The sequence below is a fragment of the Empidonax traillii genome, unplaced genomic scaffold (genome assembly GCF_003031625.1).
Source record: "Empidonax traillii isolate 1590-97213 ecotype Southwest subspecies unplaced genomic scaffold, ASM303162v1 scaffold261:size680923, whole genome shotgun sequence".
Taxonomy (NCBI): domain Eukaryota; kingdom Metazoa; phylum Chordata; class Aves; order Passeriformes; family Tyrannidae; genus Empidonax; species Empidonax traillii.
The window spans coordinates 355005-427093 of NW_020955454.1; the positions used below are offsets into that span (position 1 = coordinate 355005).

Consider the following 72089-nt stretch of genomic DNA (forward strand, 5'->3'; position numbering starts at 1 on the left):
GCCACAGATTTTACAGACACCACACAGTTTTATGTAACTCATTTTAAGAATGTTTTTAGCCATTTTAATGGGATTATTGTCAAATGCCTGTGCACAGAACTGTGTCAAGATTTAAGAGTAAAAAATGCTATAAATAACATATGCTGTAAAATTCCTTAATATCTCTTTTTACACACAAATGCTAGGGTTAATTAATATCAGAGCTATTTAGGAGTCTAAAAAAGTTTGGCAGATTTTTTTTGATTGTGTCTCAACTGACTTGGGCCTCAAGTGGCATAACTGAGAGGTATTTATGGGAACATGTAAGAAAACTTGCCCATGATACAGCAGTTACCGAAATACCGAGTATCCAAAGCACTTTACAAACTGGAATATTAAGATTACTCCGAGAACAATGGCAAATTAGGGGGTTCACTTCTTCTTAAGTTACACTGGTACATAATAAAGATTCTGTTACAAAACATTGCACACATGCATACATATAATCTCTCTCTGTACAGAGTTCTATCACTACATATAATTATACTTTGTTATATGCATAAAGTATAAGAGAATATTTTTGTATGTTGCCCATGAATTATAATTTTCAGAGGAGCAGACTCTGCCCAGTAATCATGTAAGTAGTCCTCATGCAGTCAGTGAGGTAACAAAGAAATAAGGGTTACAGTATTTGTCTGCAAAATATACATTTAATTAAATATACTAAGAAGTCTAATTTGAGCAATTTCAGGAAAAGAATTTTTGTGAAACTGTCTAAAAATTAAGCACAACAATATGAAAATTTAATAAAAATATATAATATGTAATAATATATAATAGAATAGAATAAAAATATTCCTTGAAATTTTCTTAATTTATCTGAAAAAAAATAATCCCTTTTCTCTATTTATACAGCATGCAGAACTCCTTCCTCTTTTATTTTAGAACTACACAGTTAAACACAGTTTTTGGTGAAAAGTAAGGCCAGATTTGAAACTGAGACTCAGATGCAAACACTGACATGAGCAGAAGCCATATCCACGAGATCCAAGGCCAGTTTTGGCTCATTTTTACCTTGCTTCCTCAAGCTCCAGCATAGGATATGAGTAATTGTGACAACTGTAACATTAGCTGGTTTGGCTTTCCTTAGACTTTTTCCTCCTTTTCTGTTTTCCAAAGAACCTGATAAGGATTTTTGATTGTTTGTTTTCTTTCCTTTTTAATTTAGAATCATTTGACTATTAAGAGGATTCTTTTTTTCTTTGCAGCTGTTTAACTTCCAGTTTTTGAATTGTAAAACTTAAAAAAAAAAAAAAGAGACCCATTCCTTCAACAACTTAAAATAAAAGTTCCTTTAACTGTCTTACAATGAATGACTAATGATAAAGAACATAGTGCCAAACCATAGCAAAGGCTACTCATACACAGCAAAACAAAAATTGGATTAGAAATTCCACCTCAAAAGTATCACCTACACATCACAACCTAATTATAAAAAGCTGTACGTGTAAGTATTAATCCTCAGAATTCTCTTGTAAAGAAAGATATGTCCACCCTCTCCACTTTATGCATTGAAAACTATGGCAAAAAAGAACTCTGATTTTCCTTCCAAGAAAATTCAGGAATTCTTAATTTACAGCATTATGTTTCTATTCCTCATTTTCTTAAACCCAGAACTGCCCTCAGTACCAAAGCGACGTCAAAACAGGAAAGTTCAAAATCATAGCACTTACTATCAAAAAAAAAAAAAAAAAGAAAAAAAAATCCCCAAACAACAAACTAAAAAAAGCACAGATATTTTAAGTCTTTCTTCTCCTGGCAAGTTCAGTAGTTGCCAGTTCCACACACACACACCAGCCTGACTGGGATTCGGGCTGCTTTGGCAATGTAACGATCAAATGGCAGCAACGTTCTGCTACAGCCACATGGACACAGACGGGGATTCCCACTTCCTGATTCTTTCAGTACTGTGGGATAAATAAAAACCCACTTGATACACTAAAATTTTACTTCTCCGAGTATTTTTTTCTATCTCAGGAAAAAAAGAAAGCAAAACATTGAACTGTTGTTCCCTATGATCCCAGCCTCCTTTGGCTGGCAATGAACAGGCCCAAAAATATCCAGTTGCACTGTGCTAAAAACTGTATATTCTGGATACACAGTGTTTGTAAGAAAGCCCTGAAGTACGTTTTTTTAAGGAATTACTGTGAATGAGAGTGAAAAATTTACAAGACTACTGAAAAAAAACTAAAAATTTAAAATACTACTATGTATTTCACTGAGTACCAATACTCTTTTACACTTCATAAAATATATGTTGAAATATCATTAGCTCTGTACATAGACTGATTATGAATATATCTAATTTCAAGAACTTCATCTCTCACTGCAATATTTTTTTCCAAGAAAAAGATGCATGTATATGTATCAAACGTTAGGCCTCCTTGAACCATAAATTTCTAGTTTTGATGCCTGAATTCAGCTCTGTGGTTGTAAGTTTTGGATCCATTAAAGGCACACATAATAAATAAATATATCACTAACTAGGGTACGAAGATCTATTTAAAACTTCAAAATACCAGCATTTACCAGGCATTTTTGACTGAAGGGAGGTTTTGTGAAATTATTTTTAATAAGCAGGCCGCAGAAAATAGGAGAACCTGAATATCAAAGAATGTATTTATGACAATTTGTTAACGTAAATACTTTGAACACGTAGATCTTTTAAAAAGCGTGCCCTGCTTTCAGGCAAAGCAAGATAATACAACACTCCAAATAGCAGAGATTTAGGTAACAATCTAAAGCTGCATCCTCGTAAGAGGATTTTATAATGGAGTTGCTGACAGACTGGAGATGCCATTGAGGGCACGGCCACGGCAAAGCTTTAAGGGAATATTTGTTAAAAATATTCTCATGTTATACAATCGGTAGGTTTTGGTTCACTGACAAATTTAAGACATAATTTTTTTTATTTTTCACATCTTATAATAGCTTGTTCATCTTTTTTCCACTTATGTCACCAATATTTCATGAATGCCTAGATTTTACTTTTAATGTAATTTACTTACATACAAGCACCAAAAGATAGTAATTATAATAGTAATACCCCATGTAGTGCAGCTAAAATGCAACTTCAAACTTCAGGACTGCAGCTGTAATTTATGTTCTGTCTTTGTTTGCCATGTTTTGCCATAAGGAACAGAAGTAAAAAACTCTGTTGAGGATGCCTTTTGAGAAAATGTCATCTATCTGCACAGAGACAAAAAAATTGTAGTAGTTTTAAGGAGTCCTGGCTTGCTTTGGGGTTACCCACCCCACAGCTGCTAAATACATCAGGTACAATGCAGCCAGCACATGACTGTCTATGAGCATGCAGACTGTAGCTAGTAAATGGCTTTTTTTACTGATTTTAGCAGAAGGTCCATTTTAGACAGCAATAACGGAAAACCAGCAGCCAAAGGGAAAAAGCTACTGGGAAAATTACAGATTTACTCAGGATATTTTGCTGAACTTCGATTGTAGAAGTGGGAAACAACCTTGACACATATAAAAACTATCCTCCTTTTATTTTCTTCAGAAATACTCAGAAGGTGAAGAGCATTTTTTTCGTACACAAGAATGTGTAAAACCCACTGATTCAGTACAAAACTATCTCCAGGAGATAAGGACATCTGTGGTGTTCTACTGCCACAGTCTAAACATCAGGCATCGGGCCTTGCTCCCCCTGTTTTCGGTGATAATGGACGATGTGTGCCTCCTGACAATATCATCACTATAAACTTTATTATTACATTTGGTATTTCACGGGATGTCTGGCGGCCGATTGCTGAGACGCTGCATAGTGTAGAGATCTCCCACACGTTTCAGGGATATTTACTGAATTCCAGTATAACCTAACCTGTTAATGCTTCTGGAATGTATAAACACTGTTAACTGCTAAATTCCCTGTATCAACATTTCAGACATAGCCATTAAATAAGTTGGTTGCTAACTGCTGAGGAAGATTTTGATTTATTGAATAAAGTATCATCATGGGATGAAAATCAAGATCACATTTTTAGGGAGACATGACATATTACCCATAACGAGATGTAATTTTGCACTAAAAGAGTAAGGATAAAGAGTGTGTTTCTATAATAGAATCAACTGCCAAGTTTACACAATTCTGTTACCTATCAATACAGACACTTGACTCGATAATATCATCTATTTATAACTTAATACTACTCTGAATATTAACAAAAGTTTCTTGGCATCATGTTAATAATTGTATAATTATTTCAAACACTTTAAAATATTCCACCTGATTAAATCAAACAAGATGTCCATTCCTGGTTGTAATTAGTATTACATTACACCCCTCTTAGGAAAAACAACCGCTTAGCATCTACTCCCAAATCTTACAGGTTCTTAAGCACAAAAGTGAATTACTTGGCAAGATGAGAACCCAGCCAAGAACCGTCTATCAGAATCTGTCTGTGTCTGCACTGCATCAACAGGAGGGAGCAGAAGCACATTGGTTATCAGGTAACACAGGTGAAATTCTGTTTCTTAAACTGGCACTACAGATCTTGGTGTAAAACCCAGTAAAGTCAACAGAGCTGAATTACATTTGAGTTCAGTGGGCTTTGGACTGAACAGGAACAAATTTTGGGAGCATCGTGCCCCACGGCTTACTCCAAAGGACACTCCACAGCAGTACAGACTGCTCCAAACCTTTGTTTCAAGCTATTGACAATTAAATCAGTCTGTAGGATACAGGAAAGTGCATCAAGAAACTCTGCAGGTCAGGCTAACATCCACCTGGAGCAAGGACAGTGGGAGATACTGCCTGGCAAGTGCTGGGATTCCATGCAAGGCTGCCAGGAAGGGCACAGCTGTATAAGCAGACCTGGAGAAGGACTGGACAGCCTCTTGGAGCTTCCCTCCACATTTATGTCCTACCTGCAATGTGAAAGCAGGCTCAGGAGAGGAACTGAAGCTCTGCAAGCTGTACCGTTTGAGTTCATTTTTACCCCATGGCTTGACCATCTCACCAGTCAATGTTCAGCTGCTGTTGTATGTAAGGGGACAGGCTTACGGGGACTCAGCTTCAGCTAAACCATTCTCAGATATGGTCCATCACACACAGGCCTGTGAGATCCAGCTGAAAGTTCTTCCCCACATGGAATTATGTGTGGGCAAGAGGCTTGTGCAGGACCAGAGCAGTGCCACCTGCCAGGCTACACACCAGGAGCTGAGGAGGAGCTCACAGCCCCTTTCATGCTCTGATAAATACATCCCTGGAAAGACTGACTTCCTGTCTAGTCCTCAGCTCCTTAATCCCACTGGAAACTGGCACTGGTTGTACCCACATAAGCAATAGTTGTAGACACAACAAAGACTCAAACACCTCCCTTCTCCATTGAGTACGTCCCACATTGAATATTACCAAAATCCCAATTAAAACAATGCAAATTCCTTAGGTTAAGAAATTGCCATTTTAAAGGTGTTTTGGTTTTTTTTTTTTTTTTGTGGGGGGGAGGAGTCTTGTCTGGAAAGTAGAGTGCACATCAGTGATCTGACACACTTCAATAATTATTACATGCTCCGTTTTTACACACACAAAAAACCACTCAGGGACATCTGCTGGATTTAACAGCAAAATCTGGGGGCCTCCAGAGTGTTAGTATTATTGTGTGTTTGCAGTACAGGTGCTGAGGAGACCCACTCCTGGATTAACACCCCATTACATCGGGTATGACACAAACATGCAACACACCAAAACATTTCTACTTAGACAAAGTAAGCAAACTACTTCCCATACACTTACACTTTATCTCCCAGTCCTTACAACAAAGCACAACATCACAAATTTTAACTGTTTCTTTTCCTTTTATCAACATTCCATAAATCAACTTTACAAAATGTCTGCAGCGTCTATAAAAAAAAGTTTTTAATTCTACCCTAGCGCAAACACACATTTTTGTTAACTAAAAAACACAACCAGTGAACGTCAAGTAACAAAAGATGTTTTCCTTCGAGAAATGGTAAATATTTTTCTTTTTCACGACTGAGCACAAGTTTCTAAAGGACGATAACTTTGTTTTGTAATTTGTTTATTGCTTAATCATGAAGACCAGATTGAGCATTTGAGTCACACAGTTTTGTGTTGCACACTCCTACAACAAGAATGTGCTCTAGAATTTTATTTCTTTTCCCTTCATTCAGCTTACTGCTTACTTGTCTTCCTGCTTATTCAACTAACCATCTCCAAATGAAATGCAATCACACAGCAAGATTTCACTGCTACTAGAATATTTTATACAGAAAACATATAAGCATGAGGAAATAATGCACCACTATTCTCATATATTACATCGGACTATTTGCTAACTAATATAGATAGGAAGCATTTTATTGCAGGCCCAGAGCAAAAACAAAGGAAGACAAGGTATCCTGGGTAAATGATACATTTCAGCATATAAAAAAACCACTCACACAGTTGCTGTCTCAAGTTCTACCTTCTACTTTTCAAATATTCTTTCAATAAAATTTGCAACAAGTCCAACCTAGTCAGCCCATCAAGTTCATGTCTCTCCTTTTTACTCACCAGGTCAAGGTGGTTACCAGAATTGTACTCTTATGCCCAAACTAACTAAATTAATACAGCAATTGCAAGAGGATTTCAGGGTATCAGAGAAGAAAGCACACATTTAACTCTAAAGCAACAGCACAGTGTATATGAGATTTGGAAGGTAAGTGAATAAGAGCAACACATGAGTTCAGCTATTTCTATTTTGGGAACCATACAACAGTTCAGATCTCCCCCTACCCGTCTTTTCTTCTGCATGGCACTAGCCCTTCCTTCTCCTCGAGGCATTTCCATCCCTGCTCCTTCCCACACAATTACCCCAGGCATTAGAGTGAAGGGAGTACCCCACCTGATGGTTTTTATCTGATGATTCCCTATCTCCAAGGTCATCTGGCTCTATCCCTGGATTATCAGGTGACACGAGTTAGTCATCTTGCACCTATGACAGTCAAACCATTGTCTTTTACCCCAGTCATTTCTGAAGAGGTATCCTAGAAAATATACTGAATAAAACAAGGTGTTTTCATACTTTACAACATATAATTAAGTACATACAAATGTATGTTATGCATTTCACTGCAGTGTGGCTTGGACACCAAAGGACGGTGACTTAGAGAACACCAGGACAACAACTTCCAAGCTTTGGCGTTTTAGTGTGCAGAAGACTTTTCTTAAGCACACTGCTGACAAACTGAAAACTGGAGATAAGAAATATTTCTGTTTCGCTGCACAGGCTCGTAGGACCGAAACCCTAAAATCACCATGCATATAAAAGATGCAACAGCAGGCGACACTGAAAGGAATAAAAAGGACAACTAACCTTAAAAATGTGGAATAAAAAGTCTCCCTCATCTCTGAAATCTTCAGAAGAAAACACATATTCTCCATCCTTTAAGAACATAGCTCACTCTAAAGCCAGCGGGAAATACCCTGGATCTGGTGCAGCAAGGGCAGAGCTGAGCAGTGTCCATCAGAGAGCTGCGGTGTAAGAGCCTGGACTAGGCAGGGGTATTTGCCAGGGTGGGGGGAAGCACTGCACACTTACTCAGTTCAGGCAAGCGCAGGACATAGTTCAGCCAACACATTCCATATATTTCCTCAAGGTACTTTTCTCAGTATACATGTACCATGTAACTCAGTGGTTCCTACTGAGATACTACATCTACTTAACACAGCGAGTTAAACACTGGCAAATGCCTGATTATTATTTGACTGTTTATTTTAAGCTCCCTTTGCACATTCTTCCACCAGTTAAAGCAAAACAGTTTACTATCTGTGCCGGTGCTAATGTTTGACATATTCTGTCCATTTTTCACTTCATATGAACAAAAAGGCAATCCAGCTTTAGCACGCTCAGTACCAAGGTATTTCAACTTCCTAAACAGTTTTCTTTATACAAGTGCAAAAGCAACCTGTACTCGGGGAAGGATGAAGAAGGGCCTAGGACAGAAAAATCCTTTCATAGAGTCCAACTTCTTCCACCCCTGAATCAATAAATATTGTAAATGGGGAATAGCTATTCTGTCTTCTCTTAATACCATTCATGGAACAGAGACTGGGAAAAATCAGAGGCAAAAGATGCACTCCAATTTGACTAGCAGAAGGAGACATTATCACAGGGAACTTTCATCTATAATCTGCTAAAAAAATCACTATCAGACTAACAATAGCTGCCTATATTCCAACATACAACCATCTATCCATATGTCTCTTAGCCAACATTTGCTTGATGTCAGCACTATATATCCCTCCATTAGGGAACTACTGACACAGTTCCCCTACCAGTAAATAAAACAGTGATCAGCAGATCTGAAATACAGCAAATACTTGAAAAGGTATCAGAGGTGTTGATAGGTGAAAAGGAGACAAATTCACTTCCCAGCAAAGGAGGAGAGAGCTCTATAGCCATAAACATGTCACTTCCCGTGCAGGCATGGCTATCCCACATTTATTTAGCACACAGAAACGTGCTAGAGAAAGCACAGCATTCCTTTACATACACCCCCTCATTTCCCCTGCACAGTCACAGGAGCCACACACCTATGACAAAAGATGCCAGTCATATGTCAGAGTGAATTATCACATATAGAAGAAAAAATAAGTTAGTCCAACTAAAAAAATATACATTAGCAACTCTAGACAACATCCTAACTTTACATAAAAGTGCTGGGCTATTAGCCAAGGGGGATGCTGACTTTGGTCACACAGTGTACAGAGGATATTGCTAAAGCTAATGCTAATATGCAGAACTATGCTTTTAGAGAGGCTTTTTTTTTTAATTTCTCACACAAACTTTGATGAACATGACGTTCTGAGGAATCACTAATATGAAATGTTACTTGAGGATACAGATTTCTCCAAGTCATCCAAGTTAGCTGCAGCCTGAGCTTCCTGCTCCCAGTGCTGGAAGAATAGCTCTATGCAGCAGATGTGTCATACCCAGCACTCAGATGGTACCCCGTTTCCTTCTTAGCTGTGTTCTCTCCTCCTCTAAATAAATACTGGAATGATTACAAGTGAAACAGAGTGTGAGAGCAGAAAATGTGATACAGGCTACACACAATTAGCAGAGGAGCTGCTTCTGACACACTGCTGCAAAGAACTGTGCAAAAATCACTCCAAGGTATCAGCCAGTGTGAAAGGGGTGGGGTGTGTATGATTTTCATTCTGCAATTTAAATTCCCAGTATTTCACAGCATGTATCCTTGCAAGCCTTGCTGATAATCAACACTAATATCTCATTTTGATATTACAAGTAGTGGGTTTGTTCTTCTGACGGCACAAAAACAGGGTAAAGGAAGTATGAAATCAAAAATGAAAAAAATCCAAAGGGGGAGTGTGGCAGGCACCTCTGCATCACTACTTACAAAATATTTTTTTTAAAAAAGAAACTCTACTAATGCAGTCATCACACTTGTGTTCTCCTGTGATCGGTATATCCACAGATATATCTTCTAAGCATGAACAAACATCGAAGCTGGGGTTTTTTGGACTATATGAGTACTTTGCCCAGCGGGCTCAGACACCCAGGTCCCCTCACACCAGTCTTGGCTGGCAGGTTGGTGCAGTACGAGCTCTGCCCAGCTACTTTGCAACCACTGGTAAAGGCTGCGCTGCCCAGAAGGGCATTCCTGCACTTCTCGTGCTGGGCATGCCCTGCTGCACCTACTACCAGGGTATCCAAACTCGGAGGAGTTGGAAACCGGTCTTTGTAGTGGCCTTTTTATCACTCCAGCACACAATTCCAAAAAATCCAGTTCAGGAATCAGCTCAGAAGAGCCTGTTATTCCACAGGCTGATTGGAAATGAGATAGGTACTGCCTCCACACCTTTCCTGTACAAGCACAGAGCAACGCTGCGACTCATGGAGCTTTCTTTGCCTGCCCTGCTGATGGCAGAGCTCGTGCAGCTCCGATAGCTCTGTACAGGATGGCAAACAAGACAATACACTGAAAAGGTGGCCTGGGATGAAAAGGCTGGATGAAAGCCACAGGACCCTGCTTGGACAGACTAACTGCACACTCTGGTAACTGCCAAGGAAGATAGTGGAGCTGAAAGAGGCTTAGTGCAAGCATGCAGGAGATTTGTGACAGAAAGTTAGAACTCCATGTCAAGCCTTTCATGCAAACAATAAATATTACTTATGCTCATAATCAGACTTTTCTCCAGCATCGTCTTTGAATGTTGAACCTTTTTCAATTAATTAAAAACTATGCACTGCAGAGTGCATATTTTATCAGCCCTCAGCTGCTTAAGTGTCTAGAAAAGACCAGGCAGTTTTTCTTTTTTCCAGGCAACCCAGAGCAAGTACTTGCAAGGGTCATATCTTTTTAATTATCTTTTCTCTCTTTGATTAATTATTCCGTCTGACAATAGCGTGTTTCTAATGCTATTCACCTGCCTTTGATGATTGACAACTTTTCTGTCTGATTCAAAGCAAACAGCTGCTGCCATGATTGCCTAGCAACCAGGATGTGATGGATGAGCCCCAAAGATGGATGGCTGCAATAAATCATGTCTCCAGCTATAAAACTGAAAAAAGGGATAAGAATAAAAGCGAACAAAAAACAAAACAAGGTTTCTTCCCATGAGTGCACTCAGCTCCTTACCAATTACACCTGAAATGGACTTTGTGTCTATTAATAGCAAAGTTTTCTAATCAGTAAGAATGCAATGATGCCATTTGTATCAAGGTGTGTTTACAATTGTTCCAGCAAATTGGCACTTGTACTTCAATTACCTACTGTGTTACACAAGTGCAGGGGTAGGAGAGCAAAGTTTTACCTTCTACTGTTGAAGGTTTTATGGAAAATATTATGTGTTTTTAGAGTTTTTCACATGGTTGGACTTGAATGAAGTGTATAAACTTGAATTCTATTTACTTTTGACCACTGAGTTTACGAAAAGTAAACGGAAGTGAATTTGTAGAAAGAATAACAGACTAGATTTCTGAAAAACTAAATTTCTAAAAAAACTCATATAAAGTCACTGCTGGCTTTACTTAAAAATTTACTTAAAAATTTACTTTACTGCTGTTTTAACTTAAATGCTGTACACTGTTTATTAAAGCTTGCTGTAATTCTCACTGCCTAGGAAGGCATCCCGCAATCAAAGAAAAAGTTGTTGTGACAAGCAGTGTTTAGAAAAAATGATGTACCTGTGTAAATTCAAGACTGATCCAGCAAAGCCATTCTTGTCTAATTTTACCTACCCTTCCTGTCAATCACTTGACTTTTGTACAATGTGCCAGGCAAGGAACAGTCAATAGTTTGTCAACTCAGAACAAGTTTAACCGGGCTGGGTATCGCACTTGCCTGGAGATGCTTATGCACAAACACCCCAACACCTGAAGTTTTGGCACTGCCTCTTGCTGAAGCTGCTCCATTGTTGGAGTGTCTGTCTCCTGAAAATCCCTGCCTGTGCTTCAAAGGAATCAGCTAATTGCCTATAAAAAAAGCTGTTTCCTTAATTCTTCCAGCAGGTGGGGGTGTCCTGGTTCCATCAAAAGTGCTTTGAAGAGGGAAAGGATTGCCCTCACCACTTATACAACCAGGCTATCCACCCTCCTGGAGCATCCTGGACACCTGGGAGCAAACACTAAGACTCAAAGATTCAAAACCCTGAGTGAAGAGGATGGGAGGAAAAGAAATATGTAAACACTGAAATAGTTATGTCCTAGAACTTTGTTTTCTTTGCCATTATGGGACCCAAAAAAAAAGGGCATCTTGTTAGCAAAAGGAAGCTGGAGTGTAGTAATCTGTTCACAAGCACAATTTTGTACTGTAAGTGGCAATGCCTGACAATGTTACGCTGGATCAGCTACAGTCCTGCTTATATTTTAGTGTTACACACAGCAAGTCTCTGTATTCATGCAAAAGACTGCCTGTATCCTTGCATGGGCCACGGCTTTGTCTACATTCTTTACAATTACTGAAATGCTCTCACTAAAAACTTAACTCTGCCTCTGCCCGTCCCTCTCCCTGTTGTACAAAAACACACAGATCCACACACGGAAATCCAGCCCCTAAAACAATTGTAAGGCACTCCTGTAATGACCGGCGAGTATCTGGTAACAAACAATGAGAAAGCAAAGCCATCAATCACAACGTGCACACCGAGGCCTCCATTCTGTCCCAGCTCATCCAACTCTCAAGTTACAGCTTTACACGGCAAGTCTAAATAATATTCAAAATGATAAATGGCACTATAAGCCTGATATCCATCATCAATCTTTTTTTAAGGAACATCCATCTTCAATAATGCACGTTTGAATCATGTGAAACCAAGAGCTCCCAGATTCATTTACACAACCCCCAGCAAGCTGGTGCTGCTTGAATGATACGTGTCAGCCAGTTTGTCCCAACTGCCAAACTTAAAAAAAAAAAAGGGAGGGAAAAAAAAAAAAAAAAAAAAGGAAGGAAATAAAAGGAGAGCGAGAGAGAAAGAAAACAGGAGGGGAAAAATCTTCAGGGGGCTGAACAAGGCGACTTAGCAGATAATATGAAAGCACATAACCTCCTCAGTCACTCTGGCAGTGCCCCCAGCACACCCGGGCCCTCCCGTCCCTCTCCCCGGCCGGCCGGTGAACACATCCAGCAGTGCTGGAGCGGGAGCTGCCCCCGCACACCCCCCGCGCTCTGGCAGGGCCCGGTGATAAATGACACATGTCATTCTGTCGGGAGGGAAGGGTGGGTCAGTGATGTATGGCTCTGCTGAAAAGGAAATCGACTGTTTGGCATGGTGCGGCTATTCTCCACCAGGATTTAGTTTCAGAACTCTAAAATGAAATCTCCGATGTTTCAAGTGCACGGACAGGGCAGGCTGACGTGCGGCTGAGGAAGCTTGCTGCCTTTTTTTTTTTTTTCTTTCCCCCCCCCCCCTTTTTTTTTTTTATTTTATCCTCCCTCTGCCCTTCGGATTTCAAAAAACTGCTCCACTGACTGGAAACTGCAAAAGAACACACATATATCAAAGTCTTCAATAGTTATGATCCATGATAAAATTTAAATAGGTTGAGGTTTCTATTTTTATTTATTATTGGGGGGGGAAAATGGCATGCAGGCTTGACACAAAAGCAAGATAAAAATTAGCATGTTTGAAGTAATCGTCCCACAGCTTGACATCTGCATAGTAAATTTTAAAGGAAAAAAATGTGTCAGGCAGGCATGAGCTGTTCCCTCCCTCCCCCCCTCTTTCATTAGCTCACTGGCAGGGTGGCACTTCTGAACCTCATTACTGCAGGAGGATTTATGAAGCTGAACCCAATGGCAAAGAAAAGGCATCTGTCAATAATTGTAGGGAGCTGCACTCACAGCTTTGAAATCTCATTAAGTATGCAGTTATCAGGCATAAAGATCAAAAACATTACTCAACTCCGACAGAATCTTATGGAGGAACATTAATTAGCAACAGGCCTACAGTACAAAAAAAAAAAAAAAAAAAAACAGACTTCCTCTCACACCTGCCCAACCCACAAACTAAAAGAAACACTCCCCCTCCCTCCAGAAAAAAATAATTCCCAGCATCTGAGACTGATCAAGTACATGAAACAAGAGAGAGGAAAAAAAAAATCCAGTTGAGACAGTCTTGGCGGTGAAGAGAGAAAAGGAAGAAGCTGTCAAAGTTGAGAAGGATGTCAGCACTGGCCCTGATTACAAGGGCCTATACAGTTCCCAGGCCTTTTATCATCCCTGCCATCAAAAACAGACTCTGTGTCACAGATGGATGACTGATGGCTGCCAGTCTGAAGCAGCCTCGCCAAGCCTCCTGGAGGCCCCTGCTGAGATCTGGCCCTCCAGCAACAGGCTTGACCTAGCAGGGAAAGGGCTGCCGGCAGCGAGCCCAGTCCCAGAGACACTCAGAAACAGCACCCTGTTCTGTTCTTCCCCAGAACAATCCAGCGAGAGGTTGGTCAGGGTTTGTTTGTTCAGCTTACAGAAGTTAAATGTAATACTGCTGCTCGCCACGCAAAGGCTGTGCATTATTTGAAAATAACATTAACAAAAAAAAAAAAACCTCGCAAAACAAAAAAACCAAAAACAAAACTCAAACCTTCTTCTTTGTCCACACTGAATGTATTTTTCTAATCTTGTTCCTAGCTTGCATTTTAACCACGATTTGCACACTCAATTGCCTAGAAAATACATGACAGAGAAATACAAATTTGGGGGGAAACATACAAATTCATGGGCGAAGCTGGACCATAAAACCAAGTGACCTTTGCAGCATTAAGTACGGTGTGCAACTAATTAAGAGCTATGGCCGTATTAACATTTTTTGTTACAGAATCAAGGATATCAGCTACACAGCTTAACCCATGGCACATATTTTTTCCATTTCCTCTCTATCAAAAACTGTGTTTGCAAACAATAACTCAAAGCTACTTGTTAAAAAAAAAAAAAAAAAAAAAAAAAAAGGTAGGGGGAGGGACATCACCTTCTATAGTCTTTTTCTCACTTGGGACCATGCCTGAAAAACTCCCTCTCTAGTTACATCCTACCCTTCATACATTTTATATTTCCCATAATTTTGCGCTACAAAGAAGCTTTCTACTCCACAATACCATTGCTGTGTTATTTCCTATGTCCTGGACTTCGATATAATGTATATATTTGTCTCTTATTTCATGGGATACACAGTGATATTTATGTCTCACTCTTAATGAACTACATCCTTAATAGCGCACAGAGACAGGGATATACGTGTGCACATACAAGACAACCTGCCAGTCAAAATCTTTTCAATATTTAAAATTAATTCATTTACTAACTAATGCACTTTAAAAAAAAAAAATAATCTTAGCTCTGACAAAATACGGAAGCGGAGGTTCCGCTCCAAACAAGATTTTTCAAAGAATTTTACAGAAACTGTTACAATAAGGTGTTTATATTTTTTTCATATGCTTACCATATTACTTTTATTATGTGTAGCATCAAAGTGATTATAGCAATTACATCTAACAGAATTAATTATAGAACATCCCATCATTCCTAAATACATAATGCATTAGAGGTAAGCCAAAGAAAGAAAACATCTTGACTGTGGTTACTATTGTTGGAATAATTTTTTCTTTAAGCATAAAGGCGAAACCAAAGTAGAAAGAAATGTACAGAAACGGTGGCGTAACACAGTAAAATGTTAACTACAAAAATCTGAATATCAAGGCAGATACATTTTTAATAGCGATACTAACCTGCATAAAGCTGCACTAGAACAAATATCCATGTAAAATCCATTAAAGTTTTTTAGTCACAAAATATGGAAACTAGCCAATTCACCTAACCAATGTGTTAGTACATAAAGACAAGAGTGTATGGGTGAAAGAGTTACAAGCCTTTACGTATGCAAAATAAATTCACTCAAAGCTTCATTAATATTAATTTAAATTCAGAACCCATTTACATTAAATTGTTCATTAAAAATTGCCTATTTTATGCAACATGCATTCCGCAAAGAACACATAAGAAACTGAAACAGAGGGCTCAATTTAATGATGGAAATATCAAAAGTAAATGAATTTGGATCATTCCAAACGAATAATGAAACAGCTCCCTCCTCTAAGACAATGTGTGAAGTTTGGCGGGAGTTTGGCGGAAGGGCACGGAAACTGCCTGGCTTCCCCCTCGCTCAGGCTTGGCCGCTGCCCTTCCCACCTCCCTACCACCACACAGGCTCGCTAAAACAGGAATTATTTACGGACAGGACCTAAAAACCACCTCAGGAACAATGTTCGCTAATTCTGAGCGCAAAACTTGCTCCAATCCCAAGCGCCGCCAGGCTTATCCGCCCGGCAGCGGCGCCCAGGAGGAAGGGGATGGGAGCTGGAGGTAAAGCAGGCTGGGCATGGAGGGCTCTTCACTTGGTAAACTCCCACACCAACAAATACAGTCAACTTATGCGATTCCCAACAGCTGCTCTGAATGAAGAAAAGAGAGTCATAATTAATAACATGTGTCCTGACACAGTTAATTAATAATTTATAATTAAGTCTAAAATATGAACTTAGATTATTCTTGAAGAGTTGCCCCTTCGCTGCCCGAAGAGGCCAGGTAATGGCATTGGCAAAGAGCTTTCAGATATTTTATGATCCTCTGGTAACTCTTTCCCCACTCTCCCTCCGCCCCCGGGGGAAAAAATCCCCTTTGAACATTTTCTGAGAAATATCTTAAAGTTGATGCCTGCAATGAGAAGTGTTTAAATTCTGCAGATTGGCTCTCTGCTGAGATGACCAAAATATCTTTCAGGCGCAAAATCAGGCAAATGCAGTAGGATGGATCTAGCAGTCTCTGAAATTAAGCTCTACTCATTTCAACTCTTTCAGTTCTTTGTAAGAAAATGGTAACAAACAATTTCAAGCCCTGACAATGTTCTATTCCGCATTATTATACTTAAGAAAACTACAATACAATCTCTTATGGACCATGCTTTGAATTCATTGAGCCAATTTTCGTGCCTCTTTTTTTTCTTTTTTTTAATGTTGAAATCAAGAAAAATCAATTGCACAAATTTTTTCAATGCTCCTGCTTTAGGTAATGACACACACACACACAAAAAAAAGCAACGCATCTATTGTTTAGTGGGATTTTTAAAATTAATTTAATGTCTAACTGCAAATGCTGGAAACTAGAATTAATCTGTCTGGATAAAAAAAGGCTTACAGACATTTAAATGCATGTATCGGGACACTTTATCAACCTAACATAAAATTGTCATCTTATCTTATTATATGACTATTTTATGCATGTGTCAAAGAATTTAAAAATGAATGCCTGTCTATTCACTCTAATTACAACTGCATATTATCTGTCTGGATGTACCAGTCCATATCATTGTATCCAAATACAATATATTGTATTCACCTTTCATTTTTAACTTAAGGCTGATAAACCACAATTTGGGCGTAACTAAATTTAAGAAAAAATACCAAACACACAGAGAAGAGAAAAAAAAAAAAATCAGACTAAAACACCTGAGGTAGATTGTTTAGTAAATGATGCTGAAGTATTTCATAGATAACACACGATTGCTCAGCAACTGTGTTATTTTTGGTGTTGTATCATAACCATACACACACATACACTCCTCCTTGACAATGCAACACTTCAGGCATCTGAATACCTGATCTACCAGCAGCACCTTGAAAACAGGGCTGTGTTAAAATTTGACAATCTGCACTTGCATTCTCCAGGAAACAGTCACGACATTGGATTAAAATATGGATTACTCCACCGTAGAACCAGCAGTGCCAAGGTTTGTTCACAAAGATAACACGTAGGTTACTTTACGTCCTGGCAAATTATTTCTTTTCATTCACTCTGTACCACCATATGTTTCTGCACAAGCGTACACGTAGCACGCTTAAAAATGTACCCCACACTTCACTCTGAAGGTGATCTTTTCTATACAGTTTCCACTAATCCTGGAAGCAGGGCTGACAAAAAGGACCCACTCTAATCCTGCTAACTCACCCTAGCTTCACTGCATTTCCCATAACCCTGCAGCAGTCACAATTCATTCTAATCACTTTACAAAACAATCTTTAGTAAAAAGAGGAAAAATGCAGACTTGTAAGCCAATTTAAGAAATAACTGCTGATACATCAGTTATTGACTATTTCACTCCTGCTCATGATAGTGCTCAAGGCAAAACCGAGAACAAAATGACAACATCAACCGCACGCAATAAACTGTGGCCCAGGAGAGCACTGAAGCCCTAATTGACAGCTGTCAAGCTAATGGGAGAAATGGCAGCTGATTCTGGAAAATTCTGTTTTCCAGGCAGATATTCAAGGGAATCTATCAAGCCTTTTTATATTTATGCCCCTTTTCTTTTTTTTTCTTTTTTTTTGCATTGTTCCTTCACACTTTGCCGGGGAAAAAAAAAAAAAAAGGATAAAAAAAAGCAGAGGACAGCCATAACTAATCATTTTGTCAGCTTGCTGCTAGGAAGAATCTCTGTCCAACAGAGAAATATGTGGCAGGTTTGGAGGCAAATAACATACCAAGGGCTGACACTGCAAGTACCTTTTATAGGTAGTCTACTTTATCGCTACATTTACTTTTGGGGTATGTATGTAGTTGCAAGCAATTCCATAAATTAAAGAGAGCATTCAAGTTCCCGAAGTCAGAGCTGCCTGGAAATCTGGCGGCACAACCTGCGTGCCATCTTGCATCTGTTTTCTGTGGCGCACCCCCAGCCCTGCTCTGGAGGTGCTGAGAACTGGCAGGAGCACTGAAGTCCCTGAGAAGTGGAAGTGTTCCACGTCTCTCAGAAATCAATTCCATGTATTTCAGTGTCCACACTGACCAGGTGCATCTTTTGAATATAAGCACAGAAGTCGTAAAGAGCCTAAAAAGCAGGCAGCAGTCTCTAAGGTTTAAAGCGTACTATATAGAAAATAAAAAATACCTTAGGCCCGGGTTTGTTTGTTTGTTTTTTCCAGAGGCTTGAAAAACCTGTGCAGTTGTCTGGGTCTTACTGTTTTATTCGATTTTAAAATAAATAAGCAAAGTAAACGAGATTTCAACAAATCACTAGTTCTCAATCCCTCCCCAGAAGATATGTATACAAAATATGTATTAAGTTGTTTGTGTCAATAGGGAGTACATTTTCTTGATCTTTTAAATAGGTTTCTAAAAGAGCTGCAAGTGAAAGCTATAATTTAAGGATAGATAATTACTGTTTGCATGAACAAGACTGGCCTCTATTAATACAGTATCTTAGCTTCTCCAGACAGTAGCCTCTAACTAGTAAATACCTTCTTCCTCCTGGCTTAAATGACAGAAGTCTTTGGAGCAGCAGTTCTGACTATCTTTTCGCTTTAACAGGTGAGGAATAAAATTGCAGTCCCTGAATCTTCTTCTCAAATTTATCTACGATATTCACCTGAGTCTCTAAGCAAACAAAGTGAAATTATCATTTTTACAGATTCTTGATTCTCAGAGACAGCTTTAGTCTTCCACAGTGTGGTGTTAACACTTGGGCTAGACATAAAGAATTTGTGCACCTGTCTGTTATGTCTGCGAGCTCTGTGCTGCTGAGAGTTCTTTGTTGTTGTTATTCTACTCCAGACCATTAAAAGGGCCCTAATTCCTATGACATGATTATCCAGGTACCAAAGCCCATTTGTCACCTGCAGCAGAAAATTGAGTTAATGCACAACTAAAGGCAACCAGGACTGTGTAATATCAACTTGATTACATCAAACTAGCTGCAAACCTAATTCTGCTGGATGACACTGCGTGGAGCTTGTCATCTCCAATCATTAAAGCTGTCAGGAATCCATCAGGTTTACAGCTAATTAGGTGAACACTAATGAAGCTGGCAAAACAACTTTTCTTTTTTTATGGCTGAGCGGACCTTTCAGTTTGGAGAAAAAAAAATTCTCGAGTATTCTCAAGGTTGCTGGGGACTGGATTTCCTGAGTTACCAATCAGCAGACATCTTTAATTCTCCCCCCACCACCACCTTTTTTTCTCTCTCAGTACCAAGCAATCAATTTGTCATCACTCTCAGTATGCCACAAAAGCAGTCATGAACCTTATAACTCGCAGCTCTCAAGCCAAAAAGGGGAAAAAAAGAGTAAGTTTCTTCTGTCTTAAAATAAAACGCCTCATACAGCTCACTTATTTATCTTCATGCACTTATCAACAGCATAAATGTTCTTGTTTTTTCACTCTTGTCAAATAAGTAGCCCTTCAGTCATTCTACATCCCCCATATCCATTAGGCAGAGGCATTTTGATAAAGTAAAGCCAAAGCTAGTGTATGGGAAAGAATGAAAGCACTCACTCTGCCAACTTCTGATTGACCATTAAGCTATTGATGAATGTGCCTGTCAGGAGAGAGACAATTAAATCAAATATGAAACAAAGTCGTTTTGACGGGTCATTTTGATAGAGCAAAACCATTCTTCCATCTCCTATTAGTCCTGCAGTCAAGTTTTTGTAATGAATATTTCTTAACTAACCTGTTATTTCTTAGCTGTTTTTTAAGGTGTTAAAAAAAAAAAGCCTTTGCTTTTACTGCTATTAGAAAAAGTAACATTTCCAATGTGCCCAATAAAACAGCATCTCAGTGGGAAGCAATTATACACAATACTAAATGTTTAATGTGGCTATCAAAAAGCTAAAAGTTTAAAGAGATTACACTTCTGCTAAATATGAAAGATAGATCACATATCATGGATGATTCACTTGAAAGAGGAGGGGGAGAGAGAGAGTGGTACAGGGACAGAAAGATACCTCAGAATGTGTGTTTAGTGCAGAAACATTCTCTTCCTGCCTAGAGAGAGCACAGCATACAGCAGTCGACTGTGTCAAGTACATAGAAGAGACATATTTTACAGAACTAAATTCATGTTACAAAACAGAATTTCCCAAGTATTAGGAAAAGTTCACCTTCTTATTTTTTTTAAATGGTTATTTGATGACACAGGCCAGAAATGCAAAATATTATCATGAAGTGTTTGGCTATGATATTGTTTGTTAGATTGTATCACTACAGTAATGTGAAACTTTCCAAACTTTCTGGCTGTTTGTATACGGTGTAAGACTGCTGGAAAGTCTATTTCTCTGTCTCAAAAGTACTAGCTGAACACATGCGTGTGTCAGAGAAGAGAAGAAAAGAAACGTGGACATCGTTACTTACAATTTGTATTACTGCCCGAGCCCCTTGCTGTTTACTAAATTCAAACCACACCACTCGCAGAAGTTGTCAGAGCAGTGTGTGAAAGCACTGTCACATTTCTGGACGCCTGTTTTCTAACAACACCCTACACCAAGCTGCAGGGACTACCTGCTCCAAGTTGTCCTAAGCACAACCACAACTGCGCTGCCAGTAACGCTGCCAGAGCCCCTGGAAAACTTCCACACGGGTCTCTCAGGGCTGTTTCACCCCGGCCCCCCAAAGCTGCCCCTCAGCAGCCCCAGCCCTGTGCCTGCAGCTCCGCCAGCCCTGGGCCATGTGGCTCGGTGGCACCGCTCGCCAGGAGCCCCTCAAGTTGCACTAACAGAGAGTTGACAGGCCACGTGTGACGTCACCGAGTCTGGCGTTACCATGGCAAGTGATTTATTGATGTTTATCGGGAATGAATAGATCAAAGGCTGCCAGATGACAGGCGATCAATCAGACATCAAATCAAGGATGGCAACAGGCCAAGGAAACCTTTTCCAGCCCACATATCCCCAACTAAGGATTACTGTAAAATTATGTGGGGCTTTTCTTTTGCTGTTTTCTTTTCAATTAGGCTTTTCCAAAAAATACTGCTTAAGTTTAACAGGAGTTGACATTTCTGGCAAAAGAAAAACAAACCAAACAAACAAAAAACCTCACCAGCACAACGCCTCGAAAAGTATTTCTAAAAAGGAAAAAAAAATATGGAGGAAAATGTAAAGAAGCATTCGCCAGTCATTTGACAATACACAGACCCTTTTTTCCTTTTTTTTTATCTTGGGTTCACTTTGCAGCTTCTCATCTGGACTCATAAATAAGAAATCAATAGGATTAACAGAACAGGCTACCAAAGAAAGTGACCAACTAGGTGGGTCTGTCTGTCCAGCAGAGACATCTCCAGTGCAGTACAAGGGGAGGAGAGAAAAAGATAAAAGTTGGGCAAAGGAACCAGTTCTGGGCTTGGATCTTCAAGTAACACTGCAGACCTTCCAAATCACTTTGTCCCTGACACTTCATTCGCAGTGTGCCATGAATTTATACGTAGCCTATCTCTTTTTTACAGGAATTAAAAAAAAAAAAAAAAAAAAAAAGAATTAGAAAGAATATTTTCCCTGGCTTTCACAAACCATTTGCCTGTGAGGGAAGAGGATATAGAAGAACGAAGACTACGAGGGAGAAAAGCAAAGTAGGTGCCAAAGTACGGGCTGGAAATGAACAAAATTCGCCTCCTTGCTTCCCCCAGCCCTGGAGTCACACCGACCATACGTGCCCGTGCAGTGTGTGCCCGCACATTCCCGCCTGCCCCTCACTGCGTGTTGCCCCCAGAACCGAGCCCGGGCGATGGCAGAGTTAGGAACAAATCAAAGTGGGCACCGAAGTGGGGAAAGGGCTTTCATGTGCCCCCACCTCAAGCAAAAAAAAAATAAAATAAAATACCCCCAATCCCCCCCGCCCCGGCGCTGTGCCTCCAGCTCGAGAGTTGCTCAGCAAAGCCCCCGGCACCGGCGGGCAGCGGGGCAAGAGCACGGCGCGGAGCGACGGCTCAGCCCGCCGGGAGCCGGTTATGAAAGAGACCGAGGGAAGCGGGAGGAGAAGCCAGCGGCCGCGGAGGGAAGGGAGGGAAGGGAAGGAAGGGAAGCGGCTCTCGTACCTGCTGCGCGCCGGGGCGCTTGCTGCTTCCTCCTCGGCATTGCTGGGCTCCTGCGGGCGCCGGCGGGGGGGGGCAGCCGGGGCGCGGGGGTGGGAAGAGTTGCCTCAGCCCCAGAGATCCGGTGAGCTGCTCCAGCCTCGGCGCGAGGGCTGGGTCGGGGATATATTTTTTGTTGCTGTGCATACACGATGCCGAGTAGGAGGAGGAGGCGGCGGCGGCGGAGGAGGAGGCGGCACAGAGAAGAGGACAGCCCTGCTGCTGCTGCTGCTGCTGCTGGCAGAAGAGGGGGGAAGTTTGACAAATCGCCCCGGAGGAAGGAGGAGGGGAAGCCCCCCGAAGAGGTGTGCGGGCGGGAGGGCTGGGGAGAGCCCGCAGTCCCCCCCACCCCGCCCTGCGCCCCCGGTGCCTGGCCGGGCTGGGAGATCACGGCATAAAGACGGGGGATCTCTTGGCCGGAGCCGGCGGAGCCTCAGTCTGCGCTCTCCACTCCGGCTCCCGGCTCGGCGCTGGAGCGGCGGCGGCGGCAACAGGCGAAGCTTGAAGGGAAACGAGATGATCGCGGTGTCACTCAAACTGCTCCGCCGAGGGGGAGCGGGGCACCGCCGCCGCCCGCCCCGGGCCGCGCCTTCCCTGTGCGCGCATCGCCCGCGGACCGGGCACGGGGGCGGGCGAGGGGCTGCCCGGGGCGACCCCCTCGCCGCGCCCCCTCCGCCGCCCAACTTCGCCCGCCGCCGGCGCCGGTCCCCAGAGCCGCCCGCGGCTCGCCAGGCAGGGCAAGGCAGGGCAGGGCAGCCCGGCGGGCTCCGCGCCGCCCGCTCCGCTCCCTTCCCGCAGCCCTTCCCTTTCCGCCCCCGCGCGCACCCGTTCCCCGCCGGAGCCCCCCGCGCCCACCGCCCCCCGCCGTGACGGGGCACGGGACCCCCCCCGCGGCGAGGAGGGCCCGGCCCCGCCGCTCCATCCCGGCCGCCCCGCGCGGTGACAGCACAGCCCGGCTCTGCTCCGCGCCGCCCGCCCGCCGGCACATCCCGCCCGCCGGCACATCCATCCCGCCGGCTCCCACCTGGCTGGCGCCGCGCTCCGCTCCGCGGCCGGGCGGTGCCGGGGCCGCCCCGGGCCGGCGGCCGCTGCCGGCGGCGCCCCCGCCAGCGGAGCCGCTGCGCCCGCCCCGCGGGGCCGGAGCGGAGCGGGCAGCGCCCCGCGCGCCCCGCTCTGCGGGAAGGAGCACTTTTCACTCGCTTTCCCTGTTTTTTGTGGGGGGGGGTGATTTTTTTTTTTTTTTTAAATCTCTCTCTCAGTTTGTTGGTTTTGGTTTTTTTTTTTTTAAATTTTTTTTTTCCTCTCTCTCTGTCTCGGTCCAAGTTCACTGCCGAGCGCCGGCGGATCGATGTGCTGCGGGTTTGATTGCGCCTCCCTGGGCGGCGGGGCCGCGCGGCGCGGGGAGGGCCGGGGGCGCGCAGGGCCCGCTCCCGCACCGCGACCCCGCACCGGGACCCCCGCACCGCCACCGGGCAGCGGGGCAGGGATGGAACGGGGATGAAACAGAACAACAGCACCCCCCACCCAGGAAAAAAAAAAAAAAAAGGAAGCTTTTTTTTTTTTTTTAAAGTTCACGGGGAGGAATTAAAAAAAAAAAAAAAAAGGCTGAGCTCACTTTTACGGTAAGATCAAAAAAAAAAAAAAAATCTCCACTCTCTCGCCCCCATTCTTCGAGAGTTGGGATAATTCCAAATACCTGACTAAGTGCAGATGTTGTTGCGTCTTCACATCCTATAAAGCCGCCGTGCCGCTCTCGGGCTCTCGCTTCCCTTTCAAGTTGCAGGAAATTCAAACACTTTACATGACGGGTGGAGAAGGTTTTGGGATTTTTTTTTTTTTTTGATTATTATTGTTATGAGCTGATTTTTTTTTCCTAAGCTGATCTTTAGGATGAAAAAAAAAAATCGCAGTCGCCTAAAGTCCCCGGGAAATTGCTACTGTTGGGGGAAAACGAAACATTTCTCTTGCAAACAAGAAAATGGTGAGTTGTCAATTGCCGCTTCTGCTGCCAAACTCGCTCAGTTCCATCTCATTGATACTCGCTGGTTGCTCCTCACAGTTACAGTATCTGCTCACAGAAGGAGCGATCAGATCTGCTTAAGAGACGACACGGAGATGTTCCCCCCAGGCCCCCTCCCCTCCCCCCCGCTTCCCCAAAAACGCCCGTGTGTGTGAGTGTGTGCGGGCGTGGGTGAGCCGTGCGGCAGGACGGGGCCGGGCGGGCGGGCTCGCACCGCGGCGGTGCGTGCCGCTAGATCCGCCCTAACATCTGTCCGTCTCACCATTGGCGCATCCATCAGTGTCACCCCGGCCGCACATTTGCAACGACAACACATCAGACGCTACGCAGACCGGGATTCGGTACAAATAACCGACATACTAAACAACTTAACCGGGGAGGAGGGGACCCAGCCGCAGCATAACTATTTACAAATGTTAGACAGCCTCGGGAAAACGCGGCTCGGCTGCGGTTAATAGCTCGTTCATTCCCCTCTCCCTCCTCCCCCTTTAAGTAGGAATTAGGATATGGAAAACCTAAATAATTCACGCCGCCCACCCCCCCCCCTCCCAAGGATGCTGCCGTCTGGGGCAGGGACAGGGGCTGGGGCTCAGCCCGGCTGCGCTCCTGGCTCCGCGGGACCGCACCGAGCGAGGAGTTGGCGAGAGGCGAACCCCGGGCTCAGGGACTGCCGGCCGAGCTGGCCCGCGCTGGGCAACATGGAGGATTCCTCCGAGCTCTGGAGCGGGAGAGGCTGCAACAAACTTTGGGATGCTCGGCCGGGAGCCCCGGGCGACTCTGTCCCTGCCTGCCGCAGGGAGCGCGGGAGGAAGGTCGCTCTGCCACCAGGCGCTGGTAAAGCGCCCTGGAAACTACAGCAAAATTAAAACGATACTGCACGAGTGTAGTCATTGCAGCCCTGGGAAGGCTGTTGAGATATGTGCGAAAGCCCTCTCCAAAGCCAGAGACGATCCCTATCCTCCTCAAGCTGGCTATGGGATATACCAAAGAACGCGCTGCAGCGACCAATCCCGAATTTTGGGGCGGTTGCAAGTTGCAAGAAGTTTTTTTTTTTATTCCTTCCACTTCCCTCTCCCTAAATCTGCTCATCTCTCACTGACTTTGTATCACCCTCAGCCCGCAGGAGGGATGTCAGCCCCTGCCCGCTCGGCTGGGCCCAGGTGCCCGTCGGGGTGAGCAGCCTCCTCCCGCGGGTGCGCTCTCCCACACGCGGGCGTGGGTTTAAGCGTGTGGTGGCATTTGTGTTGGAACAGGCTCCCGAGCAGAGCTCTGCCTCCTGCAGCATAGCCTGCGTGGAGGATGCTGGCAGGTGGCACCTCAGCAGCTGAGCGGTGTCACTTCACGCAAACAAACACGCGAGATGGTCCCCGGCCCCACTGCGTGGGGAGGTTTGTGCAACAAACAGCGCTTACCTGGCTTTGCGAAGGTCGGCCCACATGTGCCGGCAGTTGAGGGTGATGGGCTCGTACCAGGGAGCCGAGCTGGGACTCGGGGGGGAATGAAATAAGTGAAACTTTCCGTAAACAGTAATTGGAGGAACTTAAAAGTTCAGTTAGAAATAATAACTCTCGTGTGTGAGAGAGAGGAAGGCAGAAGATATACGTGCACACAGACACATGCACTGCACTTCCACATTCACAACTCTCAGTGCCAAAATGCTCAGGAAGTTGTGGAATAATTTGGTTGTTAACTATATTCATTTTTTAGAAAGGAAGAAAAAAATGTATTGAACTTTCTAACAGACGATTTACAGAGGGAAGTGCAGATGCCTTCATGTGCGTCGGCTTCTTTGGGGGTCACAGTCTATTCCAGAGAGCTGGACCCCATAATTTTATGAAGTGCAACATTTCCAAACCTAACGCATCAAATCGATGGCTGAGCAGACTCCATCTACAAAGACTCAGCACACGAGGCTCAGCCCTAAGCTCGCTCTTCTCGGCAGTTTTAAACCAAGGTACCAATTATTTACAAGTCACATAATTAGATAACCATCACTCCTGAACTTTCCATTAGCTAAGAATGTTTTATCTTTCACCACTGAACACTGCTTAGTGCCCTTCTTTGGTGTACATTTTCCTGCTCACTTCATTGCCCTACACCAAAACTCCACCAGTTGCCCGAGACACCCCTCCCGTCCCCTGGCCCGAGCGGAGACAGCGGCTGAGCCGACAGAGGAGCCCTGGAATTAACTGCTGGCTATGGGAACGGCCAAGGAGGATCAGTGAGGAAGTTTACCAAACTTGGAACAGCCGCCTCTTAGAAACCAGCGTGTTTTACCCAGGCTTTAACCTTGTTCTCTCCCGAGCAGCGTGTTGATGTTTCTCCACTTGCTCACTGCAAACAAGGCAGGGAGCGGCGTGCGCCGAGGTGCCCGTGTGTGGCTGCTCTCGCTCGCTGTTCGCACCGGTTCACTGCTCTCCGGGGGTCAGCCCCGAGCACCGAGCGGCCCCGGCCCGGCTCTGCCGCCACCTCCCCTTCGAGCGCGGCAGAGGAGCCGCCGGGGACCCGCGAGAAGGTACCGGAGTGCCCCTGGCCCAGGAGAAGGGCCGGGCACCGGCGAACCGGGGCCTCTGGAGCCGCCGGTGCGGGCCAGTGGCTCTGGGCGGCGGAGGGGCCGGGCTGGCGGCCGGGGGCGAGCCCTGGCAGCCGGCGGGGGCCTCACCTGCACCGGGCAGCCCCCGGAGCCCCGGGCGGACCGCGGGCTGGGCTGGGGGAGCCCCGTGGAGGCGCCACCGGCACCGGCCACGCACAACGCGGCGGCCCCGCGGCCGGTCCCGCCGGGCACCCCCGGCCCTCTGTGCCAGGGCACAGCCCTGCCCCGCGCCTCGGCGGCACGATCGAAATGCGGGAAGTACTTGGGTTTCTCCCGGCGAAGAACAAAGAAGCAGCAGCTTTCATTAAGGCTGGACCAGATGAATACGGATCTGACAAGTTTGTTTAAAAAACCCCACTGCCCACGCCCGAAAACGATACTGCGCTTCTGTAAAATACAAAGTGTTGTCAATAACCATTATAGCAGCGATAATGATCTGAGAAGAGAACAAAGACATTTTGTAATATCTACATAACTTTATTAGAGCAAAATTATTTAAAAATGCCTGTGAATTCCCAAACCTCCTGAATACAAATGAATAAAACTTTTTTCTTCGGGCTAAAATCTTTGCTTGAATGTAAATTGTTTGGGTAAGTGAATTTACACAGCAGCAAAGTTTGTTTGTCTTAGTCCAGTAGCTTTGCTTTAACGAACCAGATGTTTTGTCTGTAAATTGTCCAGAGGACTTTTACAATTCTGACATGCAATAAGCCCCAGAATATCAGAACTGGAAAAGCTGTGCCCTTGCAATCAGGACCAGGCATTTCGACAAGAGCACGGGGAAAATAGGAAAGTCTAAGTACGCCCAGTGTCTTCATATTCGGAAGCCTTATTTTAAGCTGGCGGTAATCTTGTCCGAATCGATTCGCTTCCCTCCAGAGTTGACAGTAATTCCTTACCCAACCACAGATATCAGAAATATATCCCCCAAAGAACAACACCAAGACAGTGGGTTAGAAAAGGGGTGGAAACTTCGGCCGAGGGAGCCGTAGGGCGCTGCGGGGTACCCCCGCAGCCCTGAGGTGCCCGCGGCGGGCGCTCCCTCCGTCCCCTCGCGGCGGCGGCCGGCGGCGGCAGCGGCTCCTCTCCCGCGGAGGAGAAGCCCCCCCCGCCCCTCCGAGTGCCAGCAAGTTCCCAATTAAACTCGGCCCGGCCGCGGCTCTGCGGGATGATGCCGCCGCTGCTGCCCTCCCCATGGAGAGCCGTCCTCGGCGCGTCCCCGGCGAGTCCCCGCGGCGGGTGGCAGCGACTCTGCCTTCCCCCTCGGCCACCGAGCTGTCCCGGCTCTCCCTCGTTCCAGCTGGGCTTTCCCTGGGGCTGAGCCCCTCTCGGCCCGGCCAGCGCCCGCCCCGGCACCCGCAGCGCTCCCAGGGGCCGCGCCCTTTGGCGATGATGCCGCTAAAATAAGATCTATCGGCGCGATTCAGTCCCCCCTCAGCTATCACTTTTTTTCCGCCCCCCTTGAAAGGACTTGAGGTCTCTGAAGAAACAAGCGGCCGCTGCTTTGAAGGAAATAAGCGATACCATTCAGAGCTACTGTAGCGTAATGCATTCACTGGGGCAGTAGGAAAACCTTTTATGAAAAATAGTTACAGATCCTGGAACTCCACCACATGTGACAACAAAGGCTGTTGTCTCAGCAGAAGAGCTTTAGCTAATTTTACCTACAAAAAGTTTTACTGGCTGCAGGCTTTGGGAACGCCTTTGTGGAGCCTGGCAGTGATCCTCAGGGCTGGCTAATTTGAAAGGCATTTGGAGGATCCCGGAGAAGGGGAAGGGATTCTCCTCTTTTTTCTCGCATCACCTCAAAGTTCCCATCGCACAGCTGGCACGGCTACTCCTCTGCTCCCCGCCTGAGACTGAACGCAATGACGATTTTGTTGTGCAAAGATACACGTTAAAAAAAAAAAAAAAAACTTGGAAGTGAAAAGTTGATAAAGCTTAAGTCCGAGCAAAAACCTCCTTTCTTTTAACAGAAACTTCCTTCCCAGGCGGATCTGTAGTGTTTGGCACATAGCGCTTGCACTAAGACGGGGAAGTTTAAGAAGTTGCCCATTTGCCGGTAGCGCACCTTGACCCACTCCGGGCCCCACTGACCTCCGAGGGAAGGGAAAGGCTACAGCTGCCCCCAAAGCACGGACGGAGCTCGGTGCCCCCGAGGGGACGCGCACCGGGCCGAGGAGAACGAGCGGCTCCCGCAGCCCCGGGCCGCCTCGTCCTCCTCCTCCCCGGCGCTCTGACCCCCCAGCGGGACCGCCAGGACACAGACACAAAACCTGCGGGGTCGCCGGGCCGTAAATCCCAAATCCCCACTCCCCGCGTGCCCGGCGGCTGCTGCTCAGGGAGGACTGCACTGAATTCATCGCGCACGGAGAGCGCGGGGCCCGGGCCCTGCGGGGCCGTGTGCGGGGTCCAACAACGTGTGCGGCATCTGGTACCCCCCGCCCTCACCCCTTCGCCGGGAAAATCAATGGAAATGTCAGAGATCCGCTGTCCGGGCACACACCAACCAGGCCCCGAGCCCCGAGCGGGCGGCAGCCGCCCCGCTCCTGTCCCGCACCCTGGGGGTGGTCCTGAGCACTTGTCCTCTCCCGGGCGGCCCTGGGCGAGCAAGAGCCGCATCCCCACTGTGTGCGGGGGCAGCGCGGGGCAGGAGCCGCAGCGCTTTGCTCCCCGGCTGGTCACTGGGTTTTGCACCGCCCGGGTCAGGTGAAACGTGGAAACTAAGAAAATCTGACACCACCATTGATTCCCTCTCTTTGTTCTCCTCTGTACACAATGGAGAGGAAGAAATGCGACTTTAAAATTGCAATTAGCAGAGCTTTAGAGCAGGTTTCTGTCACTGGGTATTTATTCCTATCAAATCTCATTTCTTCTCTGAAAAAGCACCTCTAATTGTAAAATAAAACAGAGCATGTAAAATAGCTAATATCCCTCTGTAATAAGAGTTGCTTAAATTATGACTGGATGTGCCTAAACAGTCATCTCATAGTTTCCCACTGATTTTGGTCAGGTCCTGAAAGAATGGCAATTTTTTCTAATGTTTTAAAAGTATTAACTTCCTTTCAAACATTCTTTAACCTTTAATGTTTTGTAACTTGATGAAAAGGTCACTTTGTTCGGAGTGGATGCATCTGCTCCATAATTGTTCTAATATCAGGCAGAGCTCCATCCTAACACCACATTCTTTTATGAGGATTTTTTTTCCTTAATATACCATTGTTAAGGTTACCATGAGTAATTGTTTTAAAGGCAGAGAGCTCCAGACCAAAGGATGCTCACACTTTATTTAATTTCACCAGCTTCAGATGTTTAGAGCTGTATTCAGCAGATGACATTAGCTGAGCTCTGAGCAGAATAACCTGAAACATTTCACCTCTTCCCACTTGTGGGGGCCCGAGATAGAACAGGATCAGAATAAATAGCTGGATTTATAGACTGAGCTGCATAAAAAACAGCACAAAATGCTGATTAATACTACTTTGTACAGGCAGCAAGTTTGATCCAAGCATCTCAAAATACTTTACAAAGGGCTGTGTATTGGAAAGCTGAGACACAGATGGGTTAAGACCTAGGAGCAAAGCAATGCTGGAGATTCAGAGACCACAGAACATCAGTGTCTCAAGAATCAGCCTCGAAAAGTGATTTGGTGGCAGAAACATTACTAATCTAATTCTATTTTAGACTCCTTGCTGTGAAGGCAACAGAAGCTTTTCAACACGTGTAAATCAATATTTATCATTAGGAGCGATAATATTTTGAATCTGCAGATTTAGCCAGTTTTGGTATAGAGAACCTGTGTTTGTTCCTGTGTAAAAGATTAGAAGATGAATACATTCATTGCCACTCATGGGCTGAGAATGTCCACCCAAGGGACAACTTGTGACCCCAGATTTGTGGACAAACATCACTTATTCATAGCACTGTACCTGCTTTGCAGCAGCAGCAATGATACCTGACTGCATATTGGAGATTAGAGCATGAACCTTAAATTGATGCAATTAATCCCTCTAAAATACAACAGGATTTTCTAATTCTTACACAATTCAAACATCCAGAGAATATGTTTAATTAAACTTGGCTATACTTTTTTTTTTAAGATTTTCTAAAAAACCAAAGAAATGAGCTAATTATATTGCTTAGTATTCTAATATGCACTTTTTTTTTTTTTTTTTTTCCTAATAACACACTTTTCTAGCTAGGCCAGTCCCTTGAGGATCAGTTCCTCATTTATTAGGAGGTCCCCAATGGGAGTTAAAAAGAGGCTATTTTATAAAAAGAAAATACATTCTGAAAGAGGAGCCATACAAAGATAACCCTGCATCACATATATCAGTATGGAAGCTGGAATACATATTCCAGGGATGCAAATCTCCCCTTGCAATAATTTGCTCGTTAATGTTAATGAAAGCCCAGATAGTGATGTCTATGTATTTGTTCTTCTATTTTTCATCACACTAATGCTTTTAACTAAAATGATTTTTTTTTTTAAATTTGCTTTATTTAATGAATTTAAAGGTCAATCCTCTTCCTTTCCATATGCAAATCCTATTAATAGGATAGTAGAGGTTTGATATTAATGGGAGTTAATAGAGGAGATACCCTCTTCACATAAGAAACCCCACAAGAAAACAAAATAGTATCAAGATAATTTCAGTAAATTTTTTGCTTCTCCCTCCCCTTTGAGCAACCAAATATCAGGACAACAGTACCTTGGAAACAGGAGCGACAGTCAGAGGAGGGATGAGATGAGAAAACACACACAGGACCTCTCCAGCTTCCAAAGGCAGAGCCCCAGGACAGGACACAGTCCCACAGCACCTGGAACCCTCTGGCACCTCCTCCTCCTTCTCACCAGGCTCTCACACCTGCAGGAGCCGAGCAGCACACAAGGGACCATCACCAAAAGACCCCTCCCCGCCCTACTAGAGAACAGACAACTTCTGCTCCATTCTGAGGCCAACAGCCTCCACCTGGGAGACCACAGCTGCTACTCAGAGAAAAACAGGAGCTGCTGGGCTCGATGACGGAGTAGGTGAAGTTACTGCCTCTCTGTGTTTCTGCCAGTTTTGGAATTTAAATGTTTTGTCACTGTCTTTCTATGTATATTTGCTGTAGCAGAACTCACAGATGTCTTGATAGTATTTTTTTTTTTTAATTACAGATGTTGTTGTTAAAATAACAGCACTGATGAGCCTATGGAGGTGGAGTTGGGGGAAGAGGAATAAACTCATTCTTTTCATCTGCTGCTCCCTGTGCTCACGAGTGAGGAACAATCCTGTCTAGCCTAACTTCTGCAGTAAAACTATCTGCACTGTTTCTCAAGCAGAAGAATCCAGATACCAAAGAGCAGAGCATCATCAGTCCAGAGCAGCTTTTTCCTTGGTAAGAAATAAGGAATACCTGGTGCAGCCCCTGGCCAGGCCAGCCCAAGCACTGCTCCTGCAGATCGGCCTCTGCTTCAATAGGGCAAGTTGAAACAACATGATTGAAAGGTGTGGAGAAAGGGATGAGTCATGGACCACAGAGAGGTGTTAATTTACCTCTTATCAAAGGGCTCTAACTTCCTCCTTCTGAACACCTGGGAATCTTGCAAGGAAACCCGTTGTCACTAGAGCCTCCCTCCTAGTTGTCACCCCTCAGCTGAAAAAGTTTTCCAATACCCTTTCTCAATCTGCACCAGCTAACATTAGAGTACTACACTCCCAAACGGTGTATTCACAACAGCCTTTCACAACATCCCCTCCCTGCAATGCTCTTGGTCTGTCCAACCTCTGAGCTGCAGATAGACAGAGCGATAACAAGGACCACACTCTTGTGCCCCTAAACCACACAGAGCTGCTGCTTCGATGGGTGGATACATTGAAAAAAAATCCTTTTCATTCCTCCTGGCTCTTGGGATGTTGGAAAGCCCCTCTGAAACAGTGACTGTGGGCAGTGACAGCCCTCGTGACACACACAGCCTCTGTCTCTCAGATAGTGTTTCTGGCTCTGTGCAGACTAAAGCAGATAATATTGTATCATACCAGGGCTTGCATTGAGGTCACCTTTGCTTTCCCAGCCTTGATGCGGCCACAGATTTGGCAAGGGCAGGGCTGGAGGGTAGGAAGCACGCTGAGATAAAAGGCATCACGTTTCTGAGGAAGAAGGGCCTTGTTCACTGGCCTGCAGTTTGGATTTTAGCTGAGACACACTCAGGACTCCCCTTGGCTTCTTGGGCAAATAGGACAGCACAGAACTGGATCTGGTGTTTGGAGTGCATGACAAAATAAGACTTAAACTGTTTTGGGGAGGTGAGTTTTGATTTCTACAAAGAGTCCGTTTCCAGCCAAACAGTGAAACTCTGTAATTGTCCAGTTAACTCTTCCAGGCTGGAAGACTGCATTTTTACAAAATGTTGGGTATAAATTACTTCCACAAACAGGAGTCTGGACTTAACAGAACAACACAGTTGTCTGTTATAGCAAATCTGGCATTCCCAGATTCAAATCTGCTACAGGCGTTCTGGATTTTAATTAATATATTGTTTCATATGTATGAGTATTTCATGGGGTTTTTTGTTTCCACACACACTGCATTTTCAGCTTAAACAAAGTGTATTTATTCTCTGTATTGTTCTCAAAGCAATTGAATAAATATCACCAAGTCCACAGATCTGGTCTCCTTTCCAGTGAACAACACAGCAGTCATGCTTCACAGGAAAGGGATAACATCCTCCAGTGCAGCTGATAAGAGCAACAATTTACAAAGCAAGAGATCCGTTATGCAGTGAAAGCTTTATTACCATGACTCGATGTTACATCTACAACACATAAGGGTTAATCATTGCAGCAGTTTGCAGCTGGTTTGTGCTCTCAGGGGAGTCATAGCAATAGACTTCTGTGTGTAAGACAAGGTCAGCCCTGCTCTCCTGGGGTCAGCGGGCCACGTGATAACACAACTCCGAAACTTCGGCTCCGAGCAGACACAGGTGCCATACCCGTTTTGTGGTCTGTTGTAGAGCGCTTCTTGTGGTTTTTATGCTCCTCGATAAAAACACATCCACAGCTCTGTGGTACATAATTGGATGGCGGGTGCTCGGAGCTACCCATCAGTGAGAGTTTTCCGTGGCAGCAGTGGGTTCAGGAGTTTGCCGGGTACATGTAACATTTCACGGGAGACTTATTCTTAGTGGACTGAGAAAACAGAGCAGTCAGCGCTGGGTTTAAGGGCCAAATCCTGCATAATTTGTTCAGTCTCTTGGTATAAAATGCTCACACGCGTAAAGTGAGCAGAATTGGACTGTAACATTTTATTAATATTTATCTTCTGCTGTTACAAGACACAACAATAATCAAATAAGAAAAACTTTAATCCTCAAATGCAGCTTTAATCTTCAAATTGGTTAGCTTATCAGAGGGGTAACATTTATTTTCAAAGACAGGCTGCTCAGAATGATCAGCTGAAATAGAAACCTATAAGTGAAAGGATGTAAGTTTATTGGGCAGTGTTGTCTATATTTATAGTTTCTGCTCAACCCATATTTCTGGTTTTATATGCACGTGTCAGAAATTAATATATGGTAAACTTCACCAACAGTTTTAAGAGATCCTAAAATATAATAAAATCAATAAATGATGTTCTGGCATAAATGTTTCTGTAGCTGAGGGTGGTCAGGTTCAAAGGGCAACATCTGACCATTTCTCTTTCCCACCCTGCTGTGGAGTAAGACCCTCCCCTCAACTTCAAATCACTGGGGAGAGGGTAATTTAAGCTATACTTGATGTACCCTATACATCACTGTCTTCAGGACCAGGTTTAAAATTAAACTCTGATGTACAAAGTTAAACAAAAATGAGATAAAAATTGGCAGGGGTTGAAGAGGGTCAAAGTAGTCAAAACACAAGGTAGACTATTGCTTCTTTTGATTTATGTTATTCTGTGTACTAAAAAAATAAAATTATAGCTCTTGTGGAGACTTTTTTCATTGAGAATAACGCATTCCTAATTTGTTTTCTATAGACTTATAGGCATTTGCTCTGGGATTTGGAAGCATTTATTTATTTATTTTTATTTATTATTTGTTTATTTTGGTGGGGGCAGAATATCCCAAACTGTCAGCAGAATATTCAAATTATCATTAGATGCAACCTTTGTCACTCAACAGCAAGTGAAGCAGAAGAGTATTTCACCTTCCATTAGTGGTTATCTTACAATGCACACATCTATAACCTTGTATGCCCGTAGAGTTTTGCTTTCAGGCAAGTCTTTTAAACACAAACAATGTGCTACAGTTACATTTGGTAGCAGAAAGAAAGAGTTCAGTGAATGTTTCCTTTTGCATGTTTTACATGCACATAATGCAGTTACCCTCCAGAAATTCAGTACAGGAAAGATGCCAAACAGCAGATTCTTTTGAAACCAATTCAAGAAAATCCTTGCAGGAAGTAAATTTTTTATGATGTAGTCAACTTTTCCACATATTGCCATTTACATGGTTAGTGTGTGGACTGCAGGCAAAATAATTTGGAATTGTAATTTTTATTTTCTATAATATGATAATGAAATCAACTACTATCCACTAGAATCAAATGAATTTCTCTCTGCTACTCCAGTGGGAGGAATAAAAGGGTTCTACTGGCTAAACTGCCAGGCTAATGGGAAAATGAAGAAAAATCAGGTCCTCGGATGGCTAGCAAATAAAAAAATGCTTATTTTAAACATAATGGTGGACATATACAGATCTTGAAATCTTTTAAAAACTGATTAAGCAAGCTTTTTTCCAAAGGTTTTTAATTGCCATACTTGGAAGTCCTATTGACTTCATATGGATTACACCTGGCTGAAGTGTAGGCATGTTCTTAGGCTGTACAAGGGCACGAGACAGCAAAGGCCTCTCAACTCTGAAAATGTCTGAACTTGATTACAAATCTAATAGGAGAAAAACTTATGCTGTCAAGGCAACGATAAAAAAAGCTTTTCCAGCATTGTTTCATTAATATTGACAGTGATGATTCTTTGTTTTTATTAATCCAGTGAGGACCTGTTTGCCATCTACTATTCAGATTTTAATCTTTCCCCAGAAGTCTAAGTGACGTGTTGTGTAAAATGCACTTTCTACGTGTGATGGTACAGGATTGACCTGCATATATGCCTTTAGTATAACTAATTTGGCAAGCATTTATGTCCTAATTAATAAATGCAATTCTTCACAAACACCTGGTTGGAAAGCTTAAGTGCAGTAATACACAAATAGCAGGTTGTTTTACAGATACAGCCAGCAAAGGTAAAGATCAAATGTTAGAATGAGTCTACTGTTTGGGATCTACTATGCCAAACCCTCTGAATTGAACAGCTGGGCAATATTTTTTTGTACTAAGATTTAATATCTTATTTTCGTTTAAAACTCTTGTGGTGTCACATAAATGTGTTCTGCAACTACAGCAGATCATATGTAGCAAAGAGCAGAGAAAAGAGCTATTTGGTTAGGAAATTATAATCCAAAAATTTTTCTATGTCTGTTACACTTTGGGAATCAGAGGAAACTAAGGAACTTAAGGAGATGACCACAAAGGTCACAAGGAATTGCTGCAGCATTCACAAAATATGTAAAGGCTATGAGAGCTGTAGGATCTTACAGTGAAGGTTCAGAATGAATACAGGAGCCACTCTGAGGGTGGCAACTGCTCAGAAATCAAATGAAGAAAAAAAAAAAAAAGAGAAATCCAAAAAGCAAGAGACTCTCAGCTGTTAGAAATAGCTGTAACCCCTTAAAATTGTATGCTTAGCATGAGTGATATCTCTTCCTGATTCATCCATGCAGCAATTAGGAGCTGTTCTCTAGGAATGGTGCATGGCACAGAAAATGAACTGATTGATTCCTCCCTGCACTGAGTAGTTGATTAGGGGTAAGTGATCTGTTTATAGATGTTACACTGAGTGTGTTACTGCTCACACTCATCCAGGACTTGGACACTGAGGGTGGCGAAGAGTGCCTGCTCAGGAAGGGCCTAATTCAGAGCTCATCAGAGCTCATTTCCACTGACTGCACAGGGTTCTGGATTAGGCCTTTTCCATCCACCTGTCTGGAGGGGAGATTTCCATTCCAGTGCAGCTGTGAGATGCAGTTTTCCACAGTCTCTTATGCTGCCTATTTTTAGTGCACTGTATTCTAGATTTGACATGTACAAATTCTCTGTACTGTTTATTAATGATATTTTTGCAGTCCCTATCTTTACCAAGGAAAGAAATTGTACCTGAAATTTCCTCTGAATGTGTTCAGATTTTACAGTACTTTGCTCAGGCACTTGCAAAGGTATCGTGCTCCAAGCAAAGATAAAGAACTGAGTCTATAATTTAATAACCCCCTTCTGACTAATTAGCATTCATTCAATGAATGAAGGCTTTGCAGAGGTCCAGTCAGAGGCCTAAGCACCATTTAAGTCCAGCTTATTCCTCAAGGCACCTCTGAACTGAATTGGGCCCCTTTTTATTAAATTACAATAGAAAGACTGCCCTGTCAAGTACACTGATGCTAAAAGACCCAACCTCCCAGGACCTCACACAGATAAGTAATCATCACTTATGCTAATAGCACATTTGACTTCCGTGGGATGACACATGAGGATGGACTACTTACTTGACTAAGATTAGTAAGAACAGGCATGTTACACAGAACAAATGACTTCTAAATATCCAGCTGCAGCAAAGTGCTGACTCCCATCAGTGAGTGTTGGGAGGGTGAATGAAGGGCAGGATATGATCTCTGGAAACCTCGCTGAATACTATTATTGAATTGGTGACAGTTTTGCAGATTTCTAACCCATAATAAACCTCAGCTCAGTGACATGCTTCTCTCCACTGTTTCCCTGCTCTGCTTTCCTTTTATTTATTTTTTTTTTTTGCATAATCCAACAATCCATTTAAATGATTTTTTTTTCACTCTTTCTTCTTCGATGTTTGCAAATTAATTTTGTGGTTTTGAAAGGTATTTAAGTAACAGCCACAAAGCCACAAGCTCTCCTGTTTACCTGCAGAGCAGACTACTTGGTAGCATCTCTACACTGCCCTGCCAAGGTTCCTCCCCTCTGCTCTGCTGGGATCAGTGCAGTCTCTATGCTCATTTAGTCTTTGGCTTCTCCCTTCAAAGCTGACAATAATGGCATCATACAGGGTATAACATTCCAGTGATTTTGTCTCATAAAATGCCTAACTCTTAGGCCTCTGTTTAATACAATTTTGCTCCACACAGGTCACAGAAACAGATTTTGGCCCTTATGGTCTATTAAGCCTTTGAATCAGCAATCCAGGAAGGGAAAAATCTTTATGTCTAACCCGACTTAGTTTCACTTCATTGTTCTTGAATTTGTCAAGGGCCAATTTTTGCTTCTTATTTTGTTTCTAATAATTTAAAACGTATTTTGTTGCTCTCCCTGTTTTTTCTATCCTGACCAGACTTTTAAAAATTATTCTTTTTTATTTTTTAATCACTGGCCTGAAAAGCTTTTTCTGAAAGTAATGTAGTAGTGACCACTGATGACTAGTTTCTAGGGATTTTATGAATCCAAGGTCAATTTGTTCCTAAGAGCTGGAAAAACCATAAATGATGAAAAATATTTCTGGTACATGCATAATAACTGGTATAAATATTGCATCTAACACCAAAATCCCAAACACTACAACCTGTTTATCAAGGGACCCTTAAATCCAGTTTTGTTTCACCTATAATGTAGAGTCTGTATAAATGCCACAAAGTCGAAGAACATAAGTATTACATCATTAGTAGCATTCTTAATTGAGTATTTTCCTGTTTCCTGGGGGCTTCTAACTCAGCTGTAATGATTGCTCCATGTGTGTGCACCTGGGTGTTTTGCCAATCACATAAGGGAAACAAAAATGCCCTAATTTCTACGACTTTGCTTTCATTGCACTGTAAAGCACAAAAAGGAGAAACGGTTTCCTGAAGAACTCCTCCATAGCAGGCCCTTGAACGAGATGACTGTTTCTAATAAGCAACAGCTGTCGTTGTGGTTTTACTAGTCAAATGATTCATGTCTTTTGCTCAGAAATGATAAGTGGAACAAATGTTTACTTAGATATGTAACAGAGGAACAATTGAAAAATAGTAGACTGTCAAATAGAAATATTTTCCTGTTATCTGATCCTTGACAATTAGTCTGAACTGGTTTTTAGTCAAAAGGCAGTGTTGTAGTGGTGCAGTTAGAACAGTGAAGAGTTTAGCTCACGGAGTTCTGCAAACCAAATTCAGCAGGCTGGTGTGTGAATGTCTGCAGCAACCCAGCAGATTTGAGGGGACACAAGCACCTCTTATGAACTCCTACATCCCCCACCCCCCCAGTTCTGGCAGACTCCCCTCCTAAATTTAGTCATCCTTGAAAGGGAGACAGTGAACTTACCATTTCCTCTCATTTCTGCTGTCTTCAGGGAATACCAAAGTGCTGCTCTGCTGCCTGGTCCTTAGTGAATATCCTCTGCTGGCTGCGGCTTCCCTGGGATCTTACGGGGCCTCCTGGGAGCAGCAAAGTGTTCTAACACGTGAGATTCCAGGCTCTGTCTAAGGACAAAAAGATCACATTACCCTTCGGATGCTGGGAAGGAGAACCCAGCAGACCCTTGATGTATCTCTGCTGAGCTGGAAGCTGCTGCAGTCAGAGAGATTTGACACCCCTGTGGCATTGCAGGGCTTGAGGTACATTTGTGTTAAGTGCTAGAGGAAGAAGTGGCAAACTCGTACGAGCCTAAGACAGCATCAAAAAAAATGGTGTTGTTGCCTTTGAAGGGGGTCTGGGAGTCAAACGAGGATGGAGAAGGCCAAGGGAGCCTTGGGATGCTCAGTGTGCAAATGAAACCAGCGTGCATCTATAACTTACTTGGACTTGCACGGATGCTTGCCAGTATAACCGGGTTTAAATCCACTTTTATTTTGCATAGTTTCTAGACTTCACTGCTTTTTCAGAACTCTTCAGTATCACTGTATGGCACAACACTGCGCTGTACAGAGAGACTATCAGAGCCTGGGTTTCCCATCTGTAAAAAGAGGTAATATTTCCTTTCTCCCAGCCTTTATTCAGCTTACAAGGCTCCTGGGACTAGGATTCTTTTATTGCATGTTTCTGTATTGTCTCGTACAACAAGACCCTGATCTCAGTTGAAGTCTGTAAGTATCTCAGAAATATAAATAGATAATAATAAAAAGATGATTTTGACACAAAATGGAATTTTATATTCTGGAGAGTGAAATAAAATATGTACTAAAGTCTACTAAAGTGTAACCATGAGATCAAATGATAAAATTCTTCTGGCAACAAAGAGTTGACACAAATTTGTGAGATTAAACTGAACCAACTCAACGGAGGCTTGTTCTGGTGGTTTATTCATATAAAGTATATGAAAAAAGTAAGTGAGATGATCAAATTACCCTCACAGCATGGATTTTGACATGGATGTAGACTAACTGAGCCACTGGAGGACTGAGCAGGTGCGTGGTTCTAATTATACCCTCAGTCTTGTGAGGAAGGAGCAAACTTCCAGGTTGCTTCCCTGGTGGAGATAAGGTGTTATCAGCCATCAGCAAATGAGAGGGGAGAACAAGGACAAGGCACCTGATGGGAGAAAGAGGAGGAAAGGAGGGGGCGAGGAGAGCATATTCATAATGCTACTCATCCTTTAAAAATGTATACACACATCGACTCTGAGCCATTTGGATGCCACTTCCAGTACTCATTTCTTGTGTCTCTGAGTAACCCTTCCTTATGGCGAGACACACAAAACTCCTTTTAACATTTTCTATTTTATGGGCCTGCAGTGAGATATCTGGCTAAATATAATGATTTATTTGTTTATTAATTAATCAACAACAGGCACACTAGAACTACAATCCAAACAGTCCCCCACACAGGTTTTTATCACCATGTACTATATCCCTAGGGAAATACACATCTTTTTTTTCAGGAGTATAAATGGACATTTCTATAAATTGCAACTACTTGGGTGCATGTAATATGCAATATTATTCATCTTTGTATTCCAGGTGAATCCAGACTAGACTACCAGCCTCTGGGGGAGTCTGCTTCATATAATTATCAGTATTCAAAGAATGATTGTAGATGCTGTAGCTTAACAGCAGGTGAATGGTCCTTATCTGAATATTAAATAAAGTACAACTGGATTTCTAGGTTATCTCTGGCTAAATGTTTGCAAAGTCATTAGTGAAAGCATGCAGGTATAATCCCCACCACTCTTCTTCTTAAAAAGGATTTCCACTTTTGTTTTTAATTCCTTTACAGGATGAATTGTTCATCTCCCCTTCCTATACACGCAATCTCCTCCCTTCATTGGACTACCAGAAACATCAAGGAAGCTGCCTTGTAAGTAATACCTACACTTTTTATTTTTTTCAATCCTAAGCAACAAAAGAAACCTAGAGAAGAGTGACAAAGAGAAAGATTTATTATTTCCTCTGAGGACTATCAGGGCTCTGGGTGTTGGGAAAGGCTCTGTAGTAAACTGTTCCTTTGTCCTCCCAAGTTCTGGGAACTTCTATTGCATGACCTAAGAGAAGCTCTATGTATTTATTTAGTAAAAGCCTTTTATTATTGTTTTAAAATGGAGGATTTAATATACTTGAACACTGTTTTAGTAGCTTGATAGTGGATATTACACAGAATCTAGTAGATAGTAGTTATGAGAAAATTAATAGAACAAAGAAAAGGAACACCCCTCCCCTGCTGAGCAGAACGGACAGCCCAGACCTAGCAGAGGAAAATTACTGGAGATGAAGGAAGAAGAATTACCATGGGACTATATAACACAAGATTTTTGAGGCACAACTCGTGTTTCAGTCCCTAGATGTGAAGAACACAGTAGTCTTACATTTTGAAAAGGAATTTCCAAGGCAGACATACTCTACAAAGTAGCTAGGCCAGGACATCACCTGCTCCTTCTGCCAGACACCACAAAACCTTCACACCCACCTCAGCCTGGCCCATCAGTGGCAACACATGTTATCACAACAACTGCACGTATTTGGTTTTAGTTGAATATAAAAATAAAAACCACATTAAATTCAATATCATTTCTCTGAATATTAAAACCCAAACACAACCCCTCCAAAACGGGGCCATCACTACAGTAAGCTGTACACTATTTATTTGCCCATGGATTCCCATTTTTTCTGAGCTGTAACACAGGCTGAGTTTTCAGCATGGCACAGCTGACCATCTTTGGTTTTCAAGCATTATACCTCTCATTGCTGCTGCTTCAGGCTTCTGCAGACTCAGGCAGATGTTACTACACCCATCTACAAGGCTTTCTGCTCATCTTTGCAGAAATGCAGGGTAGAAACACTTTTTCAAGAAGGGAGGAGGGAAGAACAGTGAGCACAACTTTGTGTTGAGCTCTGCATTGCCCAGCAAGCCACACAGTCTCAGGGGTGAGGGAATACAAGGGGCTCTGTGTGCCAAAGTCCTGTTTCCTTCCATAACAAGGGGAGAACTTTTTCTAGCATGTGAGTACTTCTGTGTATTTTTACTTAAGTAAGAATGTAAAGCTCATGACTTCTGGAAATGCACTGATTCAAACTCTTCCATCAAGAAATGGGTATTATGGAGCTCTCTTAACTTTTCTACCTTTGTTCCTCAGGACATCTACAGTGGATGCTGCTGTGGGCTCACTCCTTTGTAGCTATGTTACCATTGCCAGGAATTTAGGAAACACCGCCTAGAGCTGTGAGGCTTTTCCCAATCCCATATTTTTAACTATTTTTATATGAAAATGAACTGTACAATAATAACAGTATTGGCTCTGATATTGCTGCTTTCATAGAGTTAGAAAGAAAAAAAATGAAACTAAATAAGTCATGTTTTTTTGGTTGTGCTTGTAGTGGAGATGGTCTTCTTTTGTAGGGAAGGGCTCTGCATATTTAGTCAGGAGCCTTTAGTTACCATCTCAGAACTTTCTCCTCTAGGACCACAAGTACTCTATTTTGAGTGGAACAACCTAAGAAAGTTAACAATTGTTTTCTATTTGGCATTTTTATATGTATTAAAAAACAACCCCAACACAACCAACAATGTTCCCACCTCCCCTCACCAAAAAAAGTAAAAAGGCTAATCCAAAACTCTTCTACCCAGTTTAGAACCCAAATTTTCACTTTTACTTAACTGTGAGTCACCTGCAGTCACTGGAATTAGTTCTGATTTTAACCTCAAACATTTTCTAATGACACTTTTTAGCAATACCTGATCTCATGTCATTTGCATTCATTACTATTTTTATAATCTCTTGAAGCACTTAAACACCTCCTGATTTAAAAGTAAGCCCTTTAAGAGGCCATTTGCACCTAGAAGCCAATGGCCAAATCCAAATCCATCTGAAGCTGGTGGAAATTTTGACACTTATTATAATGGTGAAATCATAATTTGGTTGAAGTGTACAGTAAAGCAGAAGATGATTTGCTTAGGGAGTGATGAGGGTTGGCTTTGTCCATGTCATCAACCACATGCTGGCTGATTTAAGAATGAAACTTGGACATGCTTACAGAGGCAATCAATCATTAGACTGGATGCCCTTGTTTCAGCTAGGCTAAGCAGTGAGACAAACATGGGAATATTGCATGTGAGAGCAAAAAAACAGTGAATTTTGGAGAACTTGAGAATCTCCCATATTTCTGTATCATATCCTCAAAAATCTTAAAGCAGTCAGTTTATCCAGCATATGGCTCCTCTGGAGCTGATGGACTGAGGCTGTGGTTCCTGACTGACACTGTGGTCTTTATTCATAACTTTCACCAGTTTCAGAGACAATATTTGCATGCAGGAGGGCTGAACAGAACAGCCAGAATAGATGCTAGCTGCAATCTGAGGGTGACATACATGCTTTCTATCACTGATATGGACCCATGACCACTGCACCAGCAGGTACTGGCAGGTCTCCTGAAGCAGATCTGTGATTTGGAAGAGTTTTTAAATATGTACAGACCAAACCTCCCCCAGCAATGCAGACCTAGTCTCAAGCACTATGGTAAACACTGTAGTACATATTTTACAGTCATACAATATTTACATTAGGAACGTGGTTGTTTCTAAGTCTGTGTTTCTATACTTGTCTTTCTATATTTCTATACTTATCTGTCAGATTCTGATGGCAGCAGATTGTGAAGACAGAACCTGTGCTTGATTTTGGTCCAGCGGTGAGGAGCAGTAACAACACCTTGTCAGCTCCCCTTGAGCAGAGGGCCCCATGGGCACGGAGCTGGGGCTCTGCCACCCCTTCCCTGCCTCTCTGCGGGGTCAGGAAATGCAGTGAGGGTGGACTGACCCCTTCCCGGGTTTAAACCCACCAGCCACCCCCACAGAGCCACACTCCATCCCTACAAACTGTAACAACTTTCCCAACCCCAGGGGGTGAGCCCTGACCCAGAGCCCTGGTTGGTCACTGGTGCTCCCTGGACCACTACTGAGTACGTGCCCAAGATGTTCACAGCCCTCAGCCTTTCCATACAGTCAGGAGGAGACCCACAGCAGGTAAATTACTGTTGGCCATAGAAACATTCCTATATGGGAGAGGGCGTGAGTTATGCAAATATCTACTCTATAAATCTGGTATGTGGCTTTGAAGAAAAACAAAAAAGCCACTTAAAAATTTGTTCCAAATTTGGCCACAGTATAGTTTTGTTAGTTCAAAGAAACGAAGCTAACTTTATTGTTATTTGTGTTTGGATCAAAGAAAACTATGAAAATAAACATTAGACAGAATGATAATCAACACTGGAAAAGAAATGTTTACTAAAGATTTCCTTCTGTGTTCTCTTACCAGCATTAATAATATTTTCTTTTTCTAAAGTTTTCTTGCTTCCTTCAAAGAGATTGATTTCAGTAGAAAGAACAAACATATGCAAATAAACTGAATGATGTTATACCCCCTGCCCCTATCCCCCCAAACTGCATCAGATAATTCCATATTGTTAGTCTGCATTACATTTTTATCAGTTTTTTTGTCTTAATCAGATATGAAGCTCTTGCAGTACATCTCTAGAACTGGGCTGTGACCCTGATGTGACTCTCCAGTACAGAAGCAGCCTTAACCCTGCTGTAATCTAATAGTTCAAATTTAACGGATTTGTTTTTTCAGTGGAAATAATGGCTTCCTGTCACAGAACAGAGACACAGATTACATATCTGATAAATGGCTTTGGCATGATTTTTTCATGTAACACACAATTAACAGTGTTTTTTATAAGATTCATGGTTTAAGGATTTGGTGAAAGCAATGTAATGTAATGTAATGTAATGAATAAGTTCATTACTACGCCTTTTCTTGAAAAAAAACAACACTCTGCATGTCTGCTAGTGCTTGAAAAACAAATATTTGCTTGGAAAGAGCTCACCTATGCTTTCAAGTGTTAATTTAGCCTCAAAACATTATACTGAAATTATTACCATTGAGAGCTGATGTATTTTTTTCATGAGGCATATTATTATAATTGATAACCCAAAATGGAAATAGGATAATTCTGATTTTATAAGCTACCACCCATACAGACACCGAAAATTTCCACATTATAGTTATAATTGTTTTTTGTCATGCCATAATCCCCTAAACATTATCAACTAATTAATAGCTGAGCAATACATAAGGAGATATACAATTCTTCTATGGACGGAGTTACATATTTTGAAGGAGTTTATTATCTGTAGTTTGGTTTTGAAATCACAGCTCAGATAATGCTTCTGCTGCCTCCACTGGCTATATCTTCAGCCCACCCAACCACCAGCCTTACACTGGGAGTTGCTAACTCAGAGCATTTACAATGAGGTAATCATCACCTTGTAGCTGAGTGGTGTGAATGCTGGTCAGATGGCCTGTATTTTATTAACAGAAATAGGGTCACAAGTCAAATACATGCTTGGGGTCAGTGAGCAAATACAAAAGAAGATTAGAGGAACAAAAAAATGTGACTGGAGGGGTAAAATCCCACTGGGGGTTAATCGAGCAGAAATGTATCAAAGAATGTAAACTACCCTTTCTTTTGTTATTCATCGTACGGGATGTAGTTCCTGTGTCCTGCTGATTCCAGTTGGATAGGGCATCATCTCCCGAGTGCTATCCTTTAATGAGCTCCTTGAGCAGAGCCTTACAGAGGGACTTCCAGTAATACTCCTACTCAGGCTATTACTACCGCTACCACTATTAAACAATAGCAATAAGAAGAATTAAAACCACTTAGCATAAATATTTAGATCGAAGACTTTCTTCACCTGCTATTGCACTGTGCAATGACTGCCTATAAAAACAGGAGAAAAATAGCATTCAGTGTCACTTCTCTGGGATTCTCTTCTGCCTTCAAGGTGAAAAGACTGGACCAAGAATTAACTTCACCAACACACTGATTTAACTCCCACTTGCAAAGCAAATTAATTAACGAAAATATTTCTGAAGAGATGGTATTGTATTGCTATAGTTCTAGTTTTTCTAAGACTGTCTTTTCATATGACAGATGAACATGTAAGGAGTCAGCAGCCCTGATCTGCACAGTAAGTACTGGACTTGGTAGGGCCCAAATGGCAGCAGTCAAGAAAAATCATAGGGTACTTACCAAGCAGCAGCTGATTTTCTCTTCTGATACATGTTCATCGCTCTTCCTGTGACAAGAGGCAGAAATTCTGCCTTATTTGAACTACACACATTTGTCTAATTCTTTAAAATCCCAGCAGTAGGAAGATTCCCTTTTCATCAATTTCCATTTATTATGCTTGTAGCTACATATTGTAATATGAATTCTTTTATCCATGTATACTGCACATCTATAGATTTTATGTTTTCACACGTCACATGAAAAGCATATTTCAAAACTATTGCATTATCGTGTGCCAGAAGAATATTGCTGTGGGAATGCAGACACATTATCCAAAGTACAGTATAAAACAAGGAAGTGAGAGTCAGGAAGGAAGGAATTCTTAGTTCTATGACTACGTGCCCCTGACTTACCGTGCGATGTTCATAAAGTCTCTTACTCTTATTTTAGCATACTTTATATATAAAATCAGGAATATGTCCTTCTGCAAGGTTGAAATTAATGGTAACTGGTCCAATCATGCCCTTTGAGAGCAAAATTGGGATTTCTGTCATCAACTCCAAGGTGAGCCAAATCAGGCTCAGAGATGGTAAATCTTTACGTTCCAAAGATTAAGACTACATAGATGGCCAGATACAGTGTGGCAGACTAACTGAAGACTAATGTGAAATAAAATACTGTAAATATTACTTGAACTGAAATCAAAGGCTTCCATCATTTCCTACCTAGCTATCTATAAATGTTTTTCCCATACAATTTATTTTCATGCATTATATACCTCCTTACAGAATATATGTTTTTGATCCTGCATCTTCAAGCAAATTATATTTCTAACTTATATATCACCCCTTCAATTTAAAACTAATTATGCTTTTAAGTGTTTTGCTGCATTGAACCTTCCTGGGGCCACAAGCAGGATTTCCCTCCTCCTTGGATGAAGGGTGTTATGGCAGTGTGTGCACACTGTGCCCGACCTCAGATCAGCTGCCAGGTTGTGGACACCCACATAAGGATTTTCTTCACAGAACTGATCTTAAAAATGGAAATGTCTGTCTCCTCCAGCTACACTGGCAGACACTGTTTACCCAAAGATCCAGATACACAAGACCTTGTTATCAACTGCAGCTTTTACACAACTTACAAGTAAGTTAGTGGGTTGGAAATCACACATGTTAGAAATATTTTCTGAAGGATATGATCATATTTGTTGCCCTTAAAAGTGTTTAATGTTGCATGTTAGTTATGTAGATTAGCATTACTTAATTTATAAGGTTTTAAAAATATAAATTACCACAGAGTGGATTTATAAATGCTTGGAAAATAATAATATATATTTATTACACACAAAAAAATTAAAACTACATTGACATGCAATTAATAGATTTGGGAAAAGCCATGAGCAAAGTGTCTTTCCAAGGTCTACATTTCAGTCATTCTAGTCCTTTCTATAGAATACAGTCCACTAAAATACAACATGCTGAAGTATTTCTGCTAACTTGGTGTGGAAGCACTACTTAAAAGAGTTAGCTTTTTAATAATGTGGTCAAAATATTTTAAGAAAGATCACTTCATGCACTATAATTAATTACCTTTACATCTGTATTATGTGGAGGAGATATACTATACACTTTGGACAGTAGTGCTGAGATGTACTGAGGTTTGCATAATGCTGTATTACTACTTAAAGGCTTGTGAATAAGAATTTTACTACAATCACAACATATACATTGGGCTCTCCTAGTAAATGGATCACTCAAATAAAAAGAAAAGAATGTTTTTGATCTGCAAAGAAGATGAGCAAAAAGTAAGTCTGCTCCTCTTAACTCTGCATTAGGGGGAAAAATGAACTTTGATCTATCATATTGCAGAGCTGCTTGTATTTCAGTGGCAATTTATCAATTTTTAATAGTCAAAGCTCCCAAGTAGCAAAAGCTTCTTAGACTTCCTAATCTAATAGCCATTATTTAAAATTTTTATTCTGTATGACTTACTGTTCAGAAGCAAGAAAGCAACATAATTTCTTAAAAATTTTTTTTTATAAAAATCAATTAAATGGAGTCCAACACTACTAATTCTGTTCCTCCTCATGCTGGTGTTAAAACAATGCAGAATCCCACCAGAATACCACCTTGATATATCTTAACGTTTCTTACCTACTCTGACAGCACAGTGCATCAGCAACAGGACTGACTTAAGGTCAGGCTACAGCAGCAGCACCATCCCTTAAGGGAATCCTTTCTCCTTTTGGGATTGGAGCCCATCCGTGCCATCCCCCTGCCCTGCTGACAGTGCTGGGCTGGGGGCTCTGCCTCAGCTCTGCCTCCTGTGCCCCTCCAGCCTCAGCTCGGGTGTCTCCCACCCTGCAGGGAGCAATTAGGAAGCTCTCGCTGTGCCCCAGCCACCACGGCTGCTGCAATTTGTCTTTGTAGGGGATATAACAGGTCTCTCTGCTTCCTCCCCCAACACCAGAAGGGTGAGAGAATCTCTCCCAAGCATCCAGCTCCACAGTTGAGTCCCAATTTTTCTATGTAAGGTGAGCTCTCTATTCCTAAGACAATGGAGTGGTGAGGATATTAAGCACCCTGTGGGCCTACCACAGGAGCAAATCTAAAATAAGCTTAAGACTGTCTAATATTAAAAAGTTGACCTTGGCAAGCCCAAAGCACAAGGAGGAGCATTTAAGACTGCATATCTAAACTTGCATGTTGTTATTGCTAAACATTAAACCCTAAGGTCAGAATTCAGAATTCAGCCCCTCCGACTCAAAAATACATCAATGTATTTGCTAAATGGAAACCACAATCACACCATATCTTATCACAATGTCACAAAATGCAGAAAATTACAAATCAGTTTTAAGGCAAAATACATGACAGCAAAATATGAGTACACAAAAACTACATTAAATATCAGTCTTCATTTGTCCCTACCGCTTCAACTTACCTCTCAGTTCAAAACTACTCTCTGCAGCGCACAGCTTGAGATAGTCTAAGATCCATTTTAGAGTGGACTGAAATATAAATGACAGTTCGCGCTACACATGAACATAGACAACTGTATAAAATATTTAAATAAAGACAGAAAAGAACAGAGGAAACCAACAGAGCCTTTGGCAGACCCAGCCTTTGGGAATTTAGCAGCTTGAGATTCATTGCAAATTTCATCTTTAATGTTATTTTTAGTTCAATATTTTGTAGCACTCAGAAGTAAATCTTTGTGTGCTGTCTCTCCTCGTGCTTGTGCTGCTTCCTTTTCTGATCTTTTCTTTTAAAGAAACCCAATATATTTTCAATACAATTGATTTGTGACATGTTTTGTGGTATTTGTTAAAGTTATCCTGCTTCTTCATACAATTCAGTCAAAACCATTACACTGCTTTTCTTTTTAAGTGCTGAATATTGCTCGTCCTAACTGAATATAAACGAGACCCCCCAACAGTCTTTGTTCCACCACACCTTGTGTTGCATTAAATTCTCTGACATTAAATTTGATTCTTGGGTTCAGGTCAAACTCTTTTTTTAACCTCTCACCACTGCTCCAAATACTGCCACACACAGCGCATTTGTGGAGCAGTTTTGATTTTATCCTGGAATCTGTTCTTTGTCTTTCTCTGAAGCAATCTGGCTGGAATGATACACAATAACACAGAACTGGAAGATGCTGCAGAGAGGATGCTGGATAACTACCAGCTGTAGGGAGATGGAAACACTGCCTCACATTGTCTCTCCTTCCTGCTCCTGCCTGCGCAGGGTGAAATACGGGAGACTGGGAGAAAGCACAGATCCTTCCACACTGCTTCCTGCACGCAGGATGGTTCTCCAGCTCCCTCAGGCCCACCTCTCCTGCTGCTGTGCCAGACAAGCCCACACAGTTACTGGCTCCTTCTCTGCCTGGCCAGGGACCACAGAGGCCAAAGAACCAAGGGTGGAGGTGTACAGGTAAATTAGCACAGCCCTGTCAGCTGCCCCACAGCAAGCACCCAATACAGGCTCTCACTCAGCACCAAACACAACGCAGCTTAAGTGCAGGTGGAAAAGAAATAATCACAGTTACATCAGATACCAGGCAGTTGGCATGTGAACATGGAAATTATCAAATTTTCTGAGAAGCTGTGAGTTCACACCCTAGTCCACCCCACTGTTCATTGCTGTCTGCCCATGCTCAGGTGACTTGTTCCAAGTCTAGCCCTAGTTTTTTGATTGACTTTCCAGGCCTTTCCCCTTCTTGCTGTTGCAGAGAACTCAAAGAACACACTCTCCCATTGCTACACTTATGACTTAATAGTCCTGCCACAGATCATGGCATTACAAATGGATTATTTCACACATTATGGAACTGATAAGAGCACTGTGATGTGACATAAGACGTGAATCGTATAGGACATATAAGCTAAGGCTACTTATCTGTGCAGTATGAACACTATAAAACTACACTTGCTTTAATTAATTCTAATTTCATCAGACTGCAGTTGGAGCTGAGAATTTTTTCTTTTTTCATGGCAAGATTCACAAGAGAAGGAGCTTGCCTGATCATAAGGCTTTAAAATTGCAAGAGAGATTTTCTTTTTCAAAAACCTGATTTCTAAGATATAGAGCCATTATCCAACAGTTGCCACAAATACAAGGACTAGGAGCCCCAATTAAATGACCAGGCATCAGTCTTCAAACAAACAAAAGAAGTATTTTATCCTCACAGCACATAATGAAATTACAGAACTCATGGCCACAGGATGGTGCGGAGGTCAAAAGTGTAAATGGACCATAAAAGGGATTACATGAAATCATGCAAACGAAATCCATCACCAGCTACTAAACATGATGATCAAGATCCAGCCTCCAAATCAAAATGTCTCTGACACTGATCCTCAGAGGGCAGGAGCACACAGGGGAAGAAGGATTGCCCTATATGAGTGATATATCAGAGTTCATACACTCTTTCCCTAGACATTTGCTCCTCTCACTCTCAGAGGGAAAACACTGGTCTACGTGGACATTTTATCTGACTTAGAATGGTAGCTTCTACATGTGTTCTAAAGTCTTCAAAAATCCTGACTCATTTCATTTGACACTGTTTGATAAATGTTTCCACTAAAAAATTCAAGATAATTAAGAAAAAAAGCCTGTAAAGAGTCAAACAGAGGGCAAAAATAAGCCAAGGTACTCAGAAAAGATGGAGTTCAGAACATTTTCCATGAAAGTCATATTTTGCCATATACCTGTGCTTCAGGATCTCATTTTGCACCACAAAAAATATTTCCATCTGACGGTTGCAAAGAAGGAAGTTAACAATACAGAAACCTATTCAGTGTCCACCTTCCAAGGTCTGCTGGGAGACTGAAGCACATCTGACAGTTGAGAACCATCTCATAAATCTGAAATAGGTCCCTGTGGCCCCTGCAGCACTCAAAATCACTGCTCACCATTGCTTTCACTGCACTCAATCATTTGGGCCTCTCCCTTTCTGTGTGAGTCAGATTTTGAAAGCTGAGCCTCCTCTAGCCTGCAGGATTCATAAACACCTGCCCCATTAACCCAGTTTCACTATTTGTCTAATGACAACCACAAGTAATGACCTGACTCAAGTCATGTCAATATTCTGCCAAAAACTACCATTTTGCCCTCTTAGCCACCTCCTCCCACCCACCCATAGGTTATGGAACTGTGGGATGGTTGCCAAAGAAATGCAATAAAAAGGAGGAAATTACATATACAAATAAAATTCACTTACCTAAAAGCTCTGTACATCGGATCTCTTTATGCTGCCTCCTCCTCCACCATCTACTCCTTTACTTCCAGCACTTGTTTCTCCTCTCTCCTAATTTCCTCTTTCTTTGCTGCCCTTTTCCTTCACATGTTCTACTTTCTGTTCTTTCTTTTCCCCTCCTCTTTTTATGCCCTAGTTTTTTTTCTTTGTCTGAAAATGAATAAATAAATGCTTTCATAATTTTCCCTTGCTTCAGAGACAGTAAAGCATTATGGTGTCACTTTACCATTTTTGCTCCATCTTCCCAGTTTTTCCCAACTTCTGTTGTTGTTTTCCATGTTTTCCTTGGCCTTCCTCCCTAGCAATCACTCCCTCCTTGCAAGTACTCCTTCCTCAGTGACTTCATATGCTCCTTCTCTCTGTGGAGCTCCTCTTATCTTTCATTGCAGTTTGAAATAATCCCAATTTCCAGGTGGATTTCTTGGGCTTCTAGAGTTTTGATGGTGAGTAACTATGTAAGACAATATTGAGGAAAGATTTTGGGTGCACAGATGTAGCTTTAGGGGGAAGCAGGGATGTTAACTGGAGAGGAGCTCAGCCCTATTCCAGTTGCTGGGGGAAATATTCCCCCCCGACAAACTCTAAGCCACTTATTTCAGTCTTATTTCCTTGGCCTTCCAAATACTCTACTAAGCCATCGCCTTCTGAGTGTACTTACAGGATCCATCCCTAAAATCTGGACTCTCTATCCTCATGGATGTCCCTCTTGCCAAGAGTACACAATATTAGGAAATTCACTCTGGTTTGCCTTGTAGTTGCTCACATTCTCCTGACGCTTAAAACCCATCTGAAGCCTGCCCATGGATCCCAGCAGGTAAGTTTGCTGCTCTCATTGGGGCTGCACTTGCCGAGCTGTGGCCCCTTGCAGCTTTGCAGGGCTGTGTCTAAACATACAGTCACTCCACACACGTGTTTTCCAAGGTTTAAATAGGCTATAAACCATTCATGCATTTCAATTCATCCCTGTGCTCCTTCATTCCTGTTAGGCGTAAGTACATTCAAAACCTAAAGGGAAAAGCAGTATTTCAGGTTTGTGAGATAAGATGGTGAAAAAATGGAAGCAGCACTAGCTTTACTATATATTTTCTATGCTAAGAATCGAGAGAATGAGGGATTAGGTCTAAAGTAAAGTGAAGAAAATGGGGAAGAGCCTGACTAGCTGAGAATTTCATGCTGCACACATTATTCTAGAAATAATCTTTTTTGTGTTTCTGTTCTTTACCTTTTTAACTGCACAGTAACCCATGGCAATATCATTTGAACAAGACATTTAAAAAAAACCATGCAAGCCACCTTAATAAAATACTGTATACAGCTCAAACAACAGCAACAACAACAAAAAAATTCCCATTTTGGGGGCTTCTCTCAATTTATATTAATGATCAGTTATTCTATGGAAGAATTGCACAATATGGGTTTTTCCTGCTTGTTCATAATAGGTCATTCATTAAAGAAAATACTGGGAAATTATTTTCTGTGTCAGTGGATACAGGATGCCATCTGGGAGCTGGAAAAAATGAACAGAAATCAGACCGAAAAGAAATGATTAAAAACATGAAATTAGTTGCACTTATGGAAACCAGACAACTACTTTAAAAAATCCCAGACCCATCAGATAGGCTGCAATAATTGGCACATTGTCCATTTGCACAAGCGATGCACTTACTCACAGGAGCGGTCAGTGCCTTCCCCTGTCAGGCCCTCGGTGATTCACTCCCACCATTCCCCCTGGGTCCTCTCCCTCTCTCCTGCTTCTCCAGAGCCTCCTGCTCCCTCTTGGCCCCTGGGCTCACCATGGATGCTCTTTGCCATCTCCTCCTGCAGCTTTTCCCAGCTGTCTGCTCGCTGGCACTACTCCATTCCTCTTGTTTCTGCTCCCAGTTTTCTGCTCCCTTTATTCCAAGGTGCTTTTCTAACCAGCTCTACAACACGAGGCTGTTGTGGTGTATCATTCATTCTCCTCCCAGGGTCCAAAAACAACAGGTAGATCAGAAAACCCCTTAAAATGTGAAATTTTACTCTGACTCCAATTCTAGGGTAATCTAAAATTAAATGTTCACCTTTCCAGGGTAAGGTAGGTGGCTGAAGTTATGCCTACATCAGCTGATAAGGAAATCACAATATAGTAATAAATATATTAAGATGAATATGGCCATATGCCAATTTTACCCCCTCATAAATAAGACTCTTGTTTACCAAATGTTCAATTTTGGTTATGTCACTATAAAAATCAAGCAGCTGGTAATTCAGGCTTGATTAGCAGGTCTCCAGTTTTGATTAGTAAATTACTGTAGTAATCAATGTTAATTCTCATTTCAGAGCTATGCCACAGATTTTATTTCTTCCAGAGAACTGGGTTTACCATTCTGGAGAAGTAATATTTTAACAACTATTACAAAAATATCCAGAAATAGATATAAAAAGCAGACCCAAAGGGGTTTTTTAAAAATTGGGGACCAAGGCAGCAACACTGTTCAAACATGAAACAGTTAATGTCCTAGGAATAAAATTCCAAGCTGCAATTTTGCAGTAGATTTCCACATAATATATGCAGAGATTGCATTGCTAATTCCTTTTACCTAGTGTTTCTATTTCTATCTTTAAAAATTGTTTTCTTTGGATCTTCATCTTTCATTTTAAAAGAAAAAAAAAAGTATACAGAGAGGCTTAAAAAGAAGCCCAAGAGACCATTATTAGTATAAAGATAAACAGTAGAATGGATTCTAACTGAGCCAGAAAACATCACTGTAGAATTTACATAAAATTTAGTTCTCAACCAAACATATTGCACATCCAGTTCCAGCTCATCTCATAATGAATATTCAAGCTTTCCAATGACCCACATGTCCCATAAGTGAGCAAGAGTCCCCAAAAGCCATCATTGTTATAGAAGAGGCACAATATTAAAAAACACTGAGAATTCATTAGGGATTTTTTTTTCCATGAAACTTTTACTAAATCTTTAGCCTGCAAATGCTGCGATTATTTGAGCATACAAGTCTGTCAGGGATTTGAGGCTGGATAACAAATTCTTATATGGTTTTTAATTAGGATAATATTATTATTTTCTAGTCATAATTCTGGGTCAGATTCTGTGTATCTCCCTCACATCACTTTTGTATAATTAGAGACTAAATTATCTAAAATAAATATGAAGTTTTGCTTTATCTACTCAGTACTGCATGCTTTTCTCAGATAGAAAAGAACAGGCAATTTTCAGATATACCATAGTATTCCACTCAAAATATTTAAACAAATTTCTCCCCCATCACACAGAAAGAACTGACTGAAGTAACCCCAAAATATATGTATATAGAGACACATTACTGAGAATACAGTAAAAAATGAGTTCAGTATAAATTTATACAGTTCTTATGTCCTTTGAGGGAAAAAGAAAACCAAACCCACAAACCATAACTCCCTTTTCTGGAAAGACATGCTATGTCCTTTTGTAAAAGGCCAGAGAGGAACCTGGAGTTTACTTCTGTTTCCATATACATGCTTTGTTCCACTGGAGTAATTTTGCTACGAGCACTTTTCCTTATGCCAATGAAAACAGGGGGTTTTGAATCAGACCAGGATTACCTTGTTCCTGATGATGGCAAACAGAAAATGCTTCAGAAGGTTCCTTCCTAGTGCTAGAAAGTCAATAGCTGTCTTCTGGACTAAAGCAATGAGATTCTTATCCTTCCTGAATTTTTCCCTTTATAAAAAAAATCCCAGGTACTTAACATTATGTCTTATCTGCATGGTTCATTTACAGCCCAGCATCTAATGACCTAGACATTGGCAGAAAGTGGAAAGCAACCTGATCTATGAACATTTATTTAAGATTAGCACTTTGTTAAAATAACAATCAATTTGAGTAGAAAGTAAGCATATACAGACTGGATTTACTGAGTATGTTAAGGGCTTGTCTGACTTTCACACACCAGCAACTTAGGAAGCCCCGAAATTTTGCAAGAGAAGAGGAGGAAAATATACTTTTAGGGAGAAAGCCTGTAAAACAAACATTATAACTCTGGGAAAAAAAAAGCGTATGTGATTTTTGTGGCCTGTCTTATACGTGCAAGACAAGATTCACCTGGGGAAGGAAGGGGTGGGGTGTGGGGGAAGCAATTGCAACCAAGCCATTGCATTAATAGGGGACTTCCACAGATTTCTGGCTCTCCTCCAGCAGTACAACAGCTCCCTGAATCTGGCAGATTTTGCTCATTGCTTTTGCGCATGTTTTTATTTTTGGCTTTGGCTTTGGCTTTCCTCTCCTTTGCAGCTCTTCCAAGTTACATGAGAGGAAGCACACAGCTGTCGTTCCTCAGGAACAGGACAGGACGCAGTGGCCTCTGCAGCCACCTGTCCCCACCGACAGTCGTGATGCAGGCACGTATGAAGAGCTGGAGATTCAAGCTTCACTCTTGGCCATGCTGATTGTTTCCCCCAGACTCCGGTGAATTACAACCAGCAGCTTTAGGCCTATGGATACTGTACGGAAATGGATAAATTTTAACAAAATTCAGAATAAAATTCAAAACTACAGCCCCAGAAGGGCTGTTGTTCTAGTGGGAGATAGAAACTCTGAATGGGAAGGAAGAACTACCTCCAGAGCCCTTGGACAAAGACAGGGTGGCACATAATAGACTCTTCTGGGTACTCACCACCCTTTTGCCAACCTCCAAGCAATGAGCATGAAGGCAATATGACCAGGGAATCACTACACTCTTGTTATCCCTGGCAGAACAATAGTTTTCTTAAGAGCAGCCTGGCCTAGTGTAAATGAGAGAAGTCATGAGGCTTCTGGAAAGGTATTTATTTTATCCACAGGTAGGATTGCATCACTGAATGTGATAGTCTCTATTTAAGGTGATTAGTAATATGTTATGTTGCTTGCTTTGAGCAAAGACTATAGCCCAACTCCTGCCCTGGCTCTACTCCCATTGAAGTCAATTGTTTAGCCTGAAAAATGGATTACAGGATGTGGCTATAATTTATGCATACAAAAATGCAGAGGATTTTACTTTAGAAACAGTAATTTTTATTTATGTGCACTGCAGTAGTGCCTAGAACCAGAGATTCTCCGTGCAGGACAGCACCCAAAAGCACAGGAAATACAGGCATGGTCCATACCCAAAGAGTCTTTGATCTAAGGAAAAGACAAGTGACAGCAAACAGATGGGGAGAGGGGCAGAAATGACAAGGTAACTGGGAGATAATTATGATCACTATGCAGTCACAGCACATCAGCTGCTTAACCACTATCATTTTTTTTTAAGGTGTCACAGCAGAGTTTTAAGGGAGGATGTGAAGAAGGGCAAGTATAGTAGCTTGGCAGATTTTTATAGGAGTGGACCCTTACAGAAGGAAACAAAATGAGAACAGTTCAAGATTTAAGACATCAGGGATGAAATCTGTTGCGAATAGTGGATGCACATTGATCTGTCAGTACCTCATGGATGTGATAGGGACAAATGGCCCAGGAAGAGCCTATGTGGGTCTTAAAACATCCATAGGATGTTTTTAGCTGCAAGAGAAAAGAAGGAGCTGGTGAAAGGGTGCATGATACAATATTAACTTTGAAAATGCACCCCTGCAGCAGTGTCAGAGTGAATGGACAAGGTCTGTGCCTGCCAAGGCTGAAGAAACTGGGTCTCAGTGCTGGGGTTCAAATGAATGTTTGAGTTGTGCTTGTCAAAATGTCAGACTGTAGAAATGAAGTACAAGAATCAGAAGGTTTGTCTTAGCAAGCATAAATCTAGAGAGAAAGATGTAGAAAGACATAATGTCTAGAAAGACAAAATATCTAGGAAGAAATAGGCCTAGAACCTGAGATGATGACATTTAAACAGTGATCACACCTTTAGTTTCTGTTTTGCAAGATGCTGCTGGCATGAAAGAGTCACTGTACTTGAAAAGGGGAACACTTCTGAACCTGCTTATGTCTCGGTGCGTGAGCAAAGAATATGGAAAATCAAGAAAAAGAGAAGACAAAGAGAATAAAAACTCCTCTTTAAAGGTTTAATGGATTTTGGGGGACTTTTTTTTTTTTTTTTTCTCCCTACAAAATTAGTAAGCTCATATTTCAATGAATAAAGAAATGAAAACAATTTCTTTTTGTCATGTATATATGCTCCACTTTTTGTGTGTCATTGTGGGAACTGAATAAGAGAAACTTACGTATGGAACTGCTTACACATACTTGTAGGAGTAACTTTTAGAGAATCTGAGCATTTGCAACTCCAACCTTATCATGAGCAAAAATAGAAAGGACAGTATGCATGCTACTGCAAAGCAATTTTTATATTATAAATATGTTTAGGTGGTATCTAAATTACCACCAGAGCTCTGACCTTGATTACAAATGATCATAAAGTAAAGAATACTTTGAAGTGGCCCAAATTGTAGATCAAAATGCTTGTATATTCATCACTTTGACTAAGATCCAGCCAAGATTTTCTTGGCTAATAAAGACTGTAAATTAAATAGAAAACAGGCCCAGTAAAGGGAGGTCATGGCTGCTTTTTTAAATGCTTACAGTCCTTTAGGGCAGGATGTCTGCGCTGCTTTAATTGTTCAGAGTTTCACTTTCTACCATGGGAGCTGCAAATGTGCAAGCCTCTGTCTCATAATGCTGCAATATAAACCTCCATTTAAACTTGATGGGTCCCTTCTCATTGGAGTTTTATTTTCCAGGCACTTTTGTGATGTGCTCTTTTATGAGCAGTGTGAATAAATACGATAGCAATATTACCTATGCAAATGGGCAGAACTAAAAATGTCTAGGGTTAAGAAAAAAAAAAACCAACAAAAATTCTGCTTTAAACAACCACAACAGTAGTTACATTTTTCTTTTTTTAAATAAGAATTTGTTCTAATCTTCCTGCCAGTCAGAATTTCTCTGCTGCACATACTAACTGTCCATGACCTGATGTCAAAATGTGAAAGTGAGCCTAATTTCAGTCGTTTTTTGATTATTCTTCTTCAGTGTGTAGATCAGTGACCACTCATTAAGAGCAGTCCTAACTTTTGGGAGGATCAGATGCTTTCCTGACCTACCTCCTCATAGTCCACATGGAGATACAAGACAGGCAACCTGTGAACAAGCTGTTCTAGCTGTGCTTGATGGTGTGCAAATAGACCTTTGTATTAGTACCTACTGATCTATTCTAGCAGGGGTGTTATGAGCAGTGCTCTACATTCTCTAATGAGCAGCCTTTAGTTGTTTGAGGACTGCTTCCAATCAATCAAGTTTATAGAAAGCCTAGAGCACCACTCGAAAGAAACATCTTTGGGGATCATGGCCTTAAAATACAGGACAGATTCCCACTTTCAGTCCTGCTTGAAAGTTGTGACCTACCCAGACTCTAAACAGTTTTTCTATATTTAAGTGATAAAATCATTATGACTCACCAGAGCAGGACACTGGACGGTCTCCGATCCTGTCATTTGTTTGCCTGAAAAGGAGCCAAGAATTAAGATTTACAAAGCAGATTATGAATTTTGTAGATCTCAGTGAAAAAACATGATTGTTAGAGAAAAGTGAGCTGTTGGCTGTGCATGATAGTCCTGCAAGGGGTGTATATGGAAGGGGAGAAGATAGGAAAGCTTGACTCCATCCTTATTCATTCTAAATTAAAATTTCAATTGTGTTAGAATCACTTGACACTAAAGTGCAGATTTCTCAGGACTAGCCCAGAGATTAAGCCTTTTATTATTTAGGATATCAGAATGTTTTTTGGTAAAAGGCATTATTTTGGGAAAGGATAGGCCAGCAAAATATAGACAATAGCCAGTAGTTCACATTATAGCACAAGTTCTCTGTAAAATTCATGTTGCTCCTGATGATTTTTTCCTATGTAAGATAAGGGTTGGCCAGATTCTGTTTTTAGTTGCACCGCTGTAAATCTGGAGTAATAATATCAGAGTCCATTGAATTGATAAGGATTTTGTAATTTTGTTAAAAAAAAAGCTGAAGCCACAAATGAGACATCCCTATACTCCCTGAATTTTGCACTGTGCTTTTTCTTTGTCTCCATCCTTGCCGCTTATTTTTTCTCAACCTCTGTACTTATTTTATTCCATCCTCTCCTACCCATTGCTATTGTTATTTTTTATGGGTTTGGGTGGGTGGTTAACTGGCATTATGAAGAAAAGCCACCCAGGAATACATCCACATATAGAACCAGCCAGAGCACCACATCTCCTTCTCTTGGTTATTTCAATGTCATTATAAAACGTGCTATATATTTATTATTTAAACAATTAAAACAGTAGAAAAAGAACTCTGTGTTTTTTCTGATGTTGTCATGTATTACAAAATCCTACAAACAGAGAAAAGGAGCAGTTAAATGAGTACCTTAATTCCTTGCTATTGAGAAGCTGTTAATATAACAAACAGCAGCAGGACTTTTAAATCAGGCCCCTGGAACAAAGCATTCCAGTGTCATTTTTACATTAGTGATTGCAGTTGATGTCATTTTCACAAAACAAAATTATAACCAAAATGGATATTTCAGGTCAAAGTGCCACAAAGAGTATATAGATACATTTCCATCAATAAATCTGCCCTCTTCCTGCCCTGACATAAGTGTTCAACCCCTTGTGATTGACGTTTTTACCACTAAATTATACTATGTCTGCTTCTAGAAGAAATGTCTCCATTACAAAATTAGCTAACCATCAACATAACATAAAATAACTTCAACATGGTGTCATTTCACAAGAATATTGATTCTCACAGACTTACTGGATTAAATCCTGGTTTCCCATAAAAGGAGCAGCCATTATGTCTTTGGTAGACAGAAAAATATATATTGGGGAAAGATGTATGTTGGGGTGATTAAAACTTCATTGCTGAGCTCAGAAGCATAAGATTTTGTCCTTTGGCAATCTGAAATAAAGAAAATGGACAAAATATTAGTTGGAATTATATATGAGAATAAGGCTAAAAACTAGATACAAATCTATAATTTTGCTTTCCTCTTCTGGAAGATATTTTTGACTATTGGTTCCATAGGAGAAGTTGTCAATTATTCTAAACTGACTACTGAGTCTGTCAAAATCTTTTCAAGACCTTCTGCAGGTAACTTTTCCTTCGTTTCCCTCATTTTTAGTGCTAATAGAATTCCTCATGCCTCACAGGATGTTGTGACTAATACCTGAAAGGACTTTGAAGTTCTTAGACAAGCAAAGCTACTTAAGAGCAAACAATCACGATATGCACTTGTAATTTCTTTGTATATCAAAGCTGTAGAAAGAAAAACTAATTAGAGAACAGAATTTTTTATGACCCTCTCTACTTCATTTTCATAGAGTTGTCCTATATTTTGCATTGGAATAATAATGGGATAAACTCATTCTAGGCACAACTTTGTAATTTGAGTGAAATTAAACTGGGGATAAATTTGGCCCAGTTCTTTGTGACCACTTGCACATCAGAGGATTTCCTGAAGGAGAAAACACCACTTCTATGACCACAATTCACTCCTGGCACATGAGATATTTTGTGTTTCAGCCTGATTTCTTCAAATACAGGTGAAAAACAGTGCCTTCCCTAAGCAAGGCCAATGTAAATTGCTGTACTATCCTTAAGGCTCTAATCTGCTGAGGGTTGGTGGCACGCTCAGAGAGCAGGAGTGAGGTGAACAGCTGCCAGATTTCTCACTTTCAGTCAACTACTTTTCATGTCTCTTCATCAAATAGGAGTCTTTAAAATCCAACTGGTGCTGCACTCCCTCCTAGAGAAGAAGTGGGTACCATCCTAGTTCCAGGAAGACTGGCAGCGCCGAGGTGTAAAAGGAAGCATGAGATTCCCGGGGAGGGTTGCAATTACAACCTCTGTGCACGATGGGCTTGTGTTCCTTGAAAAGCACCATCCCTCAAGCACAGCTTGTGCATGTTTGTGGAGGCAGGGGGACAAGTGGGGCTCTGCTCAGCAGCCCCCTCTTATTCTGGCTCCCTGTGGCAGGAAAAAAGAACATTTTCACCTTGGGAGAATGATAGTGTGTAGCTGCCTGCTAGTGAAGGATAGTCTGTCACCATTCATCCCTGCCCATTAAGGCTCGAAGAGGACAATGTTACTAGTCTCTGCCCATTCGATCCTTTCTTGTTGGCACATTACTATTTTATCATTTTGATCTTCTCCCTACTGAAGATAAAAGACACCATGGGCGGGATTCATGAATGACTACTGTTATTTATCGACCCAGGACTTTTTGAACATTTTTTCCCCTCTGATTCATGAACCACTTTTCCATATTCGAAAAGCAGTTCATAAATCGTTCAGCACCAGCAGAAATTAATAATAATGAATTCATTTACATAAAAGGACTCATCCTGCCAGTTGCTGATAATGTTTGAAGCCAGAACCTTGTCGGCAAACAGGATTTTTGCTGGCAGTGCAGGAAATAATCTTTTGTTTATAAATTAATTAAAACATACTTTTCCTCTGCTTTTAGAGCTCCAATAGGGACACTGGGCAACACATTATGCTTTTTTATTATTATTTGTTCAAACAAACAGTAGTGCCCAAAATGGAAAGGGGGATATTTGGTAGCATTAAAAGTTAGACTTTTAAGAGAAAGGAATGTGTTTTGATTTGATTTTTTGAGTGAGGATTTCTTCTAAAGCCATTGGCAGCTGCATTTCAAAGGGACTGGTTTGAACATATTCCTTCCTGTGGATCCATGTGTGCTCACTTTCTCCCTCCCCAAGTTTCATCCTGATTTTCAAATTCAAGTGAACTTAAAATCTCAACAAGAACCTCCCACGTTTCCTCTGGACTCAAACCCACAAGTTTCACATGATTCCAATGCAACTCCGTCTATAATCAGTCCCAGGTTTATTTTTGGAAAGGAAGGGTGACCCTGAGTGAACATTTCCATAATGCCAGTCAAGGGGTAGACTCTGTGAATGGATGTTTAATGCCACACGTTACCACACATGTGCTGGATGTGTGTGTTTCATTATGTCTGAATGCCAGAAACTAATCACCCTTCCACAAAACTTACATAATTTACCCTCATGGAACTCCCCTGGACCTGCATTGCTATAAGAGAAGGAGGGTTTTGAAGCACAAGGGTATGGTTTCACAACACACTCAAGCCTAAACTAAGTTGCAGGCTGTTGCAGTGGAGAGACACTTGCTCCCCCTTGCCCAAACCTCGTGGTCCTGCCAAGCGGTGGGACAAATTTGAAAGAAAAATAACAAGTACAAGCCCTCCCCATACATTTTCCTTTGGCTCACCAGCTTGGCAGGGTCATTACCACACATCCCTCACCTCAGCTCTTTCCTGGCTAGCCTTGGACTACCCCAGGTGACTCTGAGCAGCCAGGGAGTTTCTGTAGCTCCTGAGAAGCATCTCCCCATGTGCTGTTCATGGAGACTACATCCTACAAGAAAGTTCAGTTTCCTCTCCAGAGCCCAAGCCTACAAACTGTGCACAGCAACAGCCAAAGTGCTGTGCACGTTAAAAAATTGTCATATTTTAAGTTATTTTTTGCATTTAGGCCCAGCTTTTTCCAGAAAAAGCTAGGAAAGACCCATGCATACTGCTTTTTTAAGAAACACAGGAGAGAACTTGGAGAGATTTGGAAGGAGGAAAATGAAATAGCCACATGAACATTTTAAACACAAAAAAAATCTAATTATCTCTTAGTATTTTGAAAAAAGTAAAACACTTGAATGTCAAGTATGATTGGAAGTGAGTGGAAATACTTCTTAGCTTGTTTATTTCTTTATATACAAAACCATTATTAAAAATTGGGATATGGGATATGATTTGTTGGTTTGTTCAATTTCTTAGTGCTGGAATTTTTCATTTGGTATTCTGATTTTCGTTTGTGTTTAAGCTTTTGTTTGGCAAACACAGAACAGAATGTTATCACAAAGAAAGACTAGAAGTTGGAAATGTGTATTATTAGTCTGATCTGCATCACATGTATGGATATGGCTTCAATAGAAAAGCCACTTTTAAAAACAACAACAAAAGGCCTGAATTGTCTGTTCCTACTTTTGCTCTTAATTGGTGACATCTGGGTTTGTTGGGATTGAATGAAACTTTTATTTTGTGTTTTTGAGGAGGAAGAGTTGGCTGACTAGTTGTCTTTATATGGTTTAATTTCCTCTCATGTCCCCTTCTCTTTCATTTTACTGTTTGAAGACTCCTAAGGTAAATAAAGGGAGCCAAAAGAGTTCTCCAGACAGTTCACTGGACTGTTCTGAGCTGTACCACTCACCTGCAGCACGAACCTGGCAGCTCATTTCAACTTCATGTCTTCATCTGTAAAACAGAGTTAATAATTCAACTTAGAAAACTCTGAGTTGCATTCACCAAAATCATTATATAAATGGAATATATTATATTATTATAATTCAGATCACTTTTGTAAGTTTCTATGTAACAAGTGACATGTAGCTTCCCCAGTCTGCTCAAGATAAGTTTTGGTAATTATTGATATCACCAGTTATTGCCAGCTTATACCAGTGTATGACCAGAACCAGCTATCACGAGGTTGTCACAGATGTATTTGTTACAAAATTTGATCCTTCACTTTAGCAACTTTTTTATAGATTTCACTAAAAGAAGGGGATGTTAAAAGGAGACTATTTGGATGTGGAGCAGAAAACAGAAACTGGAGTCAAGCTGCTCAGCAGAAAACATCTGAGGGAGAGGGGAAAGTTCTGTCTGTGGCAGTAAAATGACATGCTAAGCAGACTGAAAGCAACATTCATAATGTTGGGAGCCCACTTTCCTCAGTGCATAAATTCAAGACAATGAAAATGTAATGAATAAAGCATTTAGAGAGGTGATTGTGACAAGGACAGGAGGGGGAGGGGTGCTGGATCATACTGTCAACCACTTCAAGTGAAACTGTGTTTTCTACTGGAGAGGAGACATCAAACTGGGAAATAATTTAGGCTTACGGTTCCCCCAAATACATTCCTGTCCAAGCAAGCAAACTGTCAGGCTGAGACTGCAAACAGAATCGGGTGCTTTCAGTGACTGTGTAAGACTCTGATTCCTCATAAGGCTGCACGAGAAGGATCTTTAGCAAAATGCAAAAGGTCTGAGCTACTGCACACGAGACAGGCTTTTGAAAACATCCTGCTGCAAGTGAAACTGCAGTATAAAAACGTATCAGCCCTGAACAAATGCCTGTTGGGAGTTACAAAGAGCTGCTAAGTCTTGATCCCTGTAGGAGCTGCAGATGTTGCTGGAAGCCACTGCTAACAAGAAGCCAAGTCTGTAGCTGGAGCTGCTCAGCACCTCTGAGGATTTGGCCTTCGATTTGAGCAGCCCACAGACCCCAAAGCCCAATCCTAGAAGGCTTCTGAATAAGCTTTAGGGGAGGGGGGGAAATCTGAGGCAAGCTTTCAACCTTCTCAATTAATTTTAAGTAAGGATTTTCAAAGTTATCTTCAAGAGGAAAAGGGCTAGAAAAGTACCTTGCTTAAAGGAAATCTGAAAATCTGTGTTCTGTTCCTCTCCTCTCCAAACACAGCAACGGAGTTTTCAAGGGTGGGCCAGGTGAGAAAGGCAAATTGGAGAAGAAAGATTTAAGAGAGGCAAATGATTTATTATTAAAACCAATAGGAACCTGCAAACATGGCAAATGATTCTGTTACTAATTTTCACACTTCTGCAAAAATCTGAATGTTTTCCAGTTACCAAATAATCCAAAGATTTTAAAACATCAAATAAAGTTTTTGTAAAGTGCCTGCTAAACACAGAAGATTCTACCAAGTAGTGTAAGTTTTAAATACTGTAGGCATGGAAAGCAAATGGCAAGTCTTAAAAACTAAATGCTCTAAGGCTTTTAGTTTTTTCTAATGCAGGTTTTTTGTTGTGTTGTTTTTTTTTTTCTTGTTTTGGTGGTTTTTGTTTTTGTTTTTTAAAATTTGATTAATATACTGGAGAACATTAGCCAGGAGATGCCAAATGTCTTACCCCCAGTTTCCAGGGAGAAGTCCCAATCCTCTTTTTTCACAAGGGTTTGAAGCTGTAGTAGAAATATTATAACCTGCATTCAGCATATGCACTGCTCCAAACTTCGACAGATCATCAACTGGATTTCCCAAAATTATGAAAACAGGCATAATATCTATGAGATGAGAAAAAAATACGAGAGACAAGAAATTTAAATCTCCGGCACACTTGGGTTCTTTATATTCACATGGTGACTTCTGAATGTTGAGGGATTAAGACTTAAGGTATATTTCTGGGATCACACTTTCAAGCTTCCTACATAATCATGAGACCTAGAAAGTTTCGTTTTACCTTTAAAAAATTTCTTTTTGCATTTTCAGAAGCTGAGGGTTTAAATAAAGCATCAAATACCTCAAAGTTCAGGATAAAATTGTAAGAACTGGCAATGCTGCCCGATAACAAGCAAACCTCCGTTCAGAGCTAGTAGAAGAGGAGAGGGATAAAGTCCTGTACAAGACAGCAGAAGGTTTTGAAATCTTACCAGTTTGGAAAGGCTGCATTTTTTCATTAGGTTTTCACTGTTGTGAGTGACTATCTCAGCTTTCAGGTGCCAAGGTGGGAGTTTTTTGTGGGCCTGTCTGAGACTAAACTACTCACTAGCAATTTCAGTCTACTCCAACTTTTTCAGACTGTATTTATTTTTTGCATCTGATTATTTTATTTCTTTCTCTGTCTGACTTTTCCACTAAAGTTTCTTTTTAATAGGAAATTCCTCTTCCCTCTGGTCTGGTGTGCTCCTGAGCTACAAGGGGTGCCAGCACAGGTCCTGCTCTTGCAGAGCAGAAGCTTTCCCACCTGGCAGGCAGACCTGGGAAGCCAGACTGTGCTGGCAGGGAATGCTGCCCTGCCCAGTGTGCTGCCATTTGCTGTTATCAACCTGCCCCCAAGGCAAGGGATGTCCTCTGATGAGGGAGCTTTCCTCAGGAACCAGTCAGGTGCTGTTGGTGTTTCTCAGTGAGCTGCAAGGAAGGATCCTTTTGTTGTCACCTGCCTTCTACTGGAGAAAGCAAAGAGCTCATCTATCCAACCCTTGCTTCCACCAATAAAACAAGTCTTCCCTCAGTGAGGAAAGGAACAAAGATCTCAGTATTACCATGGCTGGTAACTCACTGTAATGCCACTGTAAATTAGCTGTGTTTGAAGCAGGATAGGAAGGCATGAAAACGTGGCAGAAATGGTGAGCTGGAAGGATCATCTAGAGCCAGGCTTCCCAAATATTTGTAACCTGATGGATTAATATCAACTCTCAACATTTTTCATGTATTACCAAACACCAAATTTCTCACCCTGTCAAAGGGACCATTATTTGTAAGGACCTTCTCTCTATTCAACCACCTGCATAGTAGGAGGATCTCACCTCTACTCCTCACTAAGAGAGATGTTATTGAACCTCTTCTTAAAATCTCTTTGGGATGAGACAACATAATTACTTTCTTGAGAGCTACTTCCAGTGCTTCACAGAAGGAAACTCCCCCTGATATCCTTCACAGGATATCCTCTCTGTTTTCTCCAGCAGACATGGAAGAAAATGGAAGGCAGTTCTATCTTCTAAGACCTCCTTCGTCCTTTTTGATTCTCCATTCAGCTCCAAGCACTATCATGCAACAGACACAGAGAGGTATTTTGATGTATCTAGAACAGAAAGTTTCTCTTCAGCATTAAGAAACAACCACAAATAGCATAAGAAATAGAAATAGTGATGTAAATCAACTGGAATATTTAATTTCACTGCCAGAAGGGAGGCATCCATGGGTTTGACTAATTATTTTATAAGCTCTTTCAAGTACAAGAAGGGTTACATAATAAATAATGGGTGTATTTGTCTTACAAAAACGCATGTAGTTATTTATTTGGTATTTTCAATAGGTGTTTTGAAGATGTGATTATATGATAACCAGCTCTAAGATTTTACATTTTTATGTAATTCTTACCTAATTTAGATATCTGGAAAAGACATAGAAGTTGCTTTCTACTTTTAAAGGTCACAACTATTACAGTTTTAAACCCCTAGTACAAAGATAGAAAGCATATGGTACATGTCTTAATGGGATGTTTTTAAAGTCTTGAGATATTTAAGAAAATACATAGGCATTCATTTGATGTCATGTGTTTACAGCTGTATCACAGAAGTGAGAAATAAAAATGGACACAAATTTTAGGATGAGATGGGGCTGATGAGACCATCAGTGACCTCAGCTTCACTGTTGGGTATGGCTCAAGACTGCTGCTATACCAAATACAGAGGTACTTCCACTTGTGCTCAAAATCCAGTCCTACCTCAGGCAACCACAGTTTTATCACACCTTTCAGATTACTGAAGACACATGAGCACTGATCAAAGTACTGATTATATATATCAAATTATAATAATCCCAATCACTGTCATTGGACTAGGGAAGTTAGCACCACTTATTTAGGTAGCAAGAGCTTTAACTCTAGGATTATGAAAATCTGGGATGCAATAAAATATAGTATACAATGCAATAAAATTTAGCAAAAATTATAACTACTTGAACTCATATAATACCAGGATGCTCAGCAAATGCTAAGGGACTGCTACGTCCTAGTCTGCTTTCATTTACAAGTTCATTTTGGAAGTGTTGAAGAATCTGCACCTAGCAGAAAATTGCTCACTCACTGAAACCAGCTATTTTTAGGATTTTATTTAAGGGAGATAATAAATAAGACTAAATTGATGCCAGGCGTGAAATAATTTTAGCCAATACATTCAAAATCTATTGTACAAAATATTGAAAAATTATATGTAGAGTAATCTCAAGTAATGAGATGTTAAAATTCCTTGGAACCTAGAAACTCTTCTATTCATTCTGTTCTTCTTCTTTCAACCTCACTGTGGGAGGCTCCATCTCTGACATCTTTATATATGATGTTCTCATTTCAAAATGCCACTGAACCTTCAAATGAACACTTGCCTATGATCTTTGAATACAAAAAACCTTAAATCAAGGTTTTTATATTTTAGTGCACTCAGCCATAATATGCAGTGAAAGAATTTTGGTATTTAGTCTAGGTCTTATTTCAGAAGAAAGGGAAAGATGACTCTCAAAATGAAAACAATAGTTCAGTAGAATGAAATACTGGCAGTACCAGATAATTTCTAGACAGAATATTTTAAACATATATTGAAAAGAAAGGGTAATGAAAAAAACCCCTTAGAAAGTCAAATCTAGAGCAAAATACAGTATTTTCCTGTAAGAATTGCTATACATTGCCTTTAAAGAATGAAAATAAAATTAAGAAGGGGGAGCAGGGTTTGTGCAGTAGTTGCAGGTGGGCACCTACTCCCAGAGTTAGCAGGGACAGGACTTGCATGATGAGCTTTGAGGATCTCCCCATTTGTGGACATCAGGGGAAAGCAAGCAAGGGCAGCCTGATGTTCTGTGGTGGACACAGGGTTATCATGGACATACTTCTCTTACATATTTTAAACCAATCCCTTTTTTCTCATTGGGCCATAGAGGTTTTATAACTATAAACACATTCTGAGGCCATTTGTTAGAACTGACCATCTTCTATACTGCCCTTCATTAATCACCTGTAGGCACACAATTTAATATGAAAAACAAACTAAACCAGCTAAGTAACTGGATGGAACAATGCTGATCTGCTACTGAAGTCTCAAGTCAAGTTTGTATTTTCTTTTTTTTTGATATTACCTCTTAAAAGTGTTGATTTTATACATAGTTGTCTCTCATTGCTTTGCTTTACTTTTGCTATTCAAACAAAAATGCTGGGGAATGTTATTATTCCTCCAACAGAGAGTCAAGCTTAACACCAAGCCTTTTCTCCCTCTTGCTGTTCATAGAATTACCCAGCAAATCTCCAACTGTACTTTTTAACAAATTTTCCTGCACTATCCGTTTCCAGCTTTCTAATGCCCATCAGAATTTTCTGTTTTCCAGGGGATCAATGCATCAGACACGGAACTGTGAGTTTTCAGTAACCTCTCTCACAGGCTGTTGGAAGCAGCAGCATTAGTGAGTGTCACTGCTCTTTTCTGTGCTTGGGATAGGTGTCCACCAGGCATTTCTTCTGGAAGCTTTTCACTGGCTTTGAGTGTCAGCCTGGTTGAAGCAGCAGCTGGTTACATGGCTGTGTAAAAGGTGCAATGACTCAGAAGCTGATTGTTTCTGCCTTTCATCTTCTCAACAGGATTGCTGCCTGAACTGTAGCAGTATGAAACCGAGCTCACTACACTTAAATAACCTTCAAAACCATGAAGAAGTTAAAGCTTATCCACACAAAAACGTTAAAGCTTAACTGGAGGCAGAAACAACAAAAACACAAGTACCTCCCTCCTTCTGACAAATCCTAAGCTCTGTAACAGATGAGAACAATATTAGGATTTTTTCACCTTAACTAGGTGAGTGTGACTGGGCAGCTCTGGGAAGCAGAAGAATGCACACCCTGAACATTTTACATGCATGCATTAAACTTGCAGATGTTGGTAGTGCCAAGGCAGCCAGAGGAAGAATCCTTACTGGCTGCAGTTCCTGGTGGCACAGCCAGGACTGAGCGCTCCATCCAGTGCAGCTGCTGCCCTGTGTGTGGTGGGATGCACCGCTCACATCCCTCCCCTCTGCTACTGGATGCTGCTGGCAAAGCTCAGCAGCTCCCTGTGACTGCACAAGCTGCTGGAACAGCTCCAGTGCTCCGGAGAAAAGTGAACACCTGAAAACAGCTCTGCTGATGAAAAAAGAAGACGAACAAAAGAGCACCGCAATACTCAGAACAGCCCTGCTCCAGACTTTAATTTTCAGTATTTAAAAGCAGCCTACGTTACATCATGACAGTTGAAAAAGTCAGCATTTGAGGTCCACTAGACTAAAGACACGATAATTCACTATCTTTAATTTGGAAGTATTCAGAATCTCTGACCTCAGCAGAAGTAATGAATGTTAATGCATTTGCATTCTGATATTTCAGGAGTAGATGCAATAGATGAAGAAAGAAATCAGAAAGGGATGAAACAAGGCTCACATCTGGAGCACCAAATTTTTTTCATGTGGTAAATCACTTTTTGCCATTTTCAAATTAGTCTGAGAGGAAAACTAAAAGTTAAAACTGTTACTTCTTTTCACCTAAAGAGCATATTATCATCACCATGTCAGCCAGGTATAAAGACAGATGTAAAAGCTCTTATAGGATTATTGTGAATGTGAAGATACAACAGAGAAGTATAGCTGGACAGAAATAAATAAATGAATCTTTCATGATCTCTCAGAGCCACTAAATAAAATGGATCATCATGATCAGAAAATTAAAAAACATTTTCAAGTAAGAAAAATGCTTGGAAAAATGTGTAAGCACCTAGAAGTTTAGATAAAACTCGACTGAATTTTACTTAAATATCCAGATCTGAAAGTAAAAATTGTACACAAATGATCTTTCCTGAAAAGATTTTAATGCTTCTTGACCATAGATACTTGGCTAAAATGCTGCAAAAGATACTAATTAAATGGCTTTAGGATTTTTTTGCACTTAGAAACATGTAACATCCCATACAAGCAAGTTCTGCAGCAACAACTGTACAAAAATTTTCTAACCTCAAGATATACTATACAGATTGAGAGTGAATTTTTTGTGTGGTTCAGCAAAGGTTCTGTAAGTTCAGTGGCCCATATTTTAAAACTGTACAGATTTTAGAGGCTTTGTAGTTATTTCCACAGCTACCAAATATTTCAGGAAGACATTAAAGACTGATTAAAGACTTCTAAGTGCACGAA

General features: G+C 41.5%; 1 protein-coding gene and 1 long non-coding RNA gene across 3 annotated transcripts in view; both read right to left on the minus strand.

The window, feature by feature from the left end:
- The window catches only part of TSHZ3 (teashirt zinc finger homeobox 3), a 63757-nt gene extending 41208 nt beyond the window's left edge, over positions 1-22549 (minus strand). Inside the window, exon 1 of the mRNA XM_027889383.1 lies at positions 22376-22549. Within this exon, the coding sequence (XP_027745184.1) occupies positions 22376-22415 (40 nt within the window). The 5' untranslated portion in view covers positions 22416-22549. The remainder of the gene's footprint in view (positions 1-22375) is intronic.
- A 17930-nt stretch (positions 22550-40479) lies between these two features.
- Positions 40480-52495, minus strand: LOC114060139. Of its 2 annotated transcripts, XR_003571826.1 has the most exons (4): positions 52325-52495; positions 49541-49607; positions 46619-46664; positions 40480-40563 (listed from the first exon to the last, which is right to left on the minus strand). It is a non-coding gene; the product is annotated as an uncharacterized LOC114060139 (long non-coding RNA). The 2 variants fall into 2 exon arrangements; XR_003571825.1 differs by lacking the exon at positions 49541-49607.
- Positions 52496-72089: the final 19594 nt, after the last annotated feature.